Source organism: Vanellus vanellus (genome assembly GCF_965231255.1).
Source record: "Vanellus vanellus genome assembly, chromosome: 2".
In the NCBI taxonomy this organism is placed as follows: domain Eukaryota; kingdom Metazoa; phylum Chordata; class Aves; order Charadriiformes; family Charadriidae; genus Vanellus; species Vanellus vanellus.
This window is the reverse complement of record NC_138906.1, coordinates 168,749,134-168,808,109: the sequence shown is the minus strand read 5'-3', so window position 1 is coordinate 168,808,109 and position 58,976 is coordinate 168,749,134. Positions and strand designations below refer to the sequence as shown.

Below are 58,976 nucleotides of genomic sequence, written 5' to 3'. Positions count from 1 at the left end.
ATCTCTTGTTTCCTGTACCATTTTGAGCAGAATTAAAACAATGTTGTGTTAAAACTGGTGTTCATTGAAGTTATTTATAGTGCACCTGTCCTCTGATAGATTTATTATTTTATTTTATTTTATTTTATTTTATTTTATTTTATTTTATTTTATTTTATTTATTTCCAAACTCTAGTTTCACCTTTCAGTATTGTTTATACAGTGAGACGAGTTAGGTTTTACAGTCAGTCTTGCAGCAGTTGCGTAAGACACTTCCCATTAGCCCCCACTGGCAGTGGCTTTCCATCAACATTTCTTCTACCAACTCCACTGGTATGAAACTACCTTTACTGGGAAGATTGGGTGATTTGTGTAATGGTTCTGGCTTGAATTTGGAAGTCTGTGGAATGACTTTCCTCCTTGATTCAATGCTCCAAAGCATCATCTCAGTAAGTAATCAGGATGCTGCACTGGCATGGAGGTGGCTGAAGGAACCACATCCCCGGCTATGGAAGGACTTTGGAACTGAGCTACAGGCTTACATTAGCTGGCAGTGTGTACTTTGTGGTGTCCTCTACCTGTAAGTCATGGCCAGATCTTGGTCCCCAGAGGTGTTTGATAAGTTTTTGGCTTTCTGCTGCACAAGGGTGGTACATGGCGAGACACTCTTTTTATCTGCCAGTTCTGGCAGTCAGCAGTCTCGGGTTTTGCTGGCCCCAAGGCTGCATCAGGACCACTGTGTATGGTAACCCGCAGTGAAACACCACCAATATGTCTTATTGCATGTTAATTTTATTCACACTCCTGGCCTTCACAGCACCCTTTTAGGCTTAATGCCACCATTTCATTAAAGGTAGTCTGTTTCTCTTTCAAACCCTCTGCCCCGCAGTTTCATTCAGACCCCTCGTTCTCATAGATGAGCAGTAGTGAGACTGCTCCCTGTCTACATTTTCTACATCATTTATGTTATATAGCCCTATGTCCACCCTGTTAGCTCTTTTCCAAGCCAAAGATCCCTTGTCTGAATTCACAGAACCATAAAAACATCTAGGTTGGAAGAGACCTTTAAGATCATCAAGTCCAATTGTTAACACTGCCAAAACCACTGCTAAACCATGTCCCTCAACACCACATCTACACGTCTTTTAAACACCTCCAGGGATGGTGACTCAACCACTTCCCCGGGGAGCCTGTTCCAGTGCTTGACAACCCTTTTGGTGAAGAATTTTTTCCTAAGATCCAATCTAAACCTCCCCTGGTGCAACTTGAGGCCATTTCCTCTTGTCTTATAGCTTTTTACTTGGGAGAAGAGACCCCCAACTCACTACACTCTCCTTTCAGGTAGTTGTAGAGAGTGATAAGGTCTCCCCTCAGCCTCGTTTTCTCCAGGCTGAACAACCCCAGTTCCCTCAGCTGCTCCTCATAAGACTTGTTCTCCAGACCCCTTACCAGCTTTGTTGTCCTTCTCTGAACATGCTCCAGCACGTCCCTCCTGTAGTGAGGGGCCCAAAACTGGTATCACTCATGAATCCATGAGTATATGAACCCATCTGTAGTCTAGGTACCGAGTGCAACAGAGCGGACCATTAAAAATCCTCAATGAACCCCATGGGGAATGAAGGGTGTCAAATATTCTCGCTAGTTCTGGGACATGCATGAGTGCCAAGATGTGAAGTGGGCACTTCACGTTCTTGCTGTGCTATTGGATCATAGAATCATATACTGGTTTAGGTTGCAAAGGACCCTAAAGATCACCTAATTCCAACCACTTGCCATGGGCAGGGACATCTCCCACCAGACCAGGTTGCTCCAAGCCCCATCCAACCTGGCCTTGAACACCTCCAGGGATGGGGCATCCACAGCTTCCCTGGGCAACCTGTGCCAGTGTCTCACCACTCTCAGTGAAAAATTTCTTCCCGATATCTAAACTAAATCTCCACTCTTCCAGTTTGAAATCATTACCCCTTGTCCTATCACTACATGCCATTGTAAAAAGTCCCTCTCCAGCTTTCTTGTAGGCTCCTTCAGATACTGGAAGGCTGCTGTGAGTTTTCCTGGAGCCTTCTCTTCTCCAGGCTGAACACCCCCAACTCCCTCAGCCTGCCTTGATAGGAGAGGTGCTCCAGCCCTCTGATCATCTTTGTGGCCTTATTGCTAAGACCTAACACAAGTTATTTGTCACAGACTGGTAAAACGCAATGGTGACAGGCCACTTCCTGGCCACAGGGTTCTGTCATGGTCACCTCTCTGCCTTTCATTGCATCACTGAATAATATTTGTTACACTGAGAAGCCCAGGGCACTTTACCATAGGTGTTAACTTTCTTGTACAATCTGAAGAAATAGAATTTTCACTGAAAGCAAAGCTGGAGCTCAAATACGTGGATAAGCATTTCCTCATGTCTGTCCACAGGCGCTTGTGACAAGCCCTATTATATCTCCTTTCTCCAAACAAAGCCGAAGACAGCCCCATTTATTTTGCATTGTTGTAAATGAAGGTTTATTAAGACATGGTCAAAATGCCTGGCTACTCACTCACTTGTTAGGGATAGAAAAAATATTAGATATTTCCTATTCGCTGCCCAGAAGCATATGTATGTCAGCACTTCTGCACACAAAAGCAATTTTAATTACGTACTTGCAAAACTCAGAAAGAAATACTACTTTCACAGACTTTTTACTGCACAGCACTGCTCTTTGCTTGACCAGTCTGATAGCTTTCCATGATGTTATAACTGGTTGGCTGGATGAGGGGAGAGTCATAGATGTCATCTACCTTGACTTTAGCAAGGCTTTTGACACTGTCTCCCATGACATCCTCATTAGGAAGCTGAGGAAGTATGGGCTAGATGAGGTGACAGCGAGGTGGATTGAGAGTTGGCTGCGGGACAGAACTCAGAGGGTTGTGATCAGCGGCACAGAGTCTAGTTGGAGGCCTGTAACCAGTGGTGTAGCCCAGGGGTCAATACTCGGTCCAATTTTGTTCAATATATTCATTAATGACCTGGATGAGGGGACACAGTGTATCCTCAGCAAGTTCGCTGATGATACCAAACTGGGTGGGGTGGCTGACACCCCAGAGGGCCGTGCTGCCATCCAGCGTGACCTGGACAGGCTGGAGAGCTGGGCAGAGAAGAACCTAATGAGGTTCAACAAAAGCAAGTGCAAGGTCCTGCACCTGGGGAGGAAGAATGCTAGGCACCAGTATAGGTTAGGGGCGGAGCTGCTGGGAAGTAGCTCAGAGGAGAAGGATCTGGGGGTTGTGGTAGACAGTAAATTATCCATGGCCCAGCAATGTGGCCTTGTCGCCAAAAAGGCCAATGGAATCCTGGGCTGCATAGGGAAGAGTGTGGCCAGTAGGTTGAGGGAGGTCATTCTCCCCCTCTACTCTGCACTGGTGAGGCCACAACTGGAATACTGTGTCCAGTTTTGGGCTCCCCAGTTCAAGAGGGACAGGGAACTGCTGGAGCGAGTCCAGCCAAGGGCAACTAAGATGATTAAGGGCTTGGAGCATCTCCCTTATGAGGAAAGGCTGAGAGAGCTGGGACTCTTTAGCCTGGAGAAGAGAAGGCTGAGGGGAGACCTTATTATGGCGTACAAGTATCTAAAGGGTGGGTTGAAGGAGGATGGAGCCAGGCTCTTTTCAATGGTTCCCAGTGACAGGACGAGGGGTAACGGGCACAAGTTAGTACACAGGAAGTTCCGTTCAAATACACGGAAAAACTTCTTTACGGTTCAGGTGACAGAGCACTGGCACAGGCTGCCCATGGAGGTTGTGGAGTCCCCTTCTCTGGAGATTTTCAAGACCCGCCTGGATGCAGTCCTGAGTAATGTGCTCTGGGCAATCCTGCTTTAGCAGGGGAGTTGGACTAGATGATCTCTAGAGGTCCCTTCCAACTCTGAAAATTCTGTGATTCTGTGAAAGCAAATCTGGTAACACAGGGCTCTTCACTCCGGCAAATAATGGCATAACAAGGTGCTATAAGCTGGCAGCAGGCATTTTCGGACTGGAAATAAGGTGCATGTTTTTAACCTCAGAGATCACTCACAAGGAACAGTTTACTAAGGGCTTGGATGGATTCTCTCTAAGGGGAAATATTTTTGGTAGAGACAGGTGTAACTGGGAATGGGACAGGATTATGGTGTAGACATCTACATGTGAGCCGTTCCTCATGGCTCCCTTGAGAATCGGTGGAGAGACAGAGAGGCACAATTAATTTGACGAGAGTACAATTAATTTGACCTGTTGTTAACATCTATTCTAGGATGGAGTAGACTGGAAATGGCCATTTCTTAGTGGTGGCTGTTCAAAGAGCTTGAATGAATAGTTCTGGTGGAGCCTTCCACATTAAAAATGTCCAAGGTTTGGTGAGATGGGCCCTATCTTCAGTGTCTTTTCATGGTTGGACCAAGCCTGGCATCACAATTCAAAACAAGGAGCATACACTGGGAAAGAAAGTAAACCGTGACTGTGCACCGGTGGGGATTTCTCCAGCTATGCCAAAGTCACAGAGGCAGGCATGTGGCAAATTGGGCTGAGCACAAAAGGTGACACCTGGGAGAAAATCAGAAAGTCCTAACACCTTGACTGTGCTGTGATTTCATTAGAGGTAAGCAGTGAGAATTCATACAGCTGTGTGCTTCAGCCCTCCCTTTTACGATGCACTTGAACCAAGGAGATTTTTTGAGGTCCCCACCAGCTAAAAAGAGTTAGACACAACTGATCAGGACCCCTTCTCAGTGCTCATGCTCCGTGACTTTAACTTGGGCGTCTGCGTAGCTGTCATCGTTTTGACAAGCCACATGTGGAGGAGGCTAATCTTCCCCTCCCTTCATTGGCCATGGATGTTTCAGCTCTTTGATCTCTGACCAGTTTGTCAGCATGTTTCCCGCATTTCAGCTATGATGGCAGGGATCACAGCTCCTGGATGAGATCTAGTCTGAAAAGCATAAAATCCGTGTGGGTGAGGCACTGTGCTTTGTAGTTGCACCCCCAGACCAAACCAGAGCTCTCAAACCACAGGGCAATGCTGTCTGGTGAAACATAAACCTGAACCTCTCTTGCAAGGACCAGGTAGCGTGACGTGCAAAATTAGTATATAGCTTTGTTCCCACTGACCTGGTGAAAAAGCTGCTTTCACCTAGGCTGCTTCTAGAAATGACATTTCTACATATTTATTCCCCCCCCCCACAACAGTCGCAGGTGGTCATTTTTTGTTCTTGTTCTTTTTTTTTTTTTTTTTGCTAAAACATAATTCCCTCCTTACCCAGTTCACCTCCAGGTCCATCTATTTTTTTCTGGTCCTCCTCACTTCTGGGTGCTCTTCGAGGCTTATGCTCTCCCTGAAGGTTTGCCTGCATTTGTTTAGGAATGAGTCTTTTGCTCACTCATGGCCTTTGCTCTTAAGTTCTCCCAATGCCTGAGTCTGTTGCCTCTTATCTTATCACCATGCATCTTCAAGAAGAGTCTGGCTCAGTCTTCTCTATACCTTCCTGTTTCTTCTCTATACTTTCCTGTTGTGTAGTTGTAGACAGCAATAAGGTCTTTAATTCAGCTCTTCTCCAGGATGAAGAAAACCACTACCTCCACCTCTCCTCATACCTCCTGGGCTCCAGCCCCCTAAAAATATCTGCTGGACTTGCTCTGGTTTCTCAAAGTCTTTCTACTACCGGTGTCTCTCAAAGTAGAAGTATTTGTTATGATCTTCTTAGTATCTCAACTCCTCAACAAGAAAGCTAAATGACATTTTTCCTTCTCATTTGCTTTTCTCTTCTTTACTAGGAGACTAGGTGGGCATGAACCATGTTGCCACGTCAGAGCACCATCCCTGCCGTCCAGCAGTGTCTACTTAGTGCTACATGTGACCATGGCATTAGCAGCATTGCCATGAAGCTTGGTGCAAATTACACAACCCAGGTGGGCTGAGAGTGCAGTCAACCCACCTTTTCATAGAATCATAGGATGATTTGGGTTGGAAGGGACCTTAAAGATCATCTAGTTCCAATGCCCCTGCCATGAGCAGGGACACGTTCCACTAGAACATGTTGCTCAAAGCCCCATCCAACCTGGCCTTGAACACCTCCAGGGATGGAGCTTCCACAGCTCCTCTGGGCAACCTGGGCCAGTGCCTCACCACCCTCAAAGTGAAAAAATTCTTCCTAATATCTAATCTAAATCTAGCTTCTTCCAGTTTGAAGCCATTCCCCCTTGTCCTATCACTACATGCCTGAGTAAAAAGGTCTTCCCCAGCTCTCCTGTAGGCCCCCTTTAGGGACTGGAAGGCCGCAATAAGATCTCCCTGGAGCATTCTCTTCTCCGGGATGAACAGCCCCAACTCGCTCAGCCTCTCCTCATAGGAGAGGTGCTCCAGCCCTCGGGTCATCCTCGTGGCTCTCCTTTGGACATGCTCCAGCAGGTCCATGTCCTTCTTATGTTGGGGCTGCAGTACTCTAGGTGGGGTCTCACGAGAGTGGAGTAGAGGGGCAGAATCCCCTCCTTTGACCTGCTGGCCACACTTCTTCTGATGCAGCCCAGGATATGGTCGGCTTTCTGGGCTGCGATCGCACATTGCTGGCTCATGTTGAGCTTCTCGTCAATCAGCACCCCCAGGTCCTTCCCCTCAGGGCTGCTCTCCATCCATTCTCCACCCAGCCTGTATCTGTGTGTGGGATCTGCCAGCCTGTATTTGTGCTTTTGATCTGCCAAAGCACTTGGTGCCTGAACTAGGGCAGAAACATTGTCAGGGCAGGAATGTATCAGGTACTTTGCAACAATGAGGTATCATCAGGCAAAATAAGACAAGAGGAACAGCAGCTTGGCTGCTTGCACACTGCTGCTTCGCAAGCCCATACGTATCTTCCTGCACAATAGCTTGTAGCTTGAAATGAGTAGAAAAAGAGTTTAATGCAATTTCCAGTTATATTGGGTTATTTTGCATTCCCAAAAAATTCTGAACCTCCCAATATTTTGGGTAATATTTTCCCTAATAATTCCTAGAATTATGGTTGGCCTTTGATTGATATTTTTTAATAGAAGTGTGGAATTTTTCCAACCTTGCTCAACCTAGTGAAAAATCAAAATCATTAATTTCATTTAGAAAAGTTTGGAGACTAAAAAAAACTAGGATTTTTTGATTCTGGAAGCAACAAAGAACAGCTTAGATTACTTCCTATCTGAGCTCTGTGTAAACATTTCATGGAGTTTCTTTGCCAACCCCTTGCAACTCTGGCAGAAGTGGAAAGCAGTCTGCTTATTTTAAAAATGAAAAAAAAAAAATCCTGTGTAAAATATCCCAGCAAGTGTTTAGAAATGTTGGGAGAAGGCAATGGTTCATGTTACAGATGCAAGGCAAGGAGAACTTCAGGGAGAAATGGATAACTTGATGTGTCCAAATGCTGTCTGAGGAAATCAGGCAGGGACTGGCTTTTGAGGGACTGGCTTTGCAGCAGACATCCATCCCACCCCTTCTTGATGCTTGTATGGGGCTGGATGAGTTGCTACCTAATTTTTTGTTAATGTGAATGTCTCCCAAAGTTACCTGTATTCTCTTCCCAACTCATCTTGGCAATGAATTTTTGTAGATCAATCTGGCTGTAGCTTGTTGCTTCAGCTACCAGCCCGAGAACCCTTCCCCTGGGCCTCGGAGCCATCTAAGACAGGTTTCCCCAGGGACCAGCTGGTATCAACCAGGACTCTTCATGAACACAACACCACTGCATGCAGAACTAAGCTACCTACAACATATTTCTCTGAGCATTTTGTGTTTTCTCCCTTTCCCCAGTGGCACAGTGAAGGGAGTGCGTTGGCTGGGCAGGTGAACTCGCTGCTTGGAAGCCCTCCAGGTAAAATCCAGCTTTGTGACTGAGTGATATAGCACAGGCAAGGAAACTGGGAGGCAGCAAACACCCCTGCCAGAATGCTCCAGGTTTGAGACCTGGCATGGCCTCCTCTGAAAGGCATGAGGAGGAACGGACCTGTGTCATGCTCCAATCCTCACAGAGTAGTATGAATCGATTGTGTTTGCTAATTCATCCTTAGAGGAAGCATTTCAGGAGGCCAAGGCATTTGTGACCTCCTGCTGAGATTGCCGAGGCGTTCAGTAATATCCGTAGGAGGAGGCATGGAGGTTTCCTTTTACGTCCCTGCATAAACATGCACTTTGCTGCTGCTGACGACGTGAGCCGCACGCTGTCCCCTCTGGAAGAGCATCACGCTAATTCCTTGCTGTCCACGGAGTTGCACAGCAGGACCTCAGCTCATTTACTGCTTATTTATTATTCATGGCTGTTCTCGTCTGCTGTTTTTCTCTGTGCACCTTTCTGATCAAGCCTGGAGAGACTTATTTTCAATAATGCAGTGCTACGTTACCCTGCTGGAAAAAAAAAACAACCTGGATAGTTGTACCCAGAGTGAGTGTCACCGTTTGCGGGCAGAGCTGCTTGTGTGCAGAGGTAGGGGAGCAGTTATGTACACTTGTAAAACCCAGGAAGCTCCTTTGAAAACTTATTTTAAAAACAAATTTGGATGACTTCTTTCAATCAGAGAAGAATACCCATGGTTATAGAACAAGAAGATTATCTTTCACTTAATTACTGTGTAAATATGACTCATGCCCTTAAGGGTAAGGCTATGCCATTAGTCAATGGTTATGCACTTGGAAATCTCTGCTCCCTATGGCAACTTCACCTTGCCCTTTGCAAAAAAAAACGTGAAGGACTTGGGTAGAGCACAGATTGCTCCTGTAAGCCTCTGAAGAGGGAAAATCGCGACTATTGCTGACATGTGAAAAGATACCCAGCTGTAAGCAACAGCAACTGGTGTATGGTCAAAGGCATTTTGAGGGTAAAGCAGGCAACAAGGAGTTGCTCCCGGGTAAGGATCCAGATCTGGAATTATAATACAGACGAGGTTGGAAGGGAGCTCTGGAGTCTTTAGTCCAATGCCCTTAGGCAAAGCAGGGCTGGCTTGGGGTCCAATCCAGCTAATCTCACCACTAGCTGCTGTTATTTTGCACATGAGCAGACCCTGCATGAGCACAAATCTGTCCTCCCCTTCCCCAGCCATAAGGCAGCAGCACGAGCAGTGGTATCACTTTGCACAAACAGCTGGGAAACATATAGATTGAAGTCCTGATCCAAAGCTCACGGTTAATTATATAGGTTAAGAGACTTTCCTCAGGCTACAGCAGGATGAGGGTGGGATGTGCACTGAGACAACCTTCATAGTTGCCCTGAACAGTCAGCTCTCCCTTATTCATGGATGATCAATATTTCTTGCAAACAGAACTGTTTCTGTTTGTTGGGACACGTTTGCAACCTGCTTCTGCTTTTCTTTGGTGTAATTAGTCACTTAAAAGTGTTCACAAACCACACAGAGCCTTCGGTTTTTTTTTTTTTTTTTATTATTTTTGCAAAGGGCTTTGGTTCAGTGTCGCATAGAAGGATGCGCGGGCTTACGACATAGCTTCCCTGACTGTAAAATGGGAAGAATATTTATCACCCGGCTTTGATTCTGAAGTCCTTGTGTTTAAATTCAGACTCTGAGCTCCTCAGAGGGAAGGCCGCTGTAGAGCTTCAAAGCTTTGTTTCTATGATTTGTTAGCTTGGCAGTGAATCCTTACCAGTGCTCCTGTTTGATTTATACCCGGGGAGTGCAGGACGCTTTCCAGTTGCAAAGGTACTAGTTTTCCTGAGAGAAGGATCTCACAGAAAGCCAGAAGCTCGGTTGGAAATGCTGTAGTCTTCATCCCCCAAAATCAAGGTCTGGATGCCCAGCGCATCCTTGTCCTAGTTATCAGACTGAATTAGAATATGCAGCTATTTATAATGGAAACCTACATCTCAGTACCAAAAATAGAGTGGAATAAAAACCTCGTGAGGAATTAAAAAAACATTAGAAATAACAGCGCTGCATTTCAAGAGCTCAGGTATGCCATGGATGTGGTTTGCTTTAAAAGCTGTTTACTTCGGTGGTGACTGACTCCGCTGCATCTTTCCAGACCTATACTTGTGGCAGGATTTGGCCCAGGACTTGGGCAGATATTGAGTTTCAAGGCGAGAAGCGATGCTCTGAAATGAGGAACAGGAAAAATTTGGTCCTATGCCTCCTCCTGTGATCAGGAAAAGGATGACCTGACTCTGTGCTGGACCTGCCTGGGCAGCAGAGAGGGTTAGTGCAGCCCATGCAGCAACCTGCTGCCACCCATCCCTGTGGCATGCTTGGTCTCTTGGGACTGGGTGCACCCAGGTAATGGCACAGACACTTCCCGGGGCTCTTTCTGCCTTAGCGCTGGGGCTGAGAGGAGGTGACTATGACATTCCTTCTCCCCAAAACCAAAGCATGAGGGTCTTGGAGACAATCAGCTGCAGCCTTCTGGGGTGGTGTAGGTAGCACCTGACAGCTAGCTGGTGCCCGACTATAAACAAAGCATCTCCTAAAAGCCTCATTAATCTTAGATGCACCTACTCCTCCTTAATAAAATAATGTTGTCACGTGTTATTTCAAGGTTTGCGTGATTACAGGATGGCATAAACCCCATTAACTCTCCCTTGGCCTCCAGAGCTGTCAAGATCATGCCAAAGTAAACAAGCGAGACTATTGAGCAACTAGGGAGAAACAATAACACAGGCACATCCATCCACCCACACGTAGAGTCCCACACGTGCACGTGCTCCCATGGCCCTGGCCTTTCCAAAACACTTGCTTTCCCTGCCCCATTCGGGAGAATTTGGAGAACAAGAGGACTCCAGTGAGACTCTCATCTGTGTTTTTCCATTGGATAAGGATTCATGAACTGCCTTCATAAAAGGGGTAATATTGTAGCTCAGAGACTGCCTGAATAAAACACCTCTCAGCTCCTTTATCCAACCCAACTGTGCCCCAGGGGACCAATGAAGCAACAGATCCTCTCAGGACTTTTTTTTTGTGATGGCCTTCTACCTCATGAGATCTTGCACAGATCTTGGATCACCCAAGGTAACCATGGCTTGAAGATGACACAGTCACAAATAATGAATATTATTGTGCTTGGAGAGATGATCTTCCAAGAGCAGATCAGAACAGACCAGCTTGTTTAGCCCAACAAAACATCTGAGACAGGATCAACTGTCCACAGAAACACCATTTCAGAGCAGGGACAAACAAGAGAAATATTTTATTACAAATGTGGTTTCTGACCTCCTGCCAGCCACCTGCCAGCAGAGCCATAAACGTGCATATACTTCAGAGGTATTCTTTTATTTAAAGAAGTGATAAGAAGAATTAAGGATAGGAGTTGCATCTTACAAGCTTAGGAGACCCTTTGCATGTGCTCCTTGAGGTGAGGTTAGCAGTAAAAGCCCCTTGATGCACCTAGAACCATAGAATCATAGAATCATTTAGGTTGGAAAAGACCTTTAAGTTCATCAAGTCTAACTGTTTGACCCAACACTGCCAAGTTACTACTAAACCATGTCCCTCAGAACTACATCTACACGTCTTTTAAATACCTCCAAGGATGGTGACTCCACCACTTCCCTGGGCAGCCTGTTCCAATGCTTGATAACCCTTTCACAGAGAAGAAATTTTTCCAAATACCCAATCCTTGGCACAACTTGAGGCTGTTTCCTGTTGTCCTATTGCTTGTTACTTGGGAGAAGAGACCAAACCCCACCTCACTACAAGCTCCTTTCAGGTAGTTGTAGAGAGTGATAAGGTCTCCCCTCAGCCTCCTTTTCTCCAGGCTGAACAATCCCAGTTCCCTCAGCTGGGACCTAGGTTCCTAGACCAGCTTCCTATGCATGAGGAACCCCAATCGGCCCATGACATTTTTGCACAGAGCTGGCACAGTGAAAGTGAGCTTGCAGAAACCCCAGTCATGATTTGAGGACATCAGCAGGTAAGAAAACCAAACCAACCACCTCCTAGGTGCAATCCCCCAAAGCAAAGATAAACCAGACCCCTTTCCCAAGCTGGCCATGGCTGGTGGCCTATAGCAATTTGTTAAAAATCCCTTCTTTTCTCCGGGTAGAAGTCAGATGTCTTGTTATTCACTCTCTCCTCCTCACCAGGATGGTGTTCCTCCGCTGCTTGAAGTGTGTCAGAGTCTGTCACTATCTCCTGGGTGTTTGTTTCTTTTCCAGACTGCAATGTCATCTCCGAACACAGCAACAGCTGTTTTTACGCTAAAAACACATCTTCCTTCCCCTGTGTCCCCTCTCCCCAGAGCCAGGAGATGGGTGGCAGCCAGGAAAGATTAAAAACAAATTCTGGCTTGTTTTTAGCTCAGCTTTACAAGGACATGGCTCATCTGATCGTGGATTTGTGAGTGCACAGGTAACAACATACGGGCTGCTGGTTTGAATTCATTGCAAGAGTTTGTGAAGTCCCTGTGAGTTGCAGGAAAACAAATGCTCAGATGGAAGTGACTCTACTGAAGCCTTTTTAAGGCTTCAGAGGATCCATGAGGAAGAGCTACATCAACAACACATGTCGAGTGTGTCCCGGCGCCACCGGGAACCCAGAGCCCACTCCCTGCCGTGGGTCGGTGCTCCTTGCTGGGAGTGGTTGCACATCCATATGTAACCATCTCCCATCACTGCTGCTGCCTCACAGCCACCCTCTGCAATCCTGCTGCTGCCCGGGGGAGAGTTTCGGCTGGCGAAGGGCCACCCGCCCCCAGGATTTCACATAGGCAAGCGGAAAAACGCTGTGCCGCAGCCCGTGTTTGTGCCTCGTCTGGGGAACCAGCCGAGCAGCAAAGGTGTGTACACAGCAGCAGGGCTCAAAGAAGGCGAAAAACTTCTCCCAAGCATTAGGGATGCTCCTTACCCTGCTCCTCGCAAGTCCAAAGGTGCTGCAGAAGGAAATGCACCAACATGAGTGCCTTGATGTCACTCCATCCTCTTTTCCAGGCAGTCTTTCGTATCTCGTTCCCAGATTATTGTGCAAAAGCAATTTCTTTTGCAAGGAGATGAAGTGATGTTCACGCCAGTCCCAACCACAGCTGACAACAAGGCAGGAGTGAGCTCTACTGCTCCAAACACTGGTGAGTCCAGGGCAAGGCTGTGCCTTAAAACAAGATCCTGACAATTCCAGTGTGCCATCACTGATGTGACTTAGGGCACATCAAATTGCCCTTGCAATGGGGAGGAATGTCCTGAAGGCATGAAAAATATATTCACGCCTTGTATTCAGAGACCTGCTGGCAAAAGGGAGCATGTAGTTGTTTTTGAGATGACTGGGTTAGATTTTAACCATGGATTTCATATGCTATGGCTTTTGGTTGCCTTTAACACTGCGTATCGGCATGAATTTCAGCAATAAGCCCATGAGGAGCTAATGCAAAATCAGTTCATCCCAAGGCACAATGTCCTTACCCACATTTACTAAGTGTATTCACAAGCTTAAATCTCAACTGGCACTAAAGATGTGTTCCAGGACTGTGCCTGGAACTACTGATGTGTGACAATTCCCATCTGTTTAATAGGGTCTGACTGGGGAAAGGGGATCAGGATCCAGACCAGCCACAGAAAGGGCACAGAACGATTAATTGACACACTTTGCATTTTTTGAAACCTCGTGGCAATTTGTGGACTGGAGTCCCAGGGAGTGGGGATGAAAGCATGCTGGGAAGGCAGTTAAGGCACACACAGGCCATCTTCCCCATCCTTTTACAATACCCGGAGCATCCCTCTCCTGTTCAAGTGACCCTGAAATACTTTGCTTAATCGATTTACTAACCACAATACTGTGCTTGCCTGCCTGCCTGCCTCCTCAACATATGCACTTCAGACACCCAAAAGTTTCCTTTCACCTGATTTTTAGGGTATTTGCTTTGTTCTCAGGCCTGGGGATGTACTGAATAAAAAGGCTTCGGATTTATGTTCCCCTGGAATTAGGGATGTGAGAGTCGTGCTGGAGAGCAATGAAGACATCTGAGAGAGGATGTGCCGGCGTGTCAGAGGCAGCCGTTCTAAGTCATCCACAGCCTAATACAGAAAAATAGATCTATTTTAAGAAGAAAAAAAAAAAAAAAACACATGATAGGTTTTAGATGAGAAATAATTTGGGAGGGATATTGAAAATGATATCACTCCTGCTGCACTTCAGTCCTGCCAAGCGTATTCTATAATTAATAACTACTTCAGATGAAGTGACTTCCTTTTGAATGTGCAGCATTAAACATTTAAATCCCTATCTGTAAATATAAGACTGTGGCAGATATCTCCATATGCCTTGCAGCTACATGCTAATGTATATTTATATTCTAGATAGGTATTTTTAGCAAGAACTACAAGTTCTTTCTGTATTTGATTACATCAGAGCCATATTTTACATTAAATGTCTGGACTACAAAAATATCCTCTTCTTTTTTCTTCTCTTGGAGTTTTGCAGTAATTCCTGCCCTAGTCTCCTCTCTTTTTCTTTCATGCCCACCTGGATTAATGTACCTTCCGAAAGGTCTGTGTGGGTTTTTTTTTTTCCCCTCTTCCTCCAAAAGAAGACAAAATACATAAAACTCAAAGAAATCAAGCAGAAAAAAACAGCTGCTGGTGTTTACCACCTTGCACCTTGAGCCAGCCGGCAAACAGGGCATGCCACGATAACTACCACCACTCGTGGCTACACATGATGTGACCACTCTCCTGCTGTGGAAAGCAACTGCAAATGATCCCTGCTGGAAACGCCGGTCCTCTAAGTATTAATCATGCTGTTTGTGTAGCTTTGCTCTCCGTCAGCACCAGTGATGCCTTTGTGTGAATCCTGCCCAAATCAAAGCAGTGTGATTGAGCCTAGGTCCTGATCCAGCCTAAGCCAAGGCTGGTTGTACACTGTGTTTCCAGAGGAAGAACTATCCTTTGAAATATCCACTCCACCTTAAAGACTCGTAGAGCCCACGAGGAAAGCCCACGCAAGGCAGACATATCGCCCTGATGGTTGGCTGGAGGTGGGACTCAACAGTTTGAAGTGGGTCTGAGAATACCTCCCTGAAAGTTTAGTCTCTGCCGTGCTTTATTCTTTAATTTCTGGATGGATGAAAGCATTTGCCAGTTTGCAACTGAACACGGGTGATACAGATCGGGGCTGCACATCTGTAAGGCTGCACATCTGTAGGGCTGCCCCACGTTTGCAGAAGGGCTGGAAGATGATGGTCAAGGCAACTTCTCGGCCAGATAAAGCATAAGGCACTGAGGAGCACCCTCAAGTCTGGAGATGAAGTCTCTGGAAGTGCAGAGAATGACTGCTGGGAAGAACAAGCCCCCAGAGTTGCAGGGAAAATCCTTCAACACAACAACAGCAGCGCTGGCTGCTGCCTGCTGCGAAGCCTCATCTTGCAGGGAAGAGAGGCTGCAAGTCTTTTTATGGCCCTTTGGAGACACCTCTCACTCTGTTCTATTTTACTCAGCCTATATTTATACTTCTCCCTCCGTATGCCCACTCGACCCGGTGACACAAAATTCTGCCAACTCCTTCGAATCCCCTGGCAGTGTCCTGCATTTGCTGGCGCAGCAGTTCTTGCTGGGTTTAACTCCTAGGGACCAAATAGCAAGAATAAATAAAAGCAATAACCAAAGCAGCAGCAAATCCAACTTTGTAAGGGCACCCAGCGACGACTGTTCAGTTTGTGGCTTATGGCTAATACGGTGTGAACAGATAAATATTAATGCAAAAGGACATTTTGTACCCCTGACACTCTGTGTGAAGGGCTTTTCACCTCACCTAATCCAGGAACATATTAACAAGTGCTTTGAAGTTAAACCCTGCCTTCGACTCTGTTTTGGCTACAGTAGAAGCTCGTTGCTCTGGTGGTGGAGCCGCTTTAACAGGCAACTCTCATGTGACAGGAGACCTGCAGTCCGGTGTGATACAGGATGCTCACAGCCAGCACCAGTGATGCGAGGAGGGTAGTGGTCCCCACCCGCAGCATCTTTGCAGCAAAGAGTGGACCCAGAATAGTTTCTCAGTCATTTTCTTTTTGCTTGCTGCAAGAGAAGCTGCACCACGAAAACCCCCAGTTCTCCCTTTGCATGGCCCAGATGAACCTCCTGAACCACGGGACAGTAATTTACCCTTCTGCCACCCTTCTTCCCCTCTTCTTCCAGCAGGGATAACCTTAAACCTAGGTCTTGCAAGGAGTATTTTTGCACTCTCTTGCTTGTCCCCTTCTGTAGCTTTTCCCCGCTCTGGCACAGGACAGTTTGGGAGCCGCATAACAATCTGGGGACGTGTCCTTCCTGTAGCCATGCTTCCTCCCCGGGCGAAGGCTGAGCGCACAAGAAAGATGCTGCAGGCTGAAAACTGGAAGATCCAACTTTATTCGCTAGATTTGTGCCTAGAAGGGAACCCTCAACCGCCCAGTCCCTCTGTATCCAGACCCTGCCCCATCTGCATGTGCAAGAGATGGAGGAAAGTTCAGCCCACGTTAGCACAGCACGGGACCCTGCAGCCAGCCTGGAAAAGCCACTGGGGACATTGACTTGCTCCAAGAGCTTGAACCCAGGATGGGAAAGGGGATTTGACCTGAGGATGGCAGTGATGGTTGTTTGCTTCTGGCCTGAAACATCAGACTGTTTTCGGAGCAGGGAAACACAGAACAGACGAGGAGGGAGCAGAAGCTGGTGCCTTGTGTCTGCAAGGGTGGTCATATCAGTATTTGTATAACTCCCAATCGTTATCCTCTCAGTGGCATTTTTCCCCCCTTGTAGACCTCAGCATTGCAAGGGTGTCTCAGGGAATCTGTGGCTGTTTTGATGAAGCACAGGGCATTTCACCTCCAGAAAAGAAGGCGCTCAGCAACCTCCTGAGCCCCAGGCTTGCACAGAGCCCTCTGCCGAGGAACGCAATGCCTTATAAAAGTTTTCTTGCAAATGGTACTGAGACAGACCTTGAGAAACAATTACCTCTGTGCAATGAAGAAAAGGAGCCCCCCTGCTTATTCCTTCAGTTTCCTGGCTGGTGTCTTATGGAAACAAAGTAAAAATGGAATATGCCGCAGAGGAAGTTGCAAGGGTGGCGTGAACACACAAGGATGGCGTACGGGATGCACGGGCTCCACTCTGCCCACACGCTTGCAAGGTTGCCTCCTGCTCCCCTGGACAAGCCATGGCAATAGGAACAGAGTAAATGGCAAGTTCCCCGGCTGTCCCTGACTGGAGAGGGCTGTGAGCTGGGCATGCCTGGCTCTTTTGTATCTGCTTTCACTCCATCTGGTTTTACAGCAGACGGGGCATCGAAATCAATCTTACAGCTGCTCCAGCGGAGAACGCAGCAAATCCCCAGCTGGGATCCAGTAGTGCTGTTAACCAGCGTGAGTGAGTGAAGCCATTGGCTTTTCCCAGACTTGAGAGTCTGCGATAACCATTACTTTTCCTTTCCTGCAGTCCCTGCTGTGAAGGGTCGGGGGAAGATAGTGTAACAGAAGAAGTTGCTTGAAATGGTCTATAAAACATCTGGGAAGGGAAATCCAGGAGCTCTGATTGCAACCCGAGCTCATACAAAGGGGCTGCTGAGGGTTTTGGCTAGCCAAACTCTCGAATTTGTGTTTGCGGGTCTAACCTGCCCTGGGACTCTTAGCCCAGGGCGTGTTTTGAGCTTTCCAGAAATACATCCCATCTCAACACATGAATGCTGAGCCTTTCTAACCTCATTCCATAGCTTATTCTAGACAGAACTAAGTGCCAGCTCTCTCCAATCGCAAATCACAATCTGCTGAGCAGGAAGAGAGAGGGAACCAGCATCCATCTGCTGCTCTAACTCAGGAGATGGCACCAAAAGTGCCAATAAACCAAGCTCCTGATGAAGGGTTGCAGGGTTTTTTTGGGGGTTGTGCACAGCAATATAATAGAGGCCCACATACACAAGTTGCGTGGGAGCTTGAGGAGACCTGGGAAAAAAGCACCATCCACATCCAGTGCGCTCACAGCCCCTACTCTTGCTGAGAGAGACCCCAGAGCACCAGCCTTGATGGCATTGCCCAGGCCCTTCTGCTGCACAGAGCCGTGATGCTTCATCCACTACTGCTCCCTGCAGAGGAAAGCTGTAGGGGGAGATGTGGGTCCTGGGGGTCAGAAGCAACTGAAGGTGAGGAACGTCTGCTTAGCAACTGGAAACTGGAAATTTGAGGGCTTTAGGTCCAGGTGCCCAAACTCTTGGCTTGAATCCACTCGAATTCAGGGCACTGAAGATGGGTCAAACCACTCAGCAGTGAAGAAGGTTATTCCCAAGGCATCTAAGAGTTCACAAGGCAGCTTGGCAGAGAGAGAGGAGTGGGGATGTTTTGGCTGGAGCATGTGCACTTGCAGTGTTACAGAGCATACTGGAAGAATGTGCCAACAACCATGGCCATCAGGCCCAGCCCTGCAGAGCTCCTTCCCACCCCATTGATGGTTCTGGTGTCATCAGCGCAGAGGTCAGTGTAGCAACATGACGTGGGTTTGGTCGCCCCTATCCCGTTATAGGAGATGCATTCCTCCTCACAGCTTCTGGTCACGGTGATGTTGCCAAAAAAGGGATAACCTGAAACAGGCAGATTGGAGAAGGAGAGAAAAAGAGAGAGAAATCACAGAATCATCTAGGTTGGAAGGGACCTTTAAGATCGTCGAGTCCAACCATCAACCTAACACTGCCAAAACCACCACTAAACCATGTCCTTCAGCACCATATCTACCCATCTTTTAAATACCTCCAGGGATGGAGGTTTGCACATATCTATTATTTCAGGATCTGTAAGGGCATAAGGGCAGGAAAGGCAAACAGACCGAGTAAGCAGGATGAGTCCTGTATGCTTCACTATGAGGCTCTGAATCTGATGGATTTCTCTCCTTCCCACTCTTAAGTTGGAAACTCCACCTGGATTCTTAAAAGGAAGTTAAAGGATAATCCAAGCTGGAACTGGGAGGTCGAGGGAGGTAATTCTGCCCCTCTGCTCCTCTCTGGAGCCCTCAGCACAGGAAAGACATGGACCTGTTGAAGCAGGTCCAGAGGAGGCCACAAAGATGCTCAGAGGGCTGGACACCCTCTGCTTTGAGGACAGGCTGAGAGAGTTGGGGTTATTCAGCCTGGAGAAGAGAAGGCTCCAGGGATGCCTAATTGTGGTTTTTCGGTACTTAAAGGGGGCCTACAGGAAAGATGGGGACAGACCTTTAGCAAGGCCTATTGTTATAATCATTCTATGATTCTATAATTCTATGATTTTAAGTTCATGAGGTAAGTTGGCCCACAAAAGATGCATGTCTGCTCAGGAGGACTTATAGCAAGCAAAGAAACTTACCTGTGTCTAGAGAGTGCAGTGTTGTTGTGCACACAGTGGATTTTGGAGGGCACACGGTGGCTGTTCTACACTCAGCAATGTCCGTTGGATCCTTGCACGTGTAACATCGTAAGGACTGGGCTGCAAAGGTGAACAGAATAGGTCCAAGGTAGTCACAGCAGCAAAGGTAAACATCAAGTCTGCAGCTTCTCTGCTCTGTGGTGGGGACCGTGTGATGGTCAGTGCTCCATCTCACCTTGACCAAGACACGTTGGCCTCAGAAACAAAGCAGTGTTTGAGGCAGTGGCAAAACTTGGGTATTTCAGGGGGGAAAGACCAAACCTCAGCACCAAAGGACAAGGATGGTGTTGTGGGAGTTGAGTGCCATCACTGCCTTGGGGGCTCAGCAGCCCAAAAAGAACAGGGATCTAGAGGGACCTATTGCTTGTGAACAGCTTTGATAGGATTTTTCATCCTCTGTAAGAGAAGCTGTAGGAGAGAGCAAAATAGTTCCTTCTGTTGAGAGCGGCAGCATCAGCACTGACAGACTGGCAGTTCCCCCATCCCTCCACCCACAGTGACAGCTCCTTCATGCTCGTTTAGAGGCATTTGCGCAGAACTTCATAACTGAGAGTCAAATTTAAATTTCAGAGCTGAACCAGAGATCCTAAGGGCTGAATTTGGCCTAAAAAACACTTTCATCAGGGGCTACTGCTGTTTTTTAAAAGAGATGATGCTGCAGAGCTCTCGCTGGCTGCCTGCCGACACAGGAACACTTTTACATATGCAACCGTTGATCACAGCAGTTGCTCAAAAGCCTCAGCACAAGACCTGTCTGTCCGCAGCCAGCAGATACCGAGTGTGCATATTTTTCAGAGTCGTGCTGGTGTGGCTTGATGACAGAAACCAGCCTGGTGTGATATTTTCTATTTTACATGCCTTCTACTGACACAGCAGGTGAAGAACCACCCAAATGTGTCCACTGCCATCTAATGGTAAAATTGCAGAGAGACGATGTTTTCTTGTTATAGCTCTGCAGCTTCTGCTGTTAAGAGAGAAACTTCTGGGACTTTGTGATAAGGATAAACATTTTTGAAGGTAGTTGTTTGAATGTCTGACTCTGGAATGAATTTTCAGGCCTTCAACTTCTCTTAGCGCCTCCTTTCGAAAATTCAGCTGTGCAATAAAGCCTACACCATGCAAAAGCTTTCTTTGTCCTCTTTGCAGAGGTAGGAGGGACTTTTTAATGTGAGCATTGGTGGCATTTTGGTGGCCATATCCTTTGTAAACAGGTGTGGTGGAGCTGTCCCTGTTTACCCGAGCTGAGGACCTTGGTAGATCCCTTCCAAATGACCCATGAGTGGTTGTTTTATATTTTATCACACAGAAGCCACTGAGACAGAAAACACAACATCGTCAACTAGACAAGCATATGGATTTTTGTGAGTGTGTAGGACTGGCTAATGTATGGATGCAGCAGTGCTAGCTTAAAGCAGCTGAGAAACTGATCTGGAGCCTTTGGGTTGAGCTGGTTTCCAAACCTCACCATTTGCATGAGTGAGCAGGGCAATGCCACAGGCTCTGGGGGAGCTACTTCCAATTAAGAGCAGGTTTTAGGAAGAAAACCCTCAGCTCCTCTCTCTTTCACTGACTCTGGGTGTGGCACTCAGAGGGCGCTTCTTTTATAGGAAGGCTGCAGTGGAAGAGGTAAGTCCAAAAGCATAATGACCAGAACAGAAGAACCGAACATAGAAGACAGTGCTGTGTCCTGATCTGAGGCCAATAATTCACCATTCGTCACTGTCCAACAGTACCTTCTGCCTCCTGATATCAAACCTCTGGAAGATGAATGGTCACAGAAATATTTCTCAGCTGCAAGAGCTGTGCCTAGACCAGCTGCCTCCCACTGGATCATCCCAGAAAACCCATTTCTGCCTCCATCTCAACTATCAAGCAAAGGGTGGTGATGCTTCTCTGTTTTCATAAAGCACTCCGAGACCTGTGAGTGGAAACCTGCTCTGTCAGTTCCTCAGCAACCCCATTAAATTCAGGACTGGACTAGACCCAGAAGGAGGAAAGGAAACATATGATACACTACCTATGAAATATCTTAAAAGAAAGAAAGAACCCCGGCAGGTACTGAAATGTAAAAAAATTGCAGTAGCTGTATAGAAGTAACTGTTCTGGTTGAACCCTGTGGTGGGTTTGACCCGTGTCCTTCAACCAGCAGGTGGGTTTGCTTTGGAGACAGGTGGAAGGAGTAATGAGGGTAGGGGGTCTAAAAAAAGCAATGCAGCCTGAAGAGACGCAAAACACTTCCATTCATAAAGGATTGCAAGGTGTATGACTTTCAGCCTTCTTCCACTTCTAACTCCTTGGATGATTTCCATGTAGCCATACCTCCAGATGGAGGTGTTCCACCCCTGCCCAAGGGTGCCTTTCGTCTGAGATCTTTCAGAGTCCCATAAAAACAGCCTGAGGTTCTCTGGGACCCATGGGCTGGAGGTTAAAACACACTGGGTTAGTGTCACCTAAGGATGACTCTGTCCCAGACCAAGGATGTATTTACAGTGGATTACAAATAGATGGGGTAAGAACACAACGATGACCAGACCCTGCTGCCAGCTTGCCCAAGACCCAGACTCATCAGAGACCAAACCTAAACAGACCCAGGAGAATTTCCTATCTCCACCTATATCCTAATCTCTAGAAATCAGTAAAAATGCTGGAGCTGGTGATTTAACGAACCTTTCCAAAATCCTTGGAGTTGTTTCTCAAACCCTGACCCATATCTGTACTGAAGCCTCACCCTCTGGTTTTCAGAGCTTCCAGCAGCCAGCTGGGATGTTTCAGGGATGGCAGGAGCTCAGGATGAACATCATCCCCACCCCATCCCCAAGGGGACAAGTTGGCAGCTTAAGAGATCATACTACCCTGTGCCATGTGGCTGTCATTCACACCTTAATCTTACAAAGCAGCATTTTGGTCCCCTCCATCCCGGTTGGGTGACAGGTGACCACCTATGCATCCAAACAATGTGCATTGCTCTCCATCAGGCATCACATCTTTCGCCACCAGGAATGCATATCCCCTTTCCCCATTCACCCTCTCCATTGACCTTCCTAAATACATAAAAACGTTATTTCCCCTACCTGGGGATTACCAGGTCTTCCTGAATTGATGCCTTTCCTTTCCCTTCCCCTCCCAGGCACTTCCCAGAGGGTCCCTGCAGTGTCAGGAATGCAGCGGTCTTACCCAACTCCACGTACGCCAGGCCAAGCAGGAACCCAACCAGAAGTGTCTTCATGCTGAGAGCAGATCCGTGCAGCCAGGACAGTAAAGGAGAGCTGCTTCCAGGGAGCTTTATATCTTTTCCCACCCTCCACCTCCTGTTGATCCTGTGGGCGGATTCCCTTGGGGTGTCAGGGGAGAGCTCAGCTCCAGTCTGGATTGGGATTTGTAGAGGAACAAGTTCCCCGAGAAAGTGACGTCACCGTAACAAGCAGACTCCTGCAATACGTCGTCTCTTCTTCAGGTTTATGTCCTGGGGCTGGTCCCATGGAAAAGGAAAAACACATATTGCACTGCAAGGGGTGGCCCCACGCCAGTGCTTGGATGGGGAATGTGACAAGGTATGTTTGTTCCTTCAAGTCTGGCGCCGTGAGCCGGGAGCTGGGTTGTGTCAGGCATGTTTTGTTGGGCAACAACGGCCCCGATGCAAGTGGCAGCAGGCTGAGCTTCCACGCTTGTTGGCTCAGCCTCACCAAAGCCTGTGCCATGTTTTCATACCTACTGCTCTCCAGGCTGGCAGGCGGGAAGCTGGTGTGGCTGGATTTGCCCAAAGCATGTGTCTTTTCCCAAATCCAGTGCAAAAGCAAGCTCGGTTTCTGGCTCCCAGGGGCTAAGTTAGTAACTGAGCCTTGGTGCTAAGCTGCTGGGCATGGGAGTCCCTGAAAGGTCAGTGGTGGTCAGCACGGGAAATGGTGCCTCCAAATCTGGGATTTGGGTATGTCATTTTGTGACATCAGGACCACATTTTTGTGGTCCTGGGTCAAGGTGGCAAAGCAGGGCGCTGTGCCTTCTTTTGCAAAAGGGTCAACTATTTGCCAAATTTTATTCTGAAGATGGGAAATAAACATGGAGAAATGGATCAATTTTCCCACTGCAGTACCTTTCTGATAGAAAATTTCATCTTATACATTTCAAAGCAAACCTTTCAAATATAGTTTTTGTTTAATCTTATGCAATATTTGTGGAAACAGCTTAAAAAGCTCACAGTTAGGGAGAAATGCTTTGCTCCTCCCTTTTGACTGAGCCAATGGCATTTTGTATTTCATAGGAAAAGTAGATAGACTTTTTGTTGGCTTTGTTGTGATACAGGATGGAAAACCCAGCATTATGCAATTTCCCATAAAACAGCTGAATAAGCCAAAGAAGAAAAGTTTGTGAATCACTGTGAAGCACTCGGGGATTTCAGGGATGGAGACAAGGTGAGTGCACAAACTGATCTCATGTTTGTGTGATCTCATGTTAGGGGTTTACTCGTCACAGGCTCATTGCAGCGATACACGTTGGCATTTCTACTGTTCTGAGGAACCTATCCTTTTTCCCAGTTTGAGAATGGGGCTTTTGGGGAAAGTGTTGCCCCCTAAAGGGTTTGCAGTAACTCGAGAAGGACTTCTAATTAACAAAGTTTCCACAGGGGTGACACAAAGCCTATCGAGCTGGGGCAGCAGGATCAGTGCTGTGCTCTGGGAAAGGGAGGGAAAGACGTGCGCCTTAATGCTCGTTTGGCTGTGAGAGTGAAAATACTCTTTATTTTATCTCTCTGTGCTGTCAGAGACCAGGTACATAAAAAACAAACAGCACAAACATACCTTTCTGAGTGTACAGGAAAAACTCTGCTCTGTGACAGCCACCAGACCTGGTTACATCCAGATCCTTTCTTGTAACTGGGCAGTTCAAGGCACATTTGAGTGATATCTTAATTAACGCCCATGAAACTGAAAAAGATCCAGTGCTTTAAGCATTCAAGGTGGTCATGCCTCAATAGGTAAGCACAGCAGGGTTGGCACTCCAGTGTTCACAGCACTCAAATGCTGCTCGACAGATTGTGTGTAGCTTGCTGAAATGGAGATGTCCACGCAAGCGTGTTGTAATGGTCTGCTCGTACTTGAAAGGCATTGCGTACTGAGAAATCCCTGGAATAAATCAATGTGGTTGAAGGAATAGTGATATAAATGAGTCCGTCCAGCTTGGCGGAGACTGTCCATCACTGTAGTGTCTGGACGTGGGACGCAGCAGCATGGTAGGATTGTTTGCCTTTGGTCGGAGCCAAGCCACTTAACTCTGTCTAATGGCTTGAAAAGGTTTGAGATCTGGCCGTGAGGCAGAGAGCATCAGAAAAACACCAGCGCCGCAGTTGTTAAAGCTCCTGCAGACTGGCTGAGTGTGTTGGAGTGCCAGACTTCAAGGAGGGAGAAGTTGGGAGCGTGCCAGTAAAATCGTGGAGGAAAGGGAAGACCTACAGGTATTAGCTGATCTAAAGATAACTAAGAGCCTCTGGTGAAGTTGAGCCCTGAAAACAACCCCCAAATCAAACAAAACCAAACACAGGTGATGTCAAGTTGTGTGCTGGTGTGAAGGGAGGCTGTTAGCAAGGTGATTCTGGAAGTGCTAAGACCCTGGCATGATGCCCTGGTGGCTTCTCACCTGCAAGTTTTTTTTTTTTTTTCTTTTCAGAGTTGGAAGGGACCTCTAGAGATCATCTAGTCCAACTCCCCTGCTAAAGCAGGATTGCCCAGAGCACGTTACTCAGGACTGCATCCAGGTGGGTTTTGAAAATCTCCAGAGAAGGGGACTCCACAACCTCCCTGGGCAGCCTGTGCCAGTGCTCTGTCACCCTCACCATAAAGAAGTTTTTCCGTGTATTTGAACAGAACTTCCTGTGTACTAACTTGTGCCCATTGCCCCTCGTCCTGTCACTGGGAACCATTGAAAAGAGCCTGACTCCATCCTCCTTCAACCCACCATTTAGATACTTGTAAGCATGAAGTATCCAGGGATCCTTCCAGGGATGGGACATCCACAACTTCCCTGGGAAACCTGTCCCAGTGTCTCACCACCCTCACAGTAAATAATTTCTTCTTAATATTTAATCTAAATTTACCCTCTTTCAGTTTAAAGTTGTTACCCCTTGTCCTATTACTACAATACCTGGTAAAAAGTCCCCCCTCCCATCTTTCCTGTAGGCCCCCTTTAGGTACTAGAAGGCTGCAATAAGGTCTCTCCGGAGCCTTCTCCTCTCCAGGCTAAACAACGCCAACTCTCTCAGCGTGTCTTCATAGGAGACATGCTCCAGTGCCCCCCAATTTCATTGCCCCGTCAAGAAAAAATGGGGTCCTGATGGAAAAAAAAAAAAAAAAAAGAAGATGGAAACTAATGGAAAGAAGACTTGGAGAACAGGATCCACCCCAAAAGATGGCAGTGGAAAATACTGGCCCCTTTTAGTTTGGCAGAACAGAGGTTGAGTGGAGATACTTTCCCTCCCCCAAAATACATTGCAAGCATTGAAAACTGAGCTACAGAAGGAAAAACTGCTTAAGCTAAAATGTCACACCGGACTAGAGCTAAGACTCACACGAGTTAAATTAGACTGTCAGTCAGAGACAGGGTCTTAAACTCCAGGAAAAATTGAGTCCCTTCTAAAAGCAAAGGCAGGGTAGAAATCCCACCTGCTTTAAGATGGATCTTGATAAATATGTGAAAGAAGTGGTTTGATATAGCGGTTAGGACAGCCTTAGACAGCTCGTAGGACTCAGGAGGACCTAAATTCCCATCTGTCTGTGTCAGTGGTAGAATAAACCCTGAGCAAGGTTTTGAACACTGACTGACAGGAGCCATAAGGGACTCCAGTTGAAATGTCACTTCAGGTCTGAAGATCTGAGAATACAAATGAGGCGTGGTGTGTAGGGAGAAAGGCTTCTGTGCCAAAAAACCTCTCTGAATTTTCAGAGATATCAATCCAAACCCACTACCAGCCTGCCCCTGTGAGACTGTCCTTATTTATAAAATAATCTAGGTAGATATAATCTCTCCTCTGCTGATCACATATGCAAGGAAAGGCAGACGGCAGAAATTCAGTGTTCACAGGCAAGAAGGAGATGTGCTTTATAACTATCTGATCTAACTTCTGTTACAGTTAATTCTTGTTTGAATGAAAAGGAAACCAGATTTTGTAGAGATGGCCTGTGACAGGGAGTCTACATTAACGTTCGATAAGCTGTGCCGGTGGTCAGTTATCAGCCACGTGTAAAATAACCCTTGTGTAAAATATTTCTACTCTGATTTATACAGCTTCTACAGCCAGTGGCTCTCATTACACCCCTCTACTAAACTTAATTGCTCACTATTGCAACTTCCTTCTCCTCCACGGAGATGCAGTTTAACTAGGATAGCCCTTTGCTAGACTTTGGGGAGCTCTTTGACTCCTTCCTTGGAAGGTCTATGCTCCAGAGGATAACCCTTCCAGTGGTCCTTCTCCAAACTGCCTCTGATTTATCACCTTCTCTCCTGCATTGCCCAACCCAGAACTAGATGTTTTCTTGTAGCAACAGCCACTCCAGTCCCAGGTAGAAGCAGAACGGATCCTTCTGTCATGAGATGAGCATCAAACAACTGTGTTTGACACTGTGGCCATGGTGTTGTAGCCACGGCATCGGTCTACCTGATGTCAATGTCTTTCTTGGGAGCTGCTTCTCAAGATGGAGTCTGCCATTAGGTTTCCAGAGATCATGGTGATGGCTGGCTTACAGTAAAACAGAGAGACTACTGATGAGCATATTGAATCAACCTGAGTTCATCTCGTGTGATTTAGGTAGGGTAGATTTTTGCTGGGGACCATTTGGATGACTGTGTCTGTGGGCATCTTCACCTGTGACTCAGCAGTGGGAAACTGTGCTGTCCGTGACCATGGCTGCAGTGATGCTTGATGACGCATTCAGCTAATCGAAGCTCCCACCTTTCACGGGTGTGCGTTAATAACAAGACTATAGGCTTGTTCGGGTGGAGCTGCTCTCCACCCGCCTGATGAAACTCTGCTACTGGGCAGAAAGGAATGCAGGTTTCATCGGGCTGGAGACAGGTGAAAGTGTGAGCATGACTCAGTGAGCACCCTCCTCCTAGGAGGTCTTTAGGTCTTCCAGGAGCTGTTTGATATGTAACACAAGTGTCTCCACATAGGGGAGTACCAAAGAGAAATCTAGAGTTCCAGCACTGACTCAGTTGATCTATAAAGAGCTCTCACCCCTTTCCTCCCATGTCTGTGCTTTATTTTGGTGTTTTGCAGACCCTGTCTGAAGATGTGAGATGGGAAATTGGACGTCTCCAAGCACAGAAGGAAATCCCATTCACATCTCCCAGGTTCTGGCTTAAGCACACTTTAGGCTAAAAAGCAGGTGCATTTCTGCAGATGGGAGGAAATCCTCCACCCCCACTGTGTTTTTAGGAAAATAAATGAGTTCTGTTTAGTGCTCTGAAAGAAAAAAGGTGGAGTCCAGGGACATGGACTCTACGTCTGCAGTTTCCTCTTCTTCTAGCTGCAGGGTTGAGGACAATCTCTTCAGGCATCTCCTCACCAGCTGTGCTTGGTTAACCCTGGGAATATAGGTCTCCCAGGCATTTGCAGAGGGCATGCAAAGTGTCCAACATGTGGTTCTGGACTGCATCCCAGAGGGATGGATATCTACAAGGTAGGCATTTTAGGGATCCTTTAACCTGTAGTAATCCTACCATGGACTTGAGGAGTGCGTGGGATGTGTAGCAGTTTGCATGCTCCCTGGCTCTGTTACAACCTGAACCCACTGGGTTTGTCCCAGACAGTGCCCAGGCACACTCTGAAGAGTACCATAGAATCATAGAATCATTATAGCTGGAAAAGACTTTTAAGATCATCAAGTCCAACCATTATCTAACTCTACCGGGCCCACTTCTAAACCATGTCCTTGAGCACTATACCTAGACGGCTTTTAAATGCATTCAAGGATGGCGATTCAACCACTTTCCTGAGCAGCCTGTTCCAGTCTTTGATAACCCTTTAAATGTAGAAGTTTTTCCTGATGTCTAACCTAAACCTCCTCTGGCACAACTTGACACTGTTTCCTTTTGTCCTATAAGTTGTAACTTGTGAGAAGAGACCAATGCCCACCTCGCTAAAACCTCCTTTCAGGTAGTTGTAGAGAGCAATAAGGTCTCCCCTCAGAGAGAGGCCAAGGATGTTTCCCATGAGGCCATTAAGTTTTGGGGCAATAAGAAAATTCAGCTATGTGGGCATGAGCTGTGGCAGTTGTCGTCAGGATCAGAGAATGGATCCTGGTCCCTTTTAAAGACCGGTGTAGAAATAGCCTGGATGTGTCCTCTGATGAAAGCCTCTTCCATTTGTTGTTATGTTGTGATTCCCTTTTCTGTCCTGGTGATGGCTGCTGCAAAGCATATGTGAAAGCCTCTGCAATATGACCCAGAAGTGCATAATCTAATGTGTGATAGGATCTTGTGACTTTTCCATCTGAAAGTTGGATGGTTTACAGCCAAGACTGAAGGGTTCTGGGGAGTACGCATGGAGGCTGCCAGGTCCAAAAGTTGAGGGAGCAGCAATTAACAGAAAATGCGGAAGACAATAATGTTCAAAAATTTGCACAGTCACAAACAGATTGAAGTAGGACAGAAAATCCCAAGTGGGAGCCATCTGTTTTAAGTGCAGCCTTTCTTCTATAACATGGATGTCTGTTGGGTGAATCACCATATGTCTTTCTTTTCGCAGTCAGGCAGACACATGCACAATTTATCAAAACTGCTTTAGACAAAAGCCTTGTCAAAAAATGAATGGCACTGTGGATTACCTGTTTCCCTTCACTGGCTTTGAAAGGCACCTTTCAAACTACCTACTATGGGAGGCCTCTCCGTAGTAAATGTGTGTATTTTGTCAGGTGCACCCCACTCCAGTGTTTTTTGGCTCAGAAGGTACAAGGTCAAATGTCTCCACAAAACATAACTATCTCTGATAAAGAGCTGAGTGGCCAGCGGAAGAGGAAATCATCCATGTACGAGTCCCTAGGAATGGGTTTTGAAAGGACATGGAGAAGGCGGCCTCAGAAGAACAGCTCATTCCAGATATCTTTGAGATTGTGCTCCAGCTGTCTTTGAGATTACACTCAGGATGTTGACAGGACACTGTGATGGCTCAGACACTTCTGTTGGACTGCAGGTATTTTTGGAGGCTGCTGCCCTCAAAGCATCTTCAGATGTTGAGAGCAGATCAACCCCCGAGGACGTGGTTGGGTATGAATACTGTTAGTTCATAGACAAGGACTCAAGTTTGTGGAACTGTGATATTATTTTGCAGGTAAAGCAGTAATGACAGCTCACGTCATGGTGATGGAAAAATTCCACTGGCCTCTTTCTATCTACATTCTCAGCATTGCTGTTGGGGTGGAGCTGTACTAGGTAAGTGACTGATGGAAGAAGCTTGCTCTGGGGTCCAGTGGGGAAGCTTCTGTGTAGGCTCAGGCTACAGGTGTGGAAATGGTGCTTTGCTTTCACAACCATCAGAAAGATTTTCCTGTTAGCAAACACATTTCCTTTTGTGTGACATTATGTTAGGGACCTCCTGGCCATGTTCTCAGTATATGTTTTCCTTTCACATAACATCAGGATGTTGCTCAGTTGAACTGAATGGATGATTGTCTATAATCCTGTTGGATGTCTGTTCGATATTTTTCTGAGGAGGCTACTTCCATGGCTAGATTGGAAGAAAAAAAAGAGTTGCTAAAGGCAAAAGTACAGGGGCATATCAAAGTATGAATAACTACTACATGAATGACAGTGACTGAATGAGGTTACCGAATAAGTTGGATGGGACATCAACAAGACCTCTTTGCCAAGGAGAACAGTGAGCAATCAAAAACTACTCATGGGTTACCCACAGTTCACACCCTGGCATGTAGTAAACTTCCAGCATAATAAATCACTTGGTCATGAGTAAGTCTAGGGATGGTGCTAGAGATGTAGAATAAGAATGGCTGTGATGCATGGTGTCCAGTCTTCTCATTAATTAATATTCTCCACCCTCCTCTCAGGCTTCATGAAGAATTGATAGCTTTGGTACATGTCTGGAAATGACAATGGAAGAAGACAATGTTTCCTAAATGGGTTTTTATCATGAATCTTTTTTTTTGCCAACCCTGCTTTTGGGTGAACATCTCAAATGAGAGGACATTCTTGCTCAAACTGGAGAAAGAAATGCCATCCCCATACAGAATTGTACCAAACCTTTCCAGTAGGACCAGATTCCTTGCTCATTCATCCATGTATCCAACTGAAATGACCACGGCCAATGCTCTCTCCTTTTGCTTTCCCTAGGTGTGTTTCTTCTGGGTATCCTACATGTTTCCAGAGCTCAGCTGCCTGCCCAGAGTTGAGTGGTTCAGATTAATTTTGATCAAATCTGGCTTCAGCTCCATTTAGCCACCTACAACACAGAACAATTGTCTCTTCCCTTGCTTCCCCGTATCTCCTTTCCTTGCAGAGACGTTTTATGAGATGTCATAGTCTGATGGCTGTGCTCAGGAGTCTAACGCACTAGGAAAAATATGCTCCCCTGATCCAGCTGAGTGTTGGATTGATTCAGTTTAAGCTAAGCAGATACCAAAGATAAACATTGATATATGGTGGCTAGAGAAAGGTGAGTGAACTGTGAGTTCAAGGGTGTGGATGTAAGCCTGTGGCTGCCTAAAATCAAAGATTCGGAAACCTGCCTGGAATTTGTTTCCATAACAAAGAGGAAAAGTGGAGAAAAAACATCCACAGAAGAATAACTGTGGCCTGAAATGAATGAATAAACGTTTCAAAGGTTATACTAGGAATGAGAGGGAAGCCTGGAAGAATGGAAGGGAAAACTGAGCAGCAGACAAACTTACATGGCAGAGGTTAAGAAATACATGAATTAAAAATTTGCAATAGTCAAAGTGACTTAGATCTCAGGAAGGACATTAAATGTTTAAATTCTTCAGACCTTATATTGGGACATGAAAGAAGTGAAGATGTGATAGATGAAAACTGAATACTAATTTAAACCACTTACTTATTCAATATAGGAAGGGCTTTTGACTTCAGGGGTAAAGACAGCATAGAGACAGATGTCCAGAAATAGAAATAACCACATCTGAGGTGGAATGAAAAAGGCTTAAAGTATTCAAATTGGGGCAAAGCAGGGCAGGATGTTTTCCATCACAGAACTCTTAGGGAACTGGCATACAGAACAACAGGTCCAGGTCTACTCCCACATATTGTTCATAAATTAATCAAGTTCAAGACAGTATCACGTGGTCAGAATTTATCACTTAAATTAAAGAGGGGATGGGTAAAAGTCCTTCAGTCATTTGTCTGACCTTGATATCATGCTAGGATTAAGAAAAATTTTTGAATGAGACATGAAAAACATGAAAAGGCTTAAAACAAGGTGATGATCTTCCTTGATTTCACATTAATAAAGTCTGATTTTCAAGAGTTCAGCAATGTAATAGAACAATATAACACGGGAATATTTATTGAGTAGGCACAATGCAAATTAAGTCAACATAAGCTGAGTGAGAACTTTTTAAATGATTGGAAGTGGAAGAGTTTAAAGTTTTTTAAAGTGTTGGGAGGGGGCTGTGAGCCTGGGGGAGGTCAGTAGCACAGTTCCTCAGGAACTGGTCTTGGAGTACTCTTGTTAAATATTTCCTCTAAAGACCTTAACAGATGTTAAATGGGATTGCGTTAATGAAATTTACTGATGATACAAATTTGGGATGCGTGAGCAGTGTGGAGAAGGATCAGGACGTCGTAAACAACCAGGTGGCTTGGATGCAAATCATATACTAATAAGGCCATATACTGTAATAAGTAAGTTACACGGTAAAGTAGGAGGTCACCTGTAAATGACTGGAGAGATGAAAGACATGAGAATAATGGTTGATCACAGGTTCCATATACATCAGACATTCGATGAAGCGTGAAGAAAGCAGTCATGATTAGGGGCTGTGTCAGTGAGGACAGTGCAGGGCTAAGGTCGTTGTGCAAGACACCAACAAGACCACACTTGCAACGTGGGTGCGTTTATCACCACCCGTGCCCAAAGGAGCTGAAGTCCCATACAAAGGCTAATATGAGGACAGGAATGGACAGCATATCAGGCTGAAAGAGCTGGGATTTCTTAGCAGAAGGAGGAAAGATTCCCAAATAGGGACATATTCAACAGCAGGCAACTCAGAAGGGAAGACCTGTCTGAGATAAGAAAGATGGTGGCACTGGATGGTGGGATCTGTCAATGAAAAAAAGCAAGGTTGGAAGTTAGAAATGTGTGCATAAGTAGTCTTCTTCTAACAGGTGGGGAAAAGAATGAAAAGTTTGATCAGACTATGATCTATTGAACAATCTATTGCCAAGATGATGTGTTTGGTGTAGCACAGGAATAACTTCAGGAATCCAGGAGTATCTCTTTCCTTTCTAAGTCCCTCTTAAAGCTGCATTGGTTTGTGCTGTCAGAGGATGCGGTCACTGCTTCTTCTGTGGTCAGTGGAGAGATAAGTGGGCCAGTGAGTGTGAACTGAGTCTAGCTGACAGAAGAGCGGGACTAGGCAGGTCCTTCTCTTCTCCAAATAAACGTACCAAGATTAGTTTCAGCCTGGGAGCTGCTCAATGCCAGAGCAACACTACATGTGTGTGTGACTGGCAAATTGGCATGGAGACACAGAAGCGAAGGCTGGTTCGGACTAAATAAAAGAAACAATCCTGCCAGACAATTAAGCACAAGGGCTCTATGTCCTTCTCAGGAGTAGCCTTCCAGCAGAGCCTTCAGCAAAGCATTAGTTTCCTCAGTTTTCAATAGGAGGGCCACAAAGATGATAAGAGGGCTGGAGCACCTCTGCTGTGAGGACAAGCTGAGACAGTTGGGTTTGTTCAGTCTGGAGAAGAAAAGACTCCAGGGAGACCTTATTGTGGCCTTCCAGTACCTAAAGGAGCTACAGGAGAGCTGGGGAGGGACTATTTACAAGGGCATGTAGTGATAGGACAAGGGGGAATGGCTTTAAACCGGAAGAGGGCAGGTTCAGATTAAACATCAGGAAGAAATTTTTCAGTCTGGGGGTGGTGAGGCACTGGAACAGGTTGCCCAGAGAGGTTGTTGAGGCCCCATCCCTGGAGGTGTTCAAAGCCAGGCTGGAGGTGGCCTTGGGCAACCTGGTCTAGCGGGAGGTGTCCCAGTCCATGGCAGGGGGGTTGGAACTCGATGATCTTCAAGGTCCCTTCCAACCTAAACTATTCTATGATTCTATATCCATTGTCCCAGAGAGCCTAATGGTACTGACCTGTCATACAAGAATGCTGGATAGATGTATCATTTGGGATTCTACGTGTGCAAATAGCCCCCATAGCTAGAAATAAGAGTTCATGGACAGGAATAATGCTCAGGTCTGGGCACAGATAAAAGAAACTTTTCCATACTCCAGGGCTCATTTTGTCTGTGCCAGTGCTCTGGCCACCTGTGTTGGGGTAACTCAAAGGGTTTGGGGTATGTGGAGTGGTAAAAAGAGGTGATGAAGGAAGAAGTGACCAGGCAGCATCTCTGCTGGGTTGGAGGAGAGCAAGGTAGTTTTGAAAGTTATTCTACGCATGAGCAAGATGGGAGTCATTTGCACTTCATTTCTGCTGAAAGCACTGGTAAATGTAATGTCAACTCTGGCTAGATATTTTTGAAGAGATGTGACTGATAATAAGGATCATAGAATCATAGAATGGTTTAGGTTGGAAAGGACCTTGAAGATCATCGAGTTCCAACCCCCCTGCCATAGGCAGGGGCACCTCTCACTAGACCAGGTTGCCCAAGGCCACGTCCAGCCTGGCCTTGATGACATAAGTGAAACATTTGCTTGGTTATCATGTGTGGGGTCTGTTTTGGGACAGCAGTGTTATTCCTGAACTCTGTGTTTGCCTAGTATCCCGTTAAAGATATCAATGCAGTAGATGAAGCTGTTCTCCTCTTAGGCTCTTCTTGGACAGACAGACCTATTGTGTGAGGTAGACCAGCACAGCCCTCCTTCACCAACCCTCCCCAGAGAGTGTAATTGTAGTCCCTTTGCCTCCTACATCCTTGGTTTTCTTCAAGACAATGTCTGCTTCTTATAACACATTCAATAGGAAAGAGGTGGCTCTATGTTCTACTTTAGCACGAGGAATTTGGGCTTGTTTATGTCAACATTTTAATCCCGAAGCCAGAAGCATGGAAGCAAATATTTCAGTGTAATTTCTGTGATGCAAAGGTGTCCTCTGTTTTTTATTTCAAGGTGAATCACCAGGGTGGTGATGGCAGAGCATTTACCGTGAAGTATCCACACACTGTTGTAGATTCGCTTCCTGTGTATTTCTGCTCCACCCTTTGCATTTGGGGATTCTTTACAGAAAGCATGGTGGAATATGTGCAGGAAAATAGCCAGCTAGTCTGTTCCACATCTGGGAAGTAAACATCCTTCCCAGCCTCCAGGTCCTCTATTTCTGTTCTTTGCACATTTTCCACTTTCTACAGAAAGGTCTCTGGGGATGAGACACTTCCCCAGAACATGGTTATTGGAAAACAAGGGGATACAGTGCTATCTGTGCTTGCCCTCAGCCTCTCTCATCACAAGAGTCACACAGCTTTGGAGGTCTACCTTTACAGATAAGCAAGCTGGTCCATCCTGGGTATTAATGAAGCCTGCTGAGCCAGGAGAATACAAATGTGCAGCTGTGGATATGAGGACCTTGCAACAGTAATGACCATTTTGCAGACCTTGCCTGGGGTTGAGGTAGGGACTGGCTGAAGGGTTTGAACAGATCTAGGCTGGGATGGAATGGCTCAGCCTGAGAACTTCTGGGTCTGTTTGGAAGAGGGTTTTTCTTCATTAGAATACTCAGCACCTAGCAGCTGCTATTAATTAACGACAAGCCTTTAATGACTTTATGCAGATTGGTGCTGCAGCAAGAGAGATTTACACCAGCTGTTGGGTCAGACTAACCATCCTCCTAGAACAGAGTTCACTGGCCTGGCTTCCTCTGCTAACACAGCTGTAACCTCTGGGCCTGGAACTTGCTGTCCTTATCCCTGGAAGGTTGGAAAAGTAGTAAGTTATATTTTGTGTTCCATGGTTTTGAAGAAAATACTTTTCTCATCCGTTACCCACCCTGCATTTCTGGGATGTATATGGGTATCACAGAACCATAGAATCATAGAATGGTTTAGGTTGGAAGGGACCTTGAAGATCATCAAGTTCCAACCCCCCTGCCATGGACTGGGACACCTCCCACTAGACCAGGTTGCTCAAAGCCCCATCCAAACTGGCCTTGAACACCTCCAGGGATGGGGCCTCAACAACCTCTCTGGACAACCTGTTCCAGTGCCTCACCACCCTCAGAGTGAAAAAATTCTTCCTAATATCTAATCTAAATCTAGCTTCCAGTTTAAAGCCATTCCTCCTCGTCTTATCGCTACATGCCCTTGGAAAACGTCCTTCCCCAGCTTTCCTGTAGGCCCCCTTTAGGTACTGGAAGGCCACAATAAGATCTCCCCAGAGCCTTCTCTTCTCCAGGCTGAACAGCCTCAACTCGCTCAGCCTCTCCTCATAGGATAGGTGCTCCAGCCCTCGGATCATCCTCGTGGCTCTCCTCTGGACATGCTCCAGCAGGTCCATGTCCTTCTTCTGTTGGGGACCCCAGAGCTGGATGCAGTACTCCAAGTGGGGTCTCACGAGAGCGGAGTAGAGGGGCAGAATTCCCTCCCTCGCCCTGCTGGCCACATTTCTGATGCAGCCCAGGATGCGGTCGGCCTTCTGGGCTGTGATCGCACACTGCTGGCTCATGTTGAGCTTCTCATCAATCAGCACCCCCAGGTCCTTCTCCTCAGGGCTGCTCTCCAGCCATTCCCCATCGAGCCTGTATTCGTGCTTGGGATTGCCCAGACCCAGATGTAAGATGTTGCACTTGGCCTTGTTGAACTGCATGAGGTTGGCTTGGGCCCACCTCTCCAGCCTGCCTCTGGATGGCATATACCACCTGCAGTGCTTGTTAAGCAACATCTTAGAAGGTAGTATAATGGGTGGCATGGCTCTTTGTTGCTGGGCTTGATTTATCCCTAAATGGACCTCAGAACCCATACAATAATGTAAAAAAATTATTGCAAGGGGACAACATATTTTTGTGGAGGCCCAGGTAATAACTACATTTGAATTTCTTTTGGCAGTCCAGCATCACTGAATTCTTAACTCTTATGGACACCGATGTCACTGATAAAAGCCCTGCAAGAACTTACGTTTTTTCTTAGTATAGACTTAACATTTTCTTATTAAGCTCTATGCAGAAATGAGACTGATGAAGTTTTTATAGTAGCTAGGCAAGATTTCCTAGGTTAGCTGTTCTGTCCTGTGATTAACCTTCAATCAGAAGCTACTCGTGTGCACTCCAGTAAAGTGTCAGTGCTCAGAAAATGTTTCTATGTGAATGAATGATTTTTTTATTCTTATCCTCTTTTCTTTTGAGTGTCACACTCATACATACATACGTCTGCCCTTTCTGCCCATCTGAATATCTCCGAGAACTTTCAAACCAGAGAGCCATCCTGTCGGTGGAAAAGGGCACATGGTGACCTCAGCTCTCATAGATGTTAAGGGAAGTGACAGATGAGACACAAATCTGTACAAAACCAGGTCATGGAAGTAGTTGTTGAAATCATAGAATCACAGAATGGTTTAGGTTGGAAGGGAACTTGAAGATCATCTAGTTCCAATCCTCCTGCCACGGGCAGGGACACATCCCACTGGACCGGATTGGTGTAGCTGGAACGTGGATGAGATGAGTGGGAGGTAGGAGCAGGACACAGTCTGGGTGAGGGAAGGCTGTTGGTTTGGTTGCCATGTCCTGGTGCTTATGATGGACATAGGCATTGGGTGGACCAGGAAGGAGGAGGAGATAAGAGGGATAAGGAGTATTTTTGTTGTTGTCCTCAGAGGCCATTTTGAGTACAGGGAGGGAGTGACAGTGAGTCTCAGAAAAATGTCTCTGTTCTTTGCTGCCTTTAATGCCAATCTCTGGTGCCAGCCAGCAAAAATAAGCCTTATCTCTCATGCCTACACATGCTCACCCTTCCCCCCAGGTGTGCTGCTTGCAGCCTCTGTATTCACAGGTGCCAAGAAGGTGCAAGGAGGTTTCTCTGTTTGCTTCTTTGGGCTTCTGTAGGGCTCTTGACTCGGGCCTTCACAACATCCCTGGGCTTTGGGACAGCAGCTCTTTCTACATTAGCAAGATGAGTAAGGGTTGTCCTCAAACTTCTAGAATGTGGAATTTGAGACAATTTTCTATTCCCTCTGTGAGTGCCTCTGTTCTCTGAGATGAATAGCTTTTGTTTGATGGGTATTTCTTCATGCTAGGATTGTTCTCTCTCATTGTCTTTGTGTCAAATGCCAGCTTTTCAAATAATCTTTTCTGGAGTAGACTCAAGGTTGAGGAGCAGCTCACGTAGCATTTCTGACACGGATATGCTTGTAACTGGCTTCAGACTCCTTGCTTCCCATGGACACTGGAACACATCACATTTATAAGTCTCCATGGCAAAGGGAAATGCTTCTTTTCTCCATCCTCCTGGTGGAAGGATGAGGAGAAGCAGGGTAGAGCTGCTGCATTTGAAAAGAACCTGGTAGAAGAACATTTGCTGCAAAACCATCAAAGAAGATAAATTAATTGCATGGGATTATGAAGGGCAGGGAAATAGTTGTCTTTGATAGTACATGGGTGTGAGTACTGTTGTGAAATGTTCTTCAATTTTACCATGAGACAATTGGGGCCAGTCCAGAAGCAGTGACTGCACATGAGCACTACACTCCTGGCAAAGGATTGCCGTTCTCTGCCTCTACGGTGTGCAAGAGGAAGAGCAAAGAGGGTTGTTTTCTTAATAGTTTTCTTTCAAATGCTCCCATTTAAACTTTGAATAGTCAAATTCTGATGTCAACTCTAACCTTCCTTTATTTTTCTAAAGCTCATTTCACATGTAAAGGAACAGAATAGGTCAGATGCATTCCAATTACAGAATCACAGAATCACAGAATGGTCAGGGTTGGAAGGGACCTCTGGAGATCACCCAGTCCAACCTCCCTGCCAGAGCAGAGTCACCTACAGCAGTTGCACAGGACAGCATCCAGGCGGGTTTGGAATGGCTCCAGAGTGGGAGACTCCCCCCACCTCTCTGGGCAGCCTGTGCCAGTGCTCTGCCACCCTCACAGGAAAGAAGTCCCTCCTCATGTTGAGATGGAACTTCCTATGCTCAAGTTTGTGCCCGTTCCCTCTTGTCCTGTCACTGGGCACCACTGAAAAAAGACTGTTCCCATCCCCCCTGGCACCCTCCCTTTAAGTATTGATAAGCATTAATAAGATCCCCCCTCAATCTTCTTTACTCCAGACTAAAAAGTCCCAAGTCCCTCAGCCTTTCCTCATAAGAGAGATGTTCTAATCCCCTAATCATCTCTGTAGCCCTTTGCTGGACCCTCTCAAGCAGTTTCCTGTCCTTCTTGAACCAGGGAGCCCACACCTGGACACAATACTCCAGATGTGGCCTCACCAGGGAAGAGTAGAGGGGGAGGATGACCTCCATCGACCTGCTGGCCACACTCTTCTTGATGCCCCCCCAGGATGCCATTGGCCTTCTTGGCCACCAGGGCACATTGCTGCCTCATGGTCATCCTGTTGTCCACCAGGACTCCCAGCTCCCTTTCCACAGAGCTGCTCTCCAGGAGGTCAGCCCCCAACCTGTACTGCTGCATGGGGTTATTCCTCCCCAGGTGCAGTACCCTACACTCGCCCATGTTGAATTTCATAAGGTTCCTCTCCGCCCAGCTCTCCAGCCTGGCCAGGTCACACTGTCTGGCGGCACAACCTTCTGGTGTGTCAGCCACTCCTCCCAGTTTTGTGTCATCACCAAACGTGCTGATGGTACACTCCATCCCTTCATCCAGGTCATTGATGAATATATTGTACGGGACTGGACCCAGTACTGACCCCTGAGGGACACCACTCGTTGCTGACCTCCAACTAGACTCTGCACCACCAACCACAACCCTCTGAGCTCTATCTGCCAGCCAGTGTTCAATCCACCCCACTGTCCATTCATCTAACCCACACTTCCTAAGCTTGCCTGTGAGGATGATGTGGGAGACAGTGTTGAAAGCCTTGCTGAAGTCAAGGTAGACAACATCCACTGCCCTCCCCTCATCCACCCATCCAGTCACCCCATCATAGAAGGCTATCAGATTTGTCAGACATGACTTCCCCTTGGTGAATCTGTGGTGACTACTGATAACCTTCTTTTCTTCCAGGTGCTTTGAGATAACACCCAGAACAAGCTGTTGTATCATCTTTCCAGGGATGGAGGTGAAGCTGACTGGCTTGTAGTTTCCCGGGTCATCCTTCTTGCCCTTTTTGAAGACTGGAGTGACATTGGCTTTCCTCCAGTCCTCAGGCACCTCATCTGTTCTCCAGGACCTTTCAAAGATGATGGAAAGTGGCCCAGCAATGACATCCCCCAGCTCCCTCAGCACTCGAGGGTGCATCCCATCAGGCCCCATGGACTTGTGGATATCCAGTTTATCTAATTATCACATCTCAACTGACTATTTGAAACTTTAGCCACGCCTTCCTCTCTTTTTAATTACTACAGTTGAATAGGTGTCAAAAAGACTAGTCTCTGCCCAAATATCAGTATTTTAAGCAGGATGAATGCTTTTGTCTTCACTACAGAAACTTTGGATGTTACAGACATGAGATTACAACATTTTCTCTTGAATTTTTCTGTGAGAGCAGGCAAATATTTTACCCTCGCTACATTGCAGAAAGCAAGTTTAAAGGATGCAGCTGAACGCAAATCCAGAGCAGAAGACACAACTAGTTTGGACAGAAGGCACCCGTGTGTGTGGCACCACACAGCCACCCAGGAAGACAGGCGGGTCCCTGCAAATAACTCAATGTGTAGTGACCCCTGATGAAAACAAGTCCCTTCTCTGCCCCATCACTCCACTTTTACTCACCTGTCATGAGTGAAGTCCTCATTCCACAAATTCCCTCAAGGTTAGGTTGAATCTTTAATGAAAATACCAAGAGACGAAGGAGCAAAACATATTCCATTCCTGACTCAGCCCTATACCTGTCGTCTCTGTTGCAGTCAAACTACCCCAGCCATGGAGGGCCACCAGCAGAGCTGTGAAAGTGTCCAGGGATGGGTCACAGTGTCTCTAAGTGTTTCACGTGGGGAAGCACTGGCAGAGGTGAACGTGTGCTCATGAAGGGCATAAAGGCTATTTCAGTGTGGGTGGTGAACACAGCCGGTGTATACAAATTCTGGTATAAGCACAGAGTGAGAGGTGTTGTACTGAACTGATGACTTTATAAGGTGATGCCCCCATAATATGGGCTTGTGGATGAGGAATCAGAGAAGCCATATAGGGAGGAGGTCAGGGCTGCAATAGGAGCTGTGGATTGAAAGCATCAACAGAGCAGTCATGGGCGCAGCATCTGTTTTGCAAGGAGTCTTCTGATTTAGCTTAGAAAGGCATTAACAGAGCTCAAGGTAAGGTCAGAAAGGAGCTGGCAAGGGATGTCTCCATCACACAGAGTTGTCAAGCGGCAGGATGGGAGTGGGATTAGTCAAGAAGACATGGGATGAACTTGGCTTCCTCAGCCTTGTCCAGTCAGCCTTGCCCCTGGGTGAGTGGTGGGTACAGATACTTTAGGGACATTCTGCAATCAAAGGGAGGGTCTTTTGATTGCTTTTAGTGACTGCCCAGTGGCTTAATATTTGGCAGAGGGGAGCTAACTGCAGGCTCTCTCTCCAGTCTATTTGAATCACAAAAAGCCTCATTGCACAACAGTGCATAGATAGTTCAGAGCAGGAATGTGGCTGTGCAAGGTGGTAATCATTCCACAGCTCTGTTATGCCAGCTGACTCTGTTTAAGCTTATATTTTTAGACTAATTCTCTCCCCTGGCCCCATTAAAGTCACTATCTGAGCATCTTTCCATGTATTGGACCTGATAACATCTGTACAAGGCAGAGGTTTGGAGACGCTGTGTAATTTGCCTCAGGCCATGAAGAAAATGTGGACCACAGCAAGGAACTACTGGTCCATGAATGCCAACTCATCCAGCCTCGCTGCCCCAGAGACTTTCTCCATGGTGATCAAATGTTTTTAACCAGCTGCTGCAAATTGAGTGGAATTCAGCGGAACTTGGTGACATTTTTCAGACCAGGTACAGGCAGTATGTGTAACTTCTACTGGACCATAGGAAATACTGTGTGCCCTAATCCCTATCCACAGAGATAACGAATACTCTCTAATACTGCCAGTAGCAAATACAGCATTGTAAGAATAGTATAAGCAACAATTTTCTTTTACTCCAAACATATGTCTGTAATGTTTCCTGCCATAAAAATCATACCAAACAGTTACTGTAGATCAGAGTTGCTTTACTTTTCCCACCTGTAAGAGGTAACCTCACTGCAGAATTCAGTCCATAATGCGACTCCAGCCTTTGGAAAAATGCAGCTCCTGCCCTTGAAAACAAGAAACTATTCATTTCATTGCCCAGCTATACATTATTTGAATAAATGAACTGCAGTTTGATCCTGGAGGAATAGAAATCTCTTGCATACGTGATGGATTGAGTTGTTTAAAGAGACTGTCCTCATTTTTAGGCTTTTCGATAAGTGTGGAAAAGATAGGAGAAGAACTGATAAAGCTGCTCAGCCAGCAATGTCAAGAAACGACTTGCTTGGGCAAGAAAAAAAAAAAAAAATAATAGCCTTGTTTTTCAAACAAATGTTGTGCTTGTGCCTCACCTAGCAAACAGCTCTCAGCCCTTTTTCTTACCACCCAGGGAGAAAACCAACCTTCAGCCAGGGCTTGCGGAGTTGCGTGATTCCAGATCATCTGAACCAACTGAGCACCCTGTTGACAAAGGGTGCAGAGTAGAGCAGGAGGGACTGAGTTCTGTTTATGTTTCTTAGGGGTTTACAAGTCAGGAGGGGAGGCCAGCCTTTCTGTCAACGTGCAGTCGCAGCACCTGGGAAAACAGTCCTCTTCCTGGTCCTGCCCTGGCCCAGCCCAGGTTCTGACCCGTGACTGAGTCATTTGTCTGCCTCAGTTTGCCACCTCCTAACCCTTCCCAGAATTTAAAAGGTTGTTTTGGAGGCTCTCTGTGGGTAACCTGGATGGGGAGTGCAGTGTCGTGCTGTTGCAAGTGCCATGTCAGGTACCCATCAAGCAGCAGAGAGTTAGCACCGCATTGTGTCCGCAGGGGCTTCCTACCCTGCTCTTTACAGTGTCTATCCCAGTCATGGACTGTCTCAGTTGCACCTTCTCTAAACTATCTAACCCCCCACCCCTACCTCCAGCACTGCATTCAAAAGCTCCAGATATATCCACAGAGAGGATATATCTCCAGATAAATCCAGAGGAGAATCACTCAGCTGTCGATTGTGGATTCCTTCTAGAACACGTGCAGAGAAGAAACTTGGAGGAGGAACCATCCCTTCAGCCTGTAAGGGTCTAGACATCAGGTCTCAACCACCAGAGCATGGGAAAGTCCCCTCTTGGCTCCAGCCAAAAAACTCCTAAATGCTGTGCTCCAGCAAGTAGATGACATTGCGACATGGGACTGATATGCTATAACACAGGTAAACAGCCTCCATTCATGCTAAAGAGTTTTGACATCTCTCTTATTTTCAGGGTGAATGTGTTTGATCTCTCCAAGAGCTGGAAGAGGTTGTGTCTCACCCAATGACCCTGGGAACACGAATGGCTCTTGTGTTGGCTAACACACTTCGGCCATTTCCATATAGCTAAACTCCCAGTCTCCGGGAAGGGCCGTTGTAGCCAAATTGTTTGGCCACTGGATGTGGACATGCCTGACTGCCTGGGAATTTTTTTCAGAAAGTGGGCAGTAGTGTGTCAGGGACCTTCTTACAGTGCAAGAAGATGAGCCCCCAGACTGGAGAGCTCATGGACTTGATCAGCCATGCAGAAAACTGCCTGGCTGGGAAATGTACAGATGGATGGGCCCCTTTTTCAGTGACTAAGACTCAGGAGGTTTGCAAAAGCCAGAAAAATTCATCTCACCTGTCCCATATCCTCCTTCCGCCAATAACCAGACTTGTCATATGAGGAAGGTGGTTCCGTCTGGTTATTCCTTCGGGGAAACCCCTTCCCTGCTTCCTTCAATTAGCAGCTTGTTAATGCCTTGCGTCCCAAGGGTTTATGTACTTTTTTCTTTCACAATAGCAGACAGTGTCATTATCTTCTGACATCTGACTTCATCCAAAATTTGATGCTGGCTCTTGTCCCATGGCTATGGGTCCCCCAGATAACTCGTTTCCATCAGGTAAATGCTTCTTTGTTATTTCAGCCCATGGCTCTGTACATTCTTTGCAGTTCCAAAGTTCTTAGGGTATGAGAGAGGAAAATGGGGATCTTGGCCAATCTCCCTCCCCTTTTAGTCCTCCACCCACTGCTGTCCTGCTTTCACAGCTCCTTGACTTCATGGGTCCAACCTGGCTCACAGAATCACAGAATCACAGAATTTTCAGAGTTGGAAGGGACCTCTAGAGATCATCTAGTCCAACTCCCCTGCTAAAGCAGGATTGCCCAGAGCACATTACTCAGGACTGCATCTAGGCGGGTCTTGAAAATCTCCAGAGAAGGGGACTCCACAACCTCCCTGGGCAGCCTGTGCCAGTGCTCTGTCACCTGAACCGTAAAGAAGTTTTTCCGTGTATTTGAACGGAACTTCCTGTGTACTAACTTGTGCCCGTTACCCCTTGTCCTGTCACTGGGAACCATTGAAAAGAGCCTGGCTCCATCCTCCTTCAACCCACCCTTTAGATACTTGTACGCCATAATAAGGTCTCCCCTCAGCCTTCTCTTCTCCAGGCTAAAGAGTCCCAGCTCTCTCAGCCTTTCCTCATAAGGCAGGTGCTCCAAGCCCTTCATCATCTTAGTTGCCCTTCACTGGACTCGCTCCAGCAGTTCCCTGTCCCTCTTGAACTGGGAAGCCCAAAACTGGACACAGTATTCCAGTTGTGGCCTCACCAGTGCAGAGTAGAGGGGGAGAATGACCTCCCTCGACCTACTGGCCACACTCTTCCCTGTGCAGCCCAGGATTCCATTGGCCTTTTTGGCAACAAGGTCACATTGCTGGGCCATGGATAATTTACTGTCTACCACAACCCCCAGATCTTTCTCCTCCCAGCTACTTCCCAGCAGGTCCACCCCTAACCTGTACTGGTGCCTAGCATTCTTCCTCCCCAGGTGCAGGACCTTGCACTTGCTTTTGTTGAACCTCATTAGGTTCTTCACTGCCCAGCTCTCCAGCCTGTCCAGGTCATGCTGGATGGCAGCACGGCCCTCTGGGGTGTCAGCCACCCCACCCAGTTTGGTATCATCAGCGAACTTGCTGAGGATACACTCTGTCCCCTCATCCAGGTCCTTAATGAATATATTGAACAAAATTGGACCGAGTATTGACCCCTGGGGGCCACCACTAGTTACAGGCCTCCAACTAGACTCTGTGCCGCTGATCACAACCCTCTGAGTTCTGTCCCGCAGCCAACTCTCAATCCACCTCGCTGTCACCTCAGCACTCCCAAGCTCATATGTACACTCTGCTGATACCAGCGTTGTCTTCTTTTGTTATTATATTGGGAGGAGGAACATGTGACACAGTGGCCTTCTCCAGAATGTTTTCTACCTTGTTTTTCAGATCTCTTCACATATGTGTTGCTTGGAGGTCTTATCTGAGACTTTCTTTCGGGCAGCTTTGTGTGGTACTTTCTCTGCTGCCATTGCCAAACGTTGTATAGGATCTCCCGGTGCAAGGTGGGAACACTCAAGTTTATATCTGTAAAATAAAATATCTGGAGAAGGCAAACTATAATTTAGAATTTATAACTGTATAGAGAGGGGCTATAACTGTATAGGAGAGATGTTAAAACTATAAAGTCTGCCTTGGACGCAGACACCTCACTGGTATCAGTAACAGAGAGGGCTTGAAATGGTTTTCCACATATTTAAAGCTTGCTTTCATTACACCAGTAAAGGGCAAAACATAGTGATTCTATCTGTGCCAGAGGTTGCTTTAAGCTGTTTCTTCATCAGACCTTCATCTTCATGTGATGAGTGGTGAAGCCACTCTGGCTTCAGCAAGGGGTGCTAGGAAGGGGGAAAGATCAGTGGGGTGAAGAAGGGAAATTCGTATTATAAGGAAGGGAATAAAGGGCTCTGTGGGTATCCTTATGACCTCAACAAATCTCCAGGAAACACCCTACTCATGTGCCTTCCTCATGTGGTGGTGTAAGTGGGTGTGTGCCCATAGGTGTGTGCTCACCTCCATGATCAAGTTACCCAGAGGGGAAAATGCGAGCTCTGATGTTTACTTTCTCCACTCTCCCTGCTCTGCTAGGCAACCCCACAGGACCTTTAAGATAAACACCTTTTCAGTATTATGACAGGACCTGTGTCCCAGGCTGTGGCATCGGGAATGGATCAAAGAGGAACTTGGAGAAGAAAACTTAAGAACCTACCTGTGGGAGATGGGAACCTTTGGAGAGTACCGCTATGGCCAGGATGGAGACTGGTAATCCCAGAATTGGCTTGGTTGACCAGGACCCTATAGGGGAACCCTTTCTACTTCAGTCCAATGGTTATTGCCCAACACGGTGCTTCAGTTACCCGAATGTGCAAACCTGCCCACCATCCCAAGGATGTTACAGCTATGCGAAGGCATATGAATGGCTGTATGCACACGTATCAGGGAAGGTGAGCACCGCTTTTGTCTTGTACAGTAGCTAAAAAAGTACAGGGTCCCAGGGTGTCTAGGTCACAAGGAAGTTCCCCTTCAGCTGTGATTGCATTTCATGGGTTTTCTTGGGCTATGTGCCTTCCAGCGTTTGTCATAAACTGGAGCCCCTCAAACTTTGGAGGTACAGATGCCACCTCTATTCTGCTCTGCCACGGCACCTCTCGGCACATATCACCATTACATAGCAATGACCAAGACTGAACATTGGCCGGACATGCAACACACCCACTGCAGTTCCTGCTGGCTGCAGAAATACATGACTAAGTGATATACAGATAATGAACTCACACTTGGTTCAGAAATAAGTGTATTTTAAGTGTTATTCAGATGGCACGCACACATGTTTTCTTATCTGGTAGCACTAGAGCAATACATTAACAGTAATGAAGAAGCTATCATACGGCAAAGATCTGCCATCAGCTCTAAGCATCCTGTGTGGTCGACACGCCACATTGCTCCTGGTTACAATTCCTGTGAGAAGGGTGCTCCAAGACTTTCCGTGGTCATGGAAGTCCTCTTTGTTCCTCACAGTCTGTTGTTCAGGAAGGGCCAGAGCACGCTGGCTGCTATCCCTGCTGCCAACCCATAGCTGTGCCTCACACTGCCCGCAGCGTTGGTGTTGCAGAGGTTGCTGCTGCAGCAGGAGATATTCCTGGTGCCCACACTGAAGTCCTGATAGGCTGGTGCACATGACATGTCACAGCCCTTGTTGATGATGCTGAAGGCCCCTGCGACCTCTGGAAGGAAAACAGGACCATTACTATGAGGATTCAATGCAAGCCAAGCCAAGCCAAGCTAAACCTCATGGAACTGAATAATGAGTTGTTAATCTTGTCTGAGCTCACTTATTGGGGAAAAAAAAAAAGTGTTTCCCAACAGCTGCATGTTTTACTGTAGCAGGTTGTATTTTTGGGTTGTCGGTTTGTCAACAGGGAGGGAAAGGTTTCAATCCCCAAATGTTTGCTTAAGGCACTGTATTCCACAGCACAATTCTCAGGGGGTTCTAAAACAGCACCAACTACAGATAGCCTAATAATTTAATTAATTATAAATGTAGCCATTAACACTTCTGTTGGGGAGCCTAAGCTACTAACGGATGAGGAACAAGCATGGGGGGTGATCTTTGCTCCTATCCCATATGTCTTTGTTGCACAGAGCCTTTCAACACCCAGGGAAGTTATGGAAACACGGCTATTCCCATTTCACAGATGACAGTTATTTTTTTATTTGTTTCTGAGAGACACAGCCTATTTTTCTGTGGCCGGTCGATACTCAGTAACTGCTGGTTACCAGCAGATTATGGTCTGCATGAGATCTCCTGACCTTGCACAATCAATTCTGGACACCAAGTCTTTGACATACACAAATTTAGTGTATAGGGCCAGTGGGTTATACAATGTGTTGGCTCTCCTGCATGTGAATCCACGGCCATGGGTTTGCACGTTTCCAACAAGGACAATGCCTGCTGGAGGTATTGCATTCACTGTCTGGCAGAGATGAGTTTGAACATGCCACTGGTGGGTTTTGTGCCCCGGGTCTAAGAGCTGTCACCACAGATCCAGACAGGGCAAATTTTTTTATTTTTTTTTTTTTTTCCAGATCTAGAATGGGAGAATTAAATCATAATCTGTTAAAGGAGTTTACCCAAAGACACACAGATGGCTGCGTTCAGAGCTGGCTGTAGATAGGCCTAAGTGAAATTCTATGCTTTTCATTGAATCCGCCTAAAGCCAGCTCTGTCATTGAATGCTCTTAACTTCGTGACTAGGTTTCTCCAGACTCAGCCCCTCACATTTTAATTCACATTCCAAATTTTTCAAACTTAACTATTGTCCTTGTAAGCAAATATTTTTTGGTGTTCTGAAAGAGAAATAAACCTAATTTTGTACAGGTGAGAGACATTGGTAGGTATTTTCCATGTCATAGAATCACAGAATCATAGAACCATCTAGGTTGGAAGGGACCTTTAATCAACCATCAACCTAACACTGCCAAAACCACCACTAAACCATGTCCCTCAGCATCACGTCTACCCATCTCTTAAATGCCTCCAGGAATAACAATTCAACCACTTCCCTGGGCAGCCTGTTCCAATCTTTGGTAACCCTTCTGGTGAAGAAATTTTTCCTCATATCCAATTTAAACCACCTCTGGTGCAACTTGAGGCCATTTCCTCTTGTCCTGTCACTTGTTACTTGGAAGAAGAGACCAATGCCCACCTCACTACAACCTCTTTTCAGGTAGTTGTGGAGACCAATAAGGTCTCCCCTCAGCTTTCTTTTCTCCAGACTAAACAACCCCAGTTCCATCAACTGCTCCTCATAAGACTTGTTCTCCAGACACCTCACCAGCCTCATTGCCCTTCTCTGGACACGCTCCAGCACCTCAACGTCTTTCTTGTAGTGAGGGACACAAAACTGAACACAGTATTTGAGGTGGGACCTCATAGGTGCCGAGTACAGGGGGATGATCACTTCCCTAGTCTTGGTGGCCACATTATTCCTGACACAGGCATTGATGTCAAGTGCAACTGCACTCTCCTAAAATTCCTTCCAGGCACTGGCACAGTACTGGCTGTACTGCTCAGTTTTTAGCATGATCTACTTGCACACAGTGAGGCATTTATAGGGTAAAGCATGCATGTGCTAATATGACTTTGTAATCACACTCTCATGCCCAGTGTGGGGAGAGGACTTGGTGATGGCCAGCCCCACTACCTAGGGACCACTTATCACCAAGGGATAAACGTTTTTCTTTTCTCATTTCTACTTAACATGAAAATCACCTGAAAGCTTTTTTATCACCTTTTCTCCCCAGATGGCTTTTCTCTTCCTGCTGCACACTGAGCTTTGCCGGTCCATACCAGCTGGTGTATCTAGAGTATGTGGGGCTGGCTTGGACACCTGAGGCCAGCACCATGCTTGGCTCCAACATCACAACTACGACATTGCCCACCCCCACTTTGTCTTACTGATCACATCTGTCTTGCATATTTCCTTTTCCTTGCAGTCCACTTCCTTCTGACAGTTGGAGTTGCTGAGCTGTGTTGTGCAGCTGTAACACCGCAAAGAAGACCCTGCAAGAGACCAAGAGGGATTATAAGGCAAATCTTTCTGAAGCTCCCCAAGGCATCCAACTTAGTGCTTTCACTGGGAAACAGGACCATTCCTGTGGGTCATCAAAGGGAAATAACATCTCTGTTATTGGGAAAACGATATTTTTTCCACTTTCGGTGGGGAATAGTACACTCACTTGAGGTGAGAATCAAGTTTTGCGGTTGCTGAAGGAGTTTCAGATTTGGTCAGCGTAGTAAGGGAGCAAAAAGAGACCAGCTGGATAGCTGGTCTCATTGACTGGTCTCATCAGTCAATGGGAAGTGCTTCCCAAATACTTCTTCCTCTGCATCCCAGTTCATGTCTGGAACAGGCTTTTTGTGATATTCCCACCTGGGATGAAGGGATGAAGTCCCCAGAAACACAGGTTGATATTATTTGTCTGCCTCTATAGACATTAGTGTTTCACCAGGTGGGCCTGTGAGCCTTCGCTGAAGCATTGCCAGGGTTGGGTGAAAGAGGGAACACCCAGAGGGAAGAGAGGGTGAAGGAGGGGTGGAACAGGCAATTTGCAAGGTCTCTTCCAGCTTGTTGTCTCAGTTTGACCAACTTGTGACACATACTCTCCATCACACATGCACACACACACACACACACACAACCCCTTAGAAAGCAGAGTGCAAACACGGCTTTCTCCTCCCTCTGAAAACCAGGTCACCACGTGTTCCCACCCCCTCGTGGACATGCCATTCTATAGGGGATGCAAGTCAGCATCGTTAACAGCTGCTGTGCTGCTACACATATCAAGCAAAGGCAGAATAAGCATTACAGCTTACAAGTATCTAGCCCTGATGAAAACTAGTCCCCAGAGGAGTCAGGAGCATGGTGCAATTACTTGTTCCTATTACCAACACATGCCCCAGGACATCACTGGAGCCTTGCAAGTGTGAGAATTGATGTATATATATGTACTTTAACTCCATGACCACAGGCTTGTATCATGACTCCCTAAAGTCAACACCCTAATGCCTAACACACCCTTCTAGGACACAGAATAGAAATTAGTGTTATTCAGAAAAGGAGCATGAAGAGATTTGAAGCATTTGGTCTCCCCCCTGCCCAAACTGTTCTGGTATAAATGATTGACGCAGTCATAGAGGCAAGGAGCCAAACCTCAGTTTGCTTGTAGTGCTGCATTCTGCTCTCACATTTATCTGACTCTTAATGCAATGAAGAGCACCCTGATGGAAGCTGGCAAAGGAGAGGGTCTGTCCAGGACTGTATGAGACCCTTCTCAGCCTATTCCTTCAGCATCCTTTGCCGATTGAGCAATGTTTCTGCTCAGATCTGCTTCTTCTGTTCTCTGGTAATAGGGAAAAGCTGGTTTAAAACCATCTTTTTCCTAGTCAGGCTGAAAAAAAAAAGTAGTGACGGTGTCCAGATCCCACCCATCCCACTTAGAAAATAACATGCCATGGCATTATCCCTTTTCTCTCCTATTAAAATTCTAACAATCTGTGCAGCATCAGAGGCCACTTTTGAAATGAAGAGTCAGAAAACAAGTTGGAACAAAACTTACCTTTGCAAAGATATTGCAATTTTGATAGCCTGGGAAGAAAGCATATAACCCTCCCACCCCACTTAAAAAAAACCACAGACACACGTAACTATGTGGTCTAGCTTAAATAATTTTGGTTTTGATTAAATTCAGATTTGTATAGGATTTTTCTTTACTGGAAGCTGCACTATCCAGCACTAGGATCGCACCATCGGCAGAGTGGGACTACGTATCTTTTCTGTGCAACACCCAGGGCATCCCATCAAAAAGCAAGTATCTTCATGCGACAACTGCACCAGCATTTCTTCCCTCACTGCCAAACCCCATCACGAGTCTTTTCTCTCAGCTGAAGATCTGATGGAGGAGACACGGGACAGACTCTCCACGCTGTCTTACCTGAGTCCAAGCACAGGACTGCTCCCAGCAGGAGGACAAGGAAAACCTTCATTTTGGGATAGCCTCTCTCGTGCTGAATATGAGTTGTTTCCTCGTGGGGCAGTTTATATACCCTGGGAGGCAGCAATTGGGCATGCCCAGGAGGTTACCCTCTAAAGGCACCTGAGCAAGGCTGGACCAAGGGAGGCGTTGGTTTGTGGTGGTGATATTTGCGTTAGGTGCCTCTCCTATCAGACTGTGACTCTCGGAGCCTAACAGCACCTCCTCTCCACCGCTATGCCCCCGCCTTTCCTCCTACCCTTGGGCAAAGTGTTCACACGAGTGGAAAAAAACCCAAATTCTTTAGAACAAGGCTGGCCTTATGCATTTCCCCAGAGCCAGTGAGGCTGAGGTTGCACCCTGTGAACAAGGCTCTCCACCCCCATTGCTATCTTGAGTGGAGCTATTGTGTTTAAATCAAGGACATAAAGTTCTTTTAATAAACACTTCCCGCTATTTATCTGCGTGTCTGAGTGTCTCTGTGACACTCATGGCATGTGGTAGCAAGGTATGTGGGCAAATTACAGTGCATTGGCCTCTTCCAGGTGTCCAGGTGCTCATTTGCCCTTATTTGTGTGTATCGTTTGTAGTCTAGTAAAAAACAATGGCCAATTCACATTTTTTTTTTGTGTGTTGAAATCAAAGGGACTTTGTGATGGCTTTGTTTGGTATTGTGTTTATCTGCCACGTCTGCACTGTGGCATGCTTCTCTTTGTCTGCCAGTCTAGTATAGGTTGGGTAAGGTTGTACACTTAAACTCCTAGCAGCGGGTACTGTAAACAATTCCAGCTTGTGAAAGAAATGCCACTTCTCATCACAGATGAGGGTGAGTTCAGCCACATTCCAAACTGAAGTGCGAATGTTTGCTTTGGTGGGTTGATTGGAGACCTCTCCCATCCCTCATGTCCTTTGGCCACTTCTCAGCACGCGCCGGCATAGAAGAAACCAGACCTTTCTGGTAAATTTAATTTGTCATGTTTTCTTACTTTATTTCGTGTTTTTCTTAAACATCAGGACCTTAGTGCTTTGCAGTAATAGCTTCCAGGGACTTGCTGTCGCGCAGTTTAGCTCTTTGGACACCAGGCCCTTTTTCAAATTGAAAGGAGGGTGGGCTGGCCTGTTGGTGGATCGTTGCTCTTGATCAGTGGCTGTGGGATGAATGACAGAGGGTCAGCTGGACTAAGTCTGCTGAAGTTAATGACACTGCCCTGATTTACACCGGTGGAGAATCTGGTGCAGGGGATGATTTTGCAAATCCTCTTTCCTCTGCAGGGATCTTAACTACTTCCCCTTGGACTCTTGAACTTCTGCTTAAAAGGAAAAAAAACCCTCAACCCAACACCTTCTTTCAGTGTCTATTGGCTTTTGCTTCACCATATGTTTGCAGAACATCTCGTTTATAGCTAACTGTTATGGAATAGCTGGATAAATAAAGTAGCAATATGTTCTCAGATTCCGGTGTTCTTTATTCAGAGATATTTAAGGTTATTTTTCTTTTTTAATCCCTTATGATAGTCCCTGTAGGGTTTGGTTCCTTGTGCTAGGGAACAATAGGGCCAAGGGGAAAGCACAACCTGGTCCCCCCGTCAAATCCACCCGGGGCCTTGAATTAAATATTTCTTTCTTCAAGTGACTCATTGGTAAGCAAGAGGCAGTGCTCTTTTCATCCTCAGCAGCCTGACCTGCTGCCAGTCAAACTCTCCTAGTACGATTATTTCTTTTTATTCTTTTTCTAACAGCATCGGGGCTGCCAGCGAAGACCAGGACTCGTGGTGCTGTAAAAGAGATGCACACAGCTAAGAGCCTGTCCATGCCCCAGTCCTGCTTGGCTGCAGGCCGAGGCTGTGTAAGAACCCAGTAATTCCTATCCCTTTACCTCAATTGTTGCTTCTTATTTTTTTTTCTTGAATGTTTGTGTGCAGTTCCTGCTCGACTCCTGAAGATGGCAAACGTACCCCGTTACAATTATTATACATACATTAACATGCAGTTGTCCGTAGGATGGTGTGTGCTTGGTATCTTTTATTATCCTGATGTTATAAAATCCCAAGTTCATCTAACTGCAAGAAGACGACCATCTATTTCCCCTGGGAATCGAAGGATGTCTACAAATCACTTGGGTTTTGGTGTTTTTTTGTTTATATTATTTTCCTGATTCCTGATAGATACAGGTCTGGAACTTTCTGTTGAGGAGAGAGAGAAAAAGGGCTTGATTATTTGCTGTATCCTGGTTCACCTGCCTGGTGTCAGGTTGGGAAAGGGGTGGTGGACCGTGGTGCAGAGCATGGTGTCACCGATCACACTGAGGGGATGGATACCAGTAGTAGGCATCAGCTGGAAATTTGGGGACAAGAAAGGCACTAGGTAAAACAATGCCTGGGAAATCTGGACAGAGACACCAAGTGTCTCCAAAGGCAAAAGAAAGTCACTCTGATTTTCTGGGCTGTATCAACTGTTTGACTAGGTGGTCTGAAGAGGCTGTAGTGAAGCCTGCAAGATGACAGAGATAATGTATTAAGACTTCAATCACAGACTAACTTTTTTTTTGTGGGGATGTCTCTTACAAGCAGAAGAGAAAAAAACCCCAAACCCAACAGAACCCAGCAAAGAGGAAACTGAGATGGAGTTCCACACACTCATCCAAGCTCCTGAATGAATTGTAGTCCTCGAAAGAGCCAGATCATCAGGGGTTCCTGCAGAGCCTGCAGCCTCCAACCTCGGAGGTGTAACACCTTCTCGGATGCCTTAATTCAAGCCAGAATGAAGCGCAAGAACAGGAGGAGCCTACCAGGCCCTGAAGAGAGATCACTGCTTTGCTTGCTCAGCATGAGCGTGGCTTGCAGCTCCTTTTCAGGATGTCCTGGAGTAAGTGTGTGGAGGTTGCAATGGGTCGCAGAGGGAATCTTATTAACTTTTCCACTCCTGGAAGGCATTTGGTACCTGTGCAGTGAATAAGCTGGCGATGACTGAATCTACTCAATCTGTGGGTGCGTGGGATGTACAATAAGGGATTTTAGTAGCCGATTTTTGGCATCAAAGTGGGAATTTCTAACAAACAGCTGCACAACTGCCTTCTTGGGAATGCAAGCAGCTTCAGGAGGCAGCGAACTGTCCCAAGTCAGAACGAGCGGGGAATAAATGAGAACTGAGTCACTAGATGGCAGTAAGGCAAATCGCATTACAAACTTGTCCATAAGGAGAGAAGCATGGATCCTAAATGAGGCATGTGATTGGATAGACAGGAAGACAGATGGATAGATAAGGGGAGAGAAAGATTTAAAAACTAGTAGATGTACGGATGTCCTGTATATCTGGCAGTCAGGAGGAGCTGGGGTAGCTAGTCCTCTGTACCCTCTTCTGTGTATGTGGTTACAGGCATGCTTTGCTCTGCTTGCGACAAAAGGCCATAGTATGTCTCTTCTCCTAGCCTAAAGTATTTTTTATCAACCTCTCAGCTGTTTTCCACTGTCCCGTGCACATGCCTGGGGATGGACAGGCACGATGCTGGCCCAGCAGCAGGAAACACGATTCCTCCTGCTCCAGGGCTGCCCTTTACTGCCAGTGGAGATAAACTCTGTCTGCTATGTCTGTGATGCTTAATGCTGTTTCATGTCGTGGTCCAGCTCACACTACAAGGGTTTACTTCTAGGTTTGCTGTTCAAATAAGCTTCAGATCACATGGAGGCAAGGCTAGGCTGCCTGCGACATCTTCCAGAGTCAAGCAACAGAGACTGGAGCTGTCATTAAGAACAGAACATTGAGCAAAGACAGAAAGGTCCTGAGGTCCTTGTCACTGGGCTTCTGAAGGAACTTCGGCATGTTCCTTCCCGTCTTTGTGCCTCTTCTTCCTCCAGTGGCAAATAGGGCTCGTGACTCCTGCATCACAAGGGAAGTGTTTTGAGATATGTGGGTTCTAACAAGTACAACCAGTGAGCCTTATAAAGCTTTAGCAAGCAAGGAGCTTGTTTGACCTTGAGTATTTCTACAAGGGTCCAGGAACAGACCCAAACATCCAGCTATTCCCATGCGGGATTTCATATTTTGAACGCTAGCCTGACCAGCCTTGGAGAAAAAGTTCTCCTTCACATCACACACACTCTTGCTGAGAGCCATGAAATCAATGCATTGCTGCAAATTAATCCCACCATGGTGTTAATCTTGGCTGCGGAGCAAACTGTAGATGGAAAAAGATTCCTGAAGGCTGTAGAGGTTGGAGATCCCCATACGGTGGTGCTGTTGCTACGTTGCTGGTGCACAGACCTTTTGGTGTGTGGGAGCAGCCCAGACTGTTTGTTTAAAATCTCAGCAACTTCAGAGCATCAAAAATGCATTTGACATTTTTTTGTTATTTTGCTAATTGCTAAGCTCTTTTGGTTGTAAAAGACTTGGAGTGTGGGATTCCTGCCAGCTTCTGCTGGCGATGCCTCGTGCATCTCCGAGTTGTTTGCAGGAAAAAAGGAGTTCATTTTCCTCTGCCTACGCCTTGGATTTGGGGTGAAGTGTGGGGACAGTAGCCTGTGCTATGATCACAAAGCAGTTCTATTCTTGCTCTGCCATCACAAAACACTTTCTTACCCCCTCGCATACCAGGCATTGCAGTTTCCTATGGACAGAGGTGGCAAAAGGTAGTTTGAAACACAAATGAAAAACATGTCTTTGCTGAGATCCCACAACAGGGCAACATCAGACCTCAGGCAAGGACCCTCAAGCACCCTAGCGGCTTCCTGGTCTATGTCCTTTTCCTTCCATCATGAAAATTATTTAATTGCTCTGGCCCCTATAGAAAATCACGGATATTGGTGGGGAAGAACGTGAAATTACCAATCTGGCTGCTGTAGGCAGAAAAGGGTAGACCTGATGGCTGGACTCACCAAGCCCCATATAGGGCCAGCAGGGACAATTGCTCCACATGTGGCGGTGGGTGAATTCAATACATGGCCACTTATGGTCCCTCCTTTGTACTCCTTGCCCTCATTTTGAGGCCAGGACTCTTGGGTGGTACTGCTTACCCGGCTTTAACACAGTTTAGGGAAGAAACTGTGGCACGGGGGCTCAGTTCATGGTCGTACATATGGGGAAAGTATTTTCTTGAAAAAACGTATTTGTCAGGGCTCTTTTGTGACTTGGTTGTGAATTTGTTGACAAAATGTTGTCTGGGTTGGAAAATACCATTTTGTTGACAAAGAAATGTTCCGCAGAAATAATAAAGCTATTTTAAGTCCAGGATGGATTTTGCAATCAAACCCATGTAGGGAGCGCAAGATCAATCTAGAATAGCCAATCTCTGCTGGTTAGGACATGCAATTAGGATGCGGGAGATAAAGGATCAGTCCTTTTAAGTCCTGTTTCCTTTTACTTGAGCAGATGCTCTATCCACAGACACTGGAATTTAAATTGTACTTGTCTTTGCCCCTCTTCTTAGAACTCTTCCACTTTGTGTTAACTAATTATTAACTAATTGGGCCAGAGAGATGTCATGCAGCAATTTGATTTTGATGAATTGGCAAATTCTTACAAAAACTGTTTCATTAAAAGTTTTTTTCCTGGCTGCTTTATCAAATGCTCCAATGCTTAGGACAGCAGATGAGTGGTACAAACCAGGAGAGATAATGGGAATTCTGATTAATACCTGTCATTTCCTCCTGTTTTAACTGTTTAGCTGGAAAATTGATTTGATTCTTGGCATCATTATGAAAAGAGAGGGGTTTTGCTAAATACGATGTATATGAACGGCTCTAAAGAGAGGGCTTTATTCTGGCTTTATATCCTATTTTAAGTATTGGCTAGGAGGCTCTTCGGCAAGCGGCACCAGGGGAATAAAATTTTTTCTAACTAGTTATAAACTAGTTATAAACTAGTTATAATTTATAGTTATAAACTAACTAATTGTTTCTAACACATTGCTTTATAGTTTCCTTGCCATATCCTTAAAGTTTTCTTTGGTGTAGCCTCAGGTTACCAGTTTTTAACTGCTTGTGTCACACTTAAATTCAGTGATCCTCTGAGTTTCTTCCCATGTCAGCCACCAACAATGAGCTCATCTGATGCAATTGGGGTGTTCTATCTGGCCAGAAGATCTCAAGGTGTTGTCCAAATTATCCTAAAGCTGACACCTGAATTTGGTCAGACAAATTGTGCCCCCCCAGCTCCATTTGTTGGCAAAATCTCTACTGACTACCGTGGGAGCTCAGATACTCAGCCCTAAATAGGCCACTGCCTTGCAGACGGTCATGTTTTGTCAGATGCTCAACAACAAATACACACATAAAAGAAAAAAAAAAAAAGGTTTCATATGGCGTGACTCAAAGCTGTTCCCAGCAGTTACATTTTTGGTTTTGTCACTGGAATGAAATCATCCTTCACACATCCCCAGGCAAGAGTCAGAGATCCCTTCCTCTACTTGACCTTTGCATCTTGCACATCCTGCTTCGCCGCAACCTTTTCAGAGGTGCCACAGACCCCAAGCGTGGATTCCTTGTAATCGATACCACAGCCCTGCACAGAGAGCATGACTTAACAACTGCCTTCTCAGACTCTTCAGCAAAAACCGTGATGCCAAAAAGATAGAGACAGGAATGTGCCTGGGATTAAAACAGAGATCCAACAGGACCCAAAGGGAGGAGACGGATTTACAGACTTTTGCAACCTGGGCGCAGTCAAAGGGGTGCATTTCTCTGATGAGCAGCAAAACCGGTGAAGCATAATGTGGTGGGTTGACCTTGGTTGGATGCCAGGTGCCCACACAAGCCACTCTATCACTCCCCTCCTCAGCAGGACAGGGCGGGAAGAAAATAAGATGGAAAAAACTTGTTGTTAAAGGTAAAGGCAGTTTAATAAAGCAAAAACAAAGGCCATGAGCGGAAGCAAGGGAAAACAAAAGATTTAGTCTCTACTTCCCATCAGCAGGCAACGTCCAGCCACTTCCCAGGATGTCAGGCATCAGCACGCATAGTGGTTGCTCCAGAAGACAAACGTTGTAATAACAACTGGTCCCCCCCCAGCTCCTTTCTCTTAGTTTTTATTGCTGAGCAGAATTCATATGGTATAGAATATCCCTTTGCTCTGTTTGGCTCAGCTGTCCTGGCTACGTCCCCTCCCAAGATCTTGTCCACCTCCAGCCTACTGCTGAGGGGGGGATGTTGGAGAGACAGCCTTGGTGCTGTGCGAGCAGCAGCCAAAACACCGGGGTGTTATCAACGCCTTTCTAGCTACCGATACACAGCACAGCACTATGAGGAATGCTATGGGGAAAATGAACTCCATCTCAGCCAGACCCAACACATTTAGTTTCCCATGCCCATGTACCCTCTGTTCTCTCAGCTCTCAGTTCCCTGTTTATGTAGCGTTAACTGCCTTTTGGTTCCACCTCATGACTCCTTTATTTTTGGCTGGGCAAAAGGCACGATGTTCAGGGTACGGATTTTCTGTCTGGCCAGTTGGCTGCTGCTTCTAAGAGTGGTTGAGGAGCTGAGATTCCTTTGGTGGGAGCACTCATTTTGGTGTTTCTCCTCTGTTGGACCAATTTTCACAAAACCGAGTATGGCTAGAGCTTTGAGACCTCTCTCCTCATTGAATGAACCTGGGCAGGGTGATAACCAGCCAGATGCATGGGCAGAGAGGTGGAGGGATAGACAAGCAATGCAACTGCATAAGCTTTATTTCCATAGATGAAGTTAAGACTTATGGAACTGTAAGAACAGCATCCAGAGATGAACAAAAAAAAAAAAAAAAAGAAGAAAGAAAAAAAAAGATAAAAGCACTAAAGA

General features: G+C 46.4%; 2 protein-coding genes across 2 annotated transcripts; both read right to left on the bottom strand.

The window, feature by feature from the left end:
- Positions 1-18,262: 18,262 nt before the first annotated feature.
- LOC309686553 (secreted Ly-6/uPAR-related protein 1-like) lies at positions 18,263-22,514 on the bottom strand (the record flags this gene model as incomplete). Its single annotated transcript, XM_082499261.1, has 3 exons — positions 18,263-18,474; positions 19,229-19,348; positions 22,463-22,514. The coding sequence occupies 3 exons, from the start codon at positions 22,512-22,514 to the stop codon at positions 18,263-18,265; spliced, it is 384 nt and encodes a 127-aa protein (XP_082355387.1).
- A 23,950-nt stretch (positions 22,515-46,464) lies between these two features.
- PSCA (prostate stem cell antigen) lies at positions 46,465-51,395 on the bottom strand. Its single transcript, XM_082479246.1, has 3 exons — positions 51,172-51,395; positions 49,136-49,240; positions 46,465-46,901 (listed from the first exon to the last, which is right to left on the bottom strand). Exons 1-3 carry the CDS (start codon positions 51,221-51,223, stop codon positions 46,690-46,692), a joined length of 369 nt encoding a protein of 122 aa, XP_082335372.1. The 5' UTR covers positions 51,224-51,395; the 3' UTR covers positions 46,465-46,689.
- Positions 51,396-58,976: the final 7,581 nt, after the last annotated feature.

Excerpts from the sequence above, each read along its gene's own strand:
- PSCA (XM_082479246.1), bottom strand. The coding sequence starts at position 51,223 with ATGAAGGTTTTCCTTGTCCTCCTGCTGGGAGCAGTCCTGTGCTTGGAC. Across the intron at positions 49,241-51,171 it reads AGTCCTGTGCTTGGACTCAG|GGTCTTCTTTGCGGTGTTAC; the intron begins GTAAGACAGCGT and ends GGTCTCTTGCAG. Across the intron at positions 46,902-49,135 it reads ATGCAAGACAGATGTGATCA|AGGTCGCAGGGGCCTTCAGC; the intron begins GTAAGACAAAGT and ends TTTTCCTTCCAG.